This window comes from Syzygium oleosum, unplaced genomic scaffold (assembly GCF_021117445.2).
Source record: "Syzygium oleosum isolate NSW1041296 unplaced genomic scaffold, Sole_v2.1 Sole_v2.51, whole genome shotgun sequence".
Lineage (NCBI taxonomy): Eukaryota > Viridiplantae > Streptophyta > Magnoliopsida > Myrtales > Myrtaceae > Syzygium > Syzygium oleosum.
The window spans coordinates 788,366-859,603 of NW_026607535.1; the positions used below are offsets into that span (position 1 = coordinate 788,366).

At 40.6% G+C, this 71,238-nt stretch overlaps 5 protein-coding genes across 5 annotated transcripts; 1 reads left to right on the forward strand and 4 right to left on the reverse strand.

Moving 5' to 3' along the window:
* Nucleotides 1-28,623: 28,623 nt before the first annotated feature.
* LOC130136816 (uncharacterized protein PHLOEM PROTEIN 2-LIKE A4-like) lies at nucleotides 28,624-31,327 on the reverse strand. The gene is made up of 3 exons (XM_056307180.1): nucleotides 31,026-31,327; nucleotides 30,749-30,867; nucleotides 28,624-29,106 (listed from the first exon to the last, which is right to left on the reverse strand). The coding sequence occupies exons 1-3, from the start codon at nucleotides 31,227-31,229 to the stop codon at nucleotides 28,731-28,733; spliced, it is 699 nt and encodes a 232-aa protein (XP_056163155.1). The 5' UTR covers nucleotides 31,230-31,327; the 3' UTR covers nucleotides 28,624-28,730.
* Nucleotides 31,328-31,616: 289 nt separating this feature from the next.
* Nucleotides 31,617-33,530, forward strand: LOC130136817 (uncharacterized). The gene is made up of 3 exons (XM_056307181.1): nucleotides 31,617-31,950; nucleotides 33,292-33,357; nucleotides 33,443-33,530. Exons 1-3 carry the CDS (start codon nucleotides 31,705-31,707, stop codon nucleotides 33,461-33,463), a joined length of 333 nt encoding a protein of 110 aa, XP_056163156.1. The 5' UTR covers nucleotides 31,617-31,704; the 3' UTR covers nucleotides 33,464-33,530.
* A 391-nt stretch (nucleotides 33,531-33,921) lies between these two features.
* Nucleotides 33,922-36,374, reverse strand: LOC115669281 (RNA polymerase II transcriptional coactivator KELP-like). Its single transcript, XM_056307177.1, has 3 exons — nucleotides 36,059-36,374; nucleotides 35,228-35,333; nucleotides 33,922-34,244 (listed from the first exon to the last, which is right to left on the reverse strand). The coding sequence occupies exons 1-3, from the start codon at nucleotides 36,110-36,112 to the stop codon at nucleotides 34,150-34,152; spliced, it is 255 nt and encodes an 84-aa protein (XP_056163152.1). The 5' UTR covers nucleotides 36,113-36,374; the 3' UTR covers nucleotides 33,922-34,149.
* A 15-nt stretch (nucleotides 36,375-36,389) lies between these two features.
* On the reverse strand, nucleotides 36,390-41,013 carry LOC130136813 (peroxisomal (S)-2-hydroxyacid oxidase GLO4-like). The gene is made up of 12 exons (XM_056307176.1): nucleotides 40,983-41,013; nucleotides 40,515-40,662; nucleotides 40,302-40,426; nucleotides 40,171-40,217; nucleotides 40,022-40,099; nucleotides 39,801-39,925; nucleotides 39,628-39,685; nucleotides 38,893-38,955; nucleotides 38,545-38,614; nucleotides 37,250-37,350; nucleotides 36,901-37,004; nucleotides 36,390-36,674 (listed from the first exon to the last, which is right to left on the reverse strand). The coding sequence occupies exons 1-12, from the start codon at nucleotides 41,011-41,013 to the stop codon at nucleotides 36,494-36,496; spliced, it is 1,131 nt and encodes a 376-aa protein (XP_056163151.1). The 3' UTR covers nucleotides 36,390-36,493.
* A 6,302-nt stretch (nucleotides 41,014-47,315) lies between these two features.
* LOC130136823 (peroxisomal (S)-2-hydroxyacid oxidase GLO4-like) lies at nucleotides 47,316-48,313 on the reverse strand. Its single transcript, XM_056307198.1, has 3 exons — nucleotides 48,197-48,313; nucleotides 47,855-47,961; nucleotides 47,316-47,625 (listed from the first exon to the last, which is right to left on the reverse strand). Exons 1-3 carry the CDS (start codon nucleotides 48,311-48,313, stop codon nucleotides 47,445-47,447), a joined length of 405 nt encoding a protein of 134 aa, XP_056163173.1. The 3' UTR covers nucleotides 47,316-47,444.
* Nucleotides 48,314-71,238: the final 22,925 nt, after the last annotated feature.

Genomic DNA, 71,238 nt, shown 5'->3' on the forward strand with positions numbered 1-71,238 from the left:
AGTCCTTCGGTGCGATGCTAGCCCAGAAAAGGCTCAGCGATCGAAAAGAGAAAGCCATATATTACCTAAGTAAGAAGTTCACTGCCTCAAAGCTGAATTATTCTGAAACTGAGAAAACTTGTGCTGCATTAGTGTGTGCCAGTATATATTGCATTACCAGACGTTCTTAGTCATTTGGAATGATCCCATCAAGTATCTACTCGATCGACCGGCCTTGGTAGGGAGACTGGCCAAATGGCAAATTCTGATTTCAAAGCTCGACGTGCAGATGATGCCATATAAATCAGTTAAGGGCCGAGCTGTTGCAATATGTCGGCCGAAAACCCCATGGAGGTTTCTGATGAGCTTTCCTTTGAGGATCTGATCTAATCCCTGGATGAGGAGGCATGGACCATGTTCTTTGATATGGTTCCAAAACTAGGGCAATTCTGATATCCCATGATGGACATCACTATCCGGTAGCTGTGAAGTTAGAATTCCTTTCACCAATAACATTGCTAAGTACGAAGCATGCATCTTAGGCCTGCAAGACGCAATTGAGATTGGAGTGAGCAAGTTGAAAGTGTTTGGAGACTCCTCACTACCATCCTCTAAACCTTTGGTGAATGGAAATCAAGAGATGCTAAACTACTCCCATACCATGATTATCTGGAAGAATTTGTGAAGGAGTTCGACAGAATCTCATTCGAATACCTGTCTAAGTCTCACAATCAATTTGTTGATGTGCTAGCAACGTTGTCATCAATGTTGCAGGTTACCGACAAATTGGAAGTGGAGCCCTTGAAGATTTAAGTGTTGACAAAATCAGCTTACTATATGGTTGTAACTCAGCAACCTGATGGAAAATCATGGTATTACGATACCATGAACTATATCCAGAGTCGAGAATTCCCTACTGGAAGTACTCCGGCCAATCACAAGTACATAATGAAGATGGCCTCCAAATTCTTCGTTGGTGGTGGTAAGTTATACAAGCAATTGTTTGACTCGATCTGCCCGAGGTGTGTAGATGCTACTGAAGCCATGCGGAAATTGTAAGAAATGCACGAAGGGGTGTGCAGTCCGCACATGAATGGCCATACATTAGCTAAGAAGATCATGAGGTTAGGCTATTACTGGCTTGCTTTGGAAAGTGATTGCATCCAACACGTCCATAGTTGCCATCGATGTCAAATCCATGGGGATAAGATAAATGTTCCTCCGAATGAGTTGCATCAACTATCCGAGCCTTGACCATCTTCAATGTGGGGCATCAACGTAATCGGCCCAATTAACCCAAAGGCGTCGAATAGACATCAATTCATTTTGGTCGCAATTGATTATTTCTCCAAATGGATTGAGGCGGCTTCCCATGCAAACGTCACCGCTCGAAATGTGGTAAAATTCATCTGACGCAATATTATTGGTCGTTATAGCATCTCTGAGGCTATTGTTATTGACAATGGGACGAATTTGAACAACAAATTTGTAGATGAGCTATTCAATGAGTTCAAGATTCGACACTTGAATTCATCTCCCTATCGCCCTCAAATGAATGGAGCAGTTGAGGTGGCCAATAAGAACATCAAGAAAATCCTAGCCAAGACGACTGAAAACTACCGTGACTGGCATGAAAGGTTGCCCTTCGCATTAATAGCTTATTAGACTTCGATCCGAACTTCAACGTGAGCAACCCTTTCTGTCTAATGTGTGGCATGGAAGTTGTCCTGCGCATAGAAGTGGAAATCCCCTCATTGCGAGTATTATCCCAAGTAGAGTTGTCCGAGGCAAAATGGACACAACAAAGGTTTGAGCAGTTGAATCTAATTAATGAGAGATGTTTGAAAGCCTTTTGCCATGGTCAATTTATCAGCAGAGGGTAACCAAGTCATTCAACCAGAAGGTGCGGCCAAGACACTTCGAGGTGAATGATTTGATCCTGAGAAAGATCTTGCCAATCATTCTTGATCCTGGGGGCAAGTTTGCCCCAAATTACAATGGTCGCTACGTGGTGAAGAAAGTACTTCCTATAGGTGCCTTGTTACTAGTTGAAATGGATGGTCGTGAGTTCTCCAATCTAGTTAATTCCGATGCTGTGAAAATGTATTACTCTTGATAGATTCCAGCACTTTTTGAAATGAATTGTCAAGTGTTTAGTTTCTATATCCTGAACTTTAGACATTTCTTTGATGAATAAATTGCTTCAATGAATTGCAAGTTGAGATGCCTACATTGGTTCCCAATTATGCATGATTATTTTGTTTGTCTACATTATCGATTTCGAAAGGGAAATTTATTTAGGCAATCAATAAATCATGTGGCATGAACTGAATGTGTTAAATGAGATGTGTCGAAATGATGGAAGGCAAGCCCTGTTCCATACACTGTCCCATACACTAATCTACAGTGAGTCGAGCAGAAAGATTCCATGTTTTACGAGGTAAATGGTTTTCTCATGAAATGTACGATAGCTGAGATGACGAAAGGCAATTCATTTATCTATCCTAAATACTACAGGTAAACCCTTGCTTAACCCTTTTTGAGCCTAAACACTCGAAGAATTTCTTTTAAATTACTCCTGTCAAGAACTACCCCACATCGAGGCAAGCTAGAGGTAAGTCGGCATCATGAGGTAAGGAAAATGGATAGAAATTTTTTTGCCTTCACTCGCATCAATCTTCAAGTATTGCTATTACAGATGAACTCAAACGATGATTCAAGTGCCCTAGGATAATGAAGAGCGATTCTTTTTCTATCCTACACACTCATATCCGTTGCATAGCTTTCAAACCCAGTTGGTGATCATTCCCCACACTAGGGCAAGGCAAAGGTCACCATCATTCGAATAGCATGATCCGGAGTGTCAACTAAAGATGAAGAACCTGAGAGTCAAATAGTGCTATTTTGTTTAGGCTTGTCTAGGCTAGTTCCTAAGCATTAAAAAAAATAAATTATGAACTAGGGGGTATGAAAAAGAAGTGTACTTGATAAAAGCAAGGCTGATGCCCATATATTAAAAAGGAGGAGTAAAAATGTCAAGAAGGTATGGGCATCGCAAAGTTATCCCCAATGAATCAGCAATTGTCCTTCAAGTCTCAAAGAGTCAAGTATCGAACTCTCAGGACCAATGGAGCATCTACGAAGGTAATTCCTGATGGTGAAGAAGAAGACTGGTGACAATGCCGAGATGATCATCAATTCTTTCACCCATTCTATACACATTTTTGAACCTTGTGAATCCTTTCGTTTCTCAACCCATGAACCTAGTTTACGTTATGTCCCTTACAAAGTTTCTTCAGATTATGGCACTTGAATTAACATAGGAATTCATATGTATATAAGCTTCGCTCAAAGAAGTGCAAGCAAGATTATTTCTATCTCATTTGGAGGGTTCTTGACTTGTGAACCCAGAGATAATTGCATAGTATTTCTTTCGTGGCCTTGACTTGGACGGTCCCCTTTGCAAAGCTATTGACCGAGCCTACATTACAGTCCTGACAAAGACCTCTCAGATTGGTAAGGTTGTACTACTTGCGAGAATACTCGGACCCTTGTTGACATTATGATGGTGAGATGGAGTGATTCTCAGAATCCTGCATTAATGGTCCGGACAAAACAACCTTCATTACGAGAGTGAGTGAAAAGCCCTTTCAGATTGAAAGTCCCTCATTTGACATGTTCAGGATATCCGCATTCTGAGTATAGATTGTCTTGTTGTGATTTTCCGCAGTGCAAATTTGGTAAAGAAGGCTTGACAAAATTGTTGTGCATGAACACCATTTGAGTTGACATTTTCTTGGTTGTTTATGAATGCATATTATATGTTGCCTATAGTTATGTCTAACAAAAGACATGCTCTCAAGAATCAGAGATATTGTCAGGTAAGTGCATCTCTACCCCTACTTTTGAGTACTTGTGATCGTCCAAGTATTCTAGCTCTCGAGTACTTGTGATTGTCCTAGTATTATATCCCCTTTGAGCACCTATGACTGTCCAGGTATTCTCTATTGCTACACTGATACTTGACCCGTTCGAGTTGTCCCCAAAGTTTTCTAACCCCGGAATTATCTGAATTTAAGTCTAGGTATTCCCCTTGAGAAGTTTTACCACCCCATTGTACATCTAGAGAAAGGTCCGAGTACTAAACATGTCACTTTTATTGCCCTGTGGTGCGTCTGGAGAAAGAACATGCCACCTTCATACTACCCTGCTATGGGTTTGAGAAAGGTCACATGCTAAATAGACATTTTCTTTATCATCATGCCATGTGTCTGAAGAAAGGTTCGGACATTAAGCAGGCAATCCTTGCTGCTCTGTCATACGTCCGAAGAAAGGTTCGGGTACGAAGGAGGCAGTTCCTTCTGAGAAACTTATTATGTTGTTATACGTCCGAAGAAAGGTTTGGGTACAAAATAGGTAGCTTCTTCTAAAAAGTTTCTCATCCTATCATGTGTCTGAAGAAAGGTTCAGATACTAAGCAAGTGATCTTTGTTGTTGTGTTATATGTCCGAAGAAAGGTTCGGATATGAGGAAGACACTCCTTCCAAGAAGTTTATTGCTCTATCTTACGTCCGAAGAAAGATTCGGATACTAAATATGCAATTTTTGCTACCCTGTTGTGTGTCCAAAGAAAGGTTCGAGTACAAAGCAAACAGCTTCTTCTAAGAAGTCATTACACATATGGATCCGAAGAAAGGTTCGGGTACTAAACAGGCGTTAATCTAATAGTCCGAACAGCTTGGGAAATATCCAAATATTGGGAGCATCGTCGAGTGCCTTAGACGATATCCAGGCAATTCAGAGTTTTCCGCCAGGTCATCAAACAAGGTGATGTTCCTATACTTGTCACGTGATTCAGAGTTCATGCCTCGAATTATTTTACCGCTCCCACAAGATAAGTAACTCCAGGTATGTTTTTATTTCGCGTTAGCATGCATCATATCTTACTGCATTTGAAAAATGGGTATTATGATCTCGACAAAAAAAGTCATTCATTTGCATGGTCAAAAATTTAGGTTTCAATTGTCTTTGAATGCAACATCTGAGTGCTCACCTTTAAAGAGAGGCAACTGTTGATACTTAAATTTTTACCAATCATTTAAGAATTAATCGCATAGAAAATTAGGGATTAATCGTTAATCCATAAACAAAAATACTAAAATTAAATTGGATAGCATATAGTTTTAGGAGCATCTATCATATAACTTAGTTCATTAATTGCATTTTAATCGGACCGATGGTGATCAATAGACCTGAATTAATCGCACGGATTAGAGCTAACACTTAATGAAATTCGGCCAAGCATAGAAGGAAAGGGGGCCGAAATTTCAAGCTTAAAATAGACTAAGTTCTGAGCTTTAATTAAGTTGTGTTTAGCCCATAAAGTTAAAAAAAGCTTTGAACTTAATTAAAATAAGCCCTTATGATCAATTGAGCCCACAAAAGGAGACAAATTTCGGCCACCATAGAGGACAAGCCCCTAGCCGAAAGTCACAAGGGGGAAAGGACTTAATTGGCCTAATTTGAGCTTAATTCAGCCCATTATAGAAGACATGCTCTCAAGAACCGGCCGCGCCTGGTCCCTAGCCGAGCCTCTCGCTTGCTGCAACTCCTAGCCAACGCCGTTGCTTTCTCTCCCTACCGAACCCGACGAAGCAGCCTGACCTGAGAAGTCCCAGCACCGACTGACCCTGCTCCATCATTGCCCCCTACACTGAACCGAGAAGCCGAGTCGACCGATCCGAGACCCCCGACGAGCCAGTCACTGCCCTCCCCCCCAACGCTCCAGCCCGATGCCTTATTCTTGATCCGTGACGTCGCCGCTAACTTGCTGCTCCCTGATCTGAGACACATCACTGCTGCCCCACGAGAAGCCTAGCTGCAACGGCGAGCCCCACCGTGCCGTCACTGAGCCGCCCAAGATCCTTGCACCATAACGAGCAACCGTCACTACAAAAAAACACGAAATTTGCGACGAAAGTTTTTCCGTCGCAAGTTTTATTTTCCGTTGGAAATTTGCGACGGAAAATGTAATCTGTCGCAAATTCCGTCGTAAATTTGCGACGGAAAAGCGTTCGTCGCAAATTTCCGACGGAAAATAAAACCGTCGCAAATTTGCGACGGCATTGTAAGTCCGTCGCAAATTTGCGACGAAAACAACGTCCATCGCAAATTCATAGTTTATCAGCCCGTGATATTCCAACCCTATCTCGCTCTCTCGCTCTCTCTCACATTCCAACCCTATCTCTCTCTCTTGCTCTCTCTCACTCTCTCTCGTTTTTCTCCCTCTTTCATATATCTGAAATCAGCAAAATCCGCGCACGCACATATTAATCTCGGTGAAGTTTTTGTACCGGTAAGTGTCATAGCTAGCTTCGTGACTATTCGTCGTTGCATTGTAATTTCTTTTTTTTAATATATGTTTATGTTTATTTTTTTTTGGTATCTGCATCACCGGTTTAACGACCGGCGACCGGCGACACGTCGCCGGCCTTTGGATGAGGCGGAACGGCCACACCGTTTTGCGACGGAAATAGTTTCCGTCGCAAATTTGCGACGAGTAAATGAAAATTATGTTGCAAATTTGCGACGGATACTATGTGCCATCGCAAATTTGCGACGGATACCTGATTCCGTCGCAAATTTGCGACCAATAAATGGAAATTCCATCGCAAAATTTGCGACGGAGTTAAGTATACGTCGCAAATTTGCGACGGAAGATAGTATCCGTCGCAATTTTGTGACGGATACTTTATTCCGTCGCAAATTTACGACGGAGCATAGTATCCGTGGCAAATTTGCGACGGCACATAGTATCGGTCGCAAATTTGCGACGGAAAACTATTTTCGTCGCAAATTTGTGACGGATACTAGTATCCGTCGCAATTTTGTGACGGATACTCTATTCCGTCGCAAATTTGCGACGGATACCTGATTCCGTCGCAAATTTCCGACGAATAAATGAAAATTCCGTCGCAAAATTTGCGACGGATACTATTTTCCATCACAAATTACATTCCGTATCCATCGCACATTAAAAATTATTAAAAAATGATTCTTAAGTGATTATTCTTTTTTGGGTATGTGCCTAATTGAAGGTCTCGCAATCCAAGTGGACGTTGCAATTCTCATCAAATTGATCATTTTCTCCTACGAATATTTCAGTCAAATATTTGGGTAAGTCTTCTTTACATTGTAATTTTTTCTATTTTTGCAATTTCATATTAATTGTTGCGTGAATAACAAAAATTATAATTTCCAAAATTTTATGGTTTTAATTAAGAACAATAGATATGATATTTTAAATATTTTACCAGAATTTTTTTATTTTAATACAGACACAATGCAAAGAGAAAGGGCTTGGATGTATAATAAGAACTTACCTGGACGTCAAGGATTGACAGATGAGTTTCGTACTGGGTTGGAACTATTTTTAGACTTTGCTAGTAGTAAATATGAGTTTATGGATGGAAATAAGTTAAGGTGTCCGTGTAAAAAGTGCGGTAGTGGTAAATTTTTTGTGTGTGATCAAGTTAGAGAACACCTTATTAGATTTGGGTTTACTCCGAACTATTGTAATTGGACTTTCCATGGTGAACCATTTATATCTGATGAAGGATATGAAAGAAGTGACCAATTTTCAGTTAGGAAAGAATGTGGCTATTATGAGCAATTGAACCCATACGAGAGGATGGTGATTGATGCAGCTAGTTATAATTTTGTCACAGAATCAAATCATGTAAGTACTAGTTTTACTCCTACACGTGAACAAGTGGGTACTAGTCATGCTTCACAATTGAAAGATATAGGAGTAACGGGTTTTGATAAGAATGTGTATAATGAAACTTTTCAATCTAATCAGTTCTGGGATATCTTGAAAGCAGCAGATGAACCTCTATGGGCAGGTTGAGAGGACCATACTCAGTTATCGGTGACAGCCCGACTATTAAATATCAAGGCAGAGCATAATGTGTCTGCGGATTGCTTCAACTCTTTTGTTGAAGTAATGCGGGAATCATTGCCTCGTGATAATAACATGCCAAGTGATTTTTACGATATGAAAAAGCTAGTGGATAACTTAGGTCTTCCGGTTGTAAGGATTGATGTATGTAGTAGAGGTTGTATGATATATTGGAGAGATGATGAAAATGCAGAATCTTGCAAATTCTGTAGCCAACCTAGGTACAAGATTAACAGGAGACCAGGTCGTAATCAGAAGCGTAAACCATGCAAGCAAATGTTTTATCTGCCCTTAATCACCAGATTGCAAAGGCTTTATGCGTCTAAAGCCACTGCTGAACACATGACTTGGCATGCAAATCATGAAACAGGAAGAGGGTCTAATGTGTCATCCTTCGGATGCGAGGCATGGCAACATTTTGATAGAACATACCACGAGTTTGCAATGGAGCCTCGGAACATCAGGTTAGGTCTCTGTGCCGATGGATTTGCTCCATTTGGGAGAACAGGAAAAAGTTATTCATGCTGGCCAGTTATCTTAACGCCGTACAATCTTCCACCTGGTTTGTGCATGAAGACACCTTATATGTTTTTGACATTGATCGTGACAGGACCGCAAAATCCAAAAAAGTTGATAGATGTTTATATGCAACCATTGATTGAGGAGTTACAACGGCTATGGGTTGAAGGTGTCCCTACGTATGACGTTTCTACCGATCAAACATTTGTTATGAAGGCTGCCCTTCTTTGGACGATAAATGACTTTCCAGCTTACGGAATGTTATCTGGATGGAGTACAGCTGGGATCTTAGGATGTCCGATATGTTTGGAGAGGACAAAGTCATTTAGATTAAAACATGGAAAGAAGCCTAGCTATTTTGACTGTCACAGACAATTTTTATCGCCAAGTCATCCTTTCAAAAGGAATAAGAAAGAGTTCAGCAAGAATAGGACTGAAAGAACGCGTCCACCATTGAGGTTGACTGGCAATCAAATTTGGGAGCGTGTGCAGGACTTTCCAACTGTTGTTGAAAACCCGCACGGCACGACTTTTGCGTACGGAAGTACACATAAGTGGACAAAACGCAGTATATTTTGGGATCTACCATATTGGAAGGCCCATCTTATTCATCATAATCTTGATGTCATGCACATAGAAAAGAATGTTTTCGACAATATCATAAATACTGTGATGGATGTCGCCGGAAAAACAAAAGACAACTTGAACGTAAGAAAAGATATGAGAGATATTTGCGATCGGCCAATACTAGCTGTGGATGCAAGCAGCAGGAGACCAAAACCGAAAGCAGTTTATACATTGGATAAGGAGCAGAGGCGAGTTGTTTGTCAATGGTTGAAATCTGTGCGGTTTCCTGATGGATATGCTTCGAACCTCGGGAGATGTGTTGATTTGAAGGAATGCAAGTTGATAGGTTTGAAGAGTCATGATTGTCACATCCTGATGGAAAGACTAATTCCAATAGCTTTGAAGGAAGTTTTACCGAATTTTGTATGGGGCGCCATTACAGAATTAAGCAATTTCCTCCATGATATTTGCTCGACAGTGTTAAAAGCATCGCACATGGAAAAACTAGAGAGAGATATTCCAATTATTCTTTGCAACTTAGAAAGGATATTTCCTCCAGCGTTTTTTGATTCGATGGAGCATCTCTTAGTTCACTTGCCTTATGAGGCCAAAGTTGCAGGTCTCGTCCAATTTCGATGGATGTATCCATTTGAGAGGTAATGTTTTCTTTAAAATACAGTTCAAATGAGTTTATCATATAATATGTCCCGATAAGCTTCTTTCTATTTCAACTAGATTCTTATATCATTTGAAGAAAAAAGTGAAGAATAAGGCACATGTTGAAGCTTCAATTTGTAATGCATATATTGTGGAAGAAGTGACGACATTTGCATCATACTATTTTGAGCCGCACGTTCAATGCAAGAGGCGGAGAGCAGGCAGAAATGATGAGGGCCCCATTGATCCCAATTGCACAGCATTCTCTATTTTCAATTATCTAGATCGACCAAGCGGCGCATGTCAGTTTCGTTACTTATCAGGCGAAGAACTTCATGCAGCCCATACTTATATTTTACTGAACTGTCCAGAAGTCGAGCCATACTTCAAGTAAGTGTAAATTTGTAAATATATGTTTTGCGTGTCAAATATTTGCTAATAATGATATGGTTTTTAATATTAGGATTTTCCAAACTTCAATGTTTGGACTACAACAAAATGAGTTTGACCGTTTGTGCGATGAACAATTTGCAGCATGGTTCAAGACATATGTAAGTTGCCTATGGATCAAAACCAAGTTATTAAAATTATATACATCATTTAGTTAAATATATATTATTAACTTTGCATGTGTAACCTTAGGTTCACAGTAATTATGAACACTTTGGAGGGCAAGGATTGCTACATTATCTGTCATGGGGTTCACAGTTAAGAGTTCGAAGTTGGCCAGCATATTTCATAAATGGATATAGTTTTCATACTCAAGAATATGGAATGGGAAAATCCACAATGAATAGTGGTGTGTCTGTTCGGTCATCCAATGGTGACAGTTCGAAAGATGATTTTTATGGCTTGTTGGATGAAATCATAGAGATAGAGTACCCTGGACCATTAATGATGCGGGTTGTGTTATTTAAGTGCACGTGGTTCGACCCCGTCAAAGGAATGAAGGTGCATACGAAGTTCAATTTGGTTGAAATAAATCACAAGAAAAGGTATATGAAGTATGAACCATTTGTCTTGGCACAACAAGCAATTCAAGTATGTTATGCATCATATCCTAGTTTGAAACGTGACAAAGCGATTGGTGGGTTGTATGTAAAATCAAAGCACGGAGGAAAATCGAGGAACACTGGAAGGATAGAGCCTACCAACAGGAGGAAGTGTCTAACACGGTTGAAATTGAGGAATATAACATACCAACTTTACGAGATCCGTGTGGAGCAATGATAAATGTGGATCCAACTGAAATTTGCGAGTTAAATGTACAAGAATGTTCAGAATCTGATTTTAAGACAGATGACGAAGACGAGGACGAGGACGAGGACGAGGACGAGGACGAGGACGAAGACGAGGACGAAGACGAAGACGAAGATTAAAATTTTTGTCACAAAACACTACAGATGTGTAATTATTAATGCTACAAGTGCTATTTTGGTTGTTATCATTATTGTTCTTGTTATTATTGTTATTGTGCTTTTTTATTATTGTTATTGTCGATTATTCTTTTTATTTTAATTGATCGTCCGAAATTTACTCCCTAAATGCCGACAAGTCTAATATTATTAACGTGCCCTAACATTTCCGATATTCTAATTTCTATTGCAACATTTGAGATGCCTAAATTTAGGATTGAAAAAAAGATGTAGCAAATTTAGGACCCAAATAAATGAGATGCTAAATTTTTGACCGAAAAAAAAAAGTCACAAATTTACAACGTTCATGTAGTATGTGCATATTTGCGCCGGACTCAAGCTGTCCGTCGCAAATTTTGCGAGAGAATTTGTACCGTTCGAAATTGTATACGGATAATTTAATTCGTCGCAAATTTACAACGGAATTTTTTTTACGTCGCAAATTTGCGACGGATTTTTATTTCTGCTGGAAATTTTTTGTCGATCGCAAAATTTGCGACCGATATAGAAAGTCCGTTGCAAATTTGCGACGGAAAGTTGATTTTGCGATGAGATTTTTACCGCTCGAAATTTTCGGCGTAAAAAAAATCCATTGTAAATTTGCGACGGACTAATCTGTCCGTCGCAAATTTGCTGTCAAAATTTTGCCGTTTAAATTTGCGACGAAAAAATTAATCCGTCGCAAATTTGCGATGGGAAATTTAATCGGTCGCAAATTTACGACGGACAGTTAGTCGGTCGCAAATTTGCGACGGACGGCTGAGTCCGTCGCAAATTTTGCGACGGACCGTTGAGTCCGTCACAAATTTTAGGAGGGAAAATTTTTCCGTCGCGAATTTTTGTCGGTGGAAAATTTGCAACGGACGTGAGCGTCCGTCTCAAATTTGCGACGGACGGCTGAGTCCGTCGCAAATTTTGCAATGGACTCAGCCGTCCGTCGCAAATTTTCCGTCACGAATTTTTGTCGGTGGAAAATTTGCGATGGACGTGAGCTTCCGTCGCAAATTTACATCGTTATTACCCCCTCCCCCTTCCCCGACGCCGCCCCCGCCCGATCTGCACATTCCCCACCGCCCGTCGCCGTCGCGGCCGTCGCCGTCGCCGTCCAGCCGTCGCCGCTCGTCTCGGTCCGCCGCGAGCCCCCCGTCCGTCGCCGGTCGCCCACAGGCCCCCACCCGTCGCGGTCGGCCCGGCCCGCCGCGGCCCCTCCGCCCGTCGGCCCCCCCCCCGGTCGCGCCACCGCGCCCGCCTCGTCGCTTGCCCCCGCCTCGCCGCCACCCCGCCGGCCGTCGCCCGCCCCGCCGGTCGCCCCTTAGCTCCGCCTCGTCGCCGCCCGCCCCCGCTGGTCGCGTCCCCGGCTGACCCAGCCGCCGTCGCCGCCCGGCCTCGCCTCTGTCGCCCGCCCGCCCGCCGGGAGCCGGCCGGCCTCCCAGCCGCCGCCCGATGCCGTCGTCCTTTGTCGGCTTGCCGCCGGCCGGGCGGTGCCGCCGCCGACCAGCCGCCACCCGCCTCCCGGTCGCCCGGCCGAGGCTGTCACCCAAGGCCGCCGCCGTCGCCGTGCCCAGGCACGTCGCCGCCCATCCACGCCGTTGCCGCCGCCCGACACCGTCGCCGCCCCTGACGCCGTCGCCGCCGAGCTCCGCCATCGGTCGTGGCCGAGCACTTGTCCGACTAGTCACCATTTGAGCTCACGCTTGCGCCGGGACCGCCACTATTCTATCGGCCGATTTTTATTGTCCTTGAACCAAGTAAGCAACTCTCTAAACCCTAGTTAGTATAATTAGGTAATTAGTTGAAATTGTTTAAGGATTATTTAGGATCACTTTTCGTTGGCTAAGTTACGGGTCGATTTCAGGATTGCATGTGGCTTTGATCGATGGTCGACTGGTTAATTTGTTTATTATGTGGATGATTAAGCGTTAAATGACGATAAGGTGATTGATTAAGCGTTTTCACAGAAAATGCTTGAAAATTGAACAATTCTATAAAAAATCAAGGAAAATTACGGAAAATTAAAACAACGGTATATGTTGGCAATAAATATGAAATTTGACCGTAAAAGTTTTTTAAACTTTTTAAAAAACAAAAATTTCAGAATATCACAAAATGGCAAAAATTAATAGTGACTACCCATTTTCAATGAAATTTAGATTTTTTAACGTTCCGGGGAAAAAAATATTAAAAAATTAAAAATTTTCATAACCTTATAAAATGGCTTAACATAAATGTGGTCACCCATTGTGATGGAAATTTTTATTTTTATTAGGTGAAAAAAAATTTAAAAAATATAAAATTTCAATACTGCACAGAATTGCCTAGAAAACATGTGGCCATCAACTTGCAGTGAAATGTAAATTTCTTTAGATGGCCAAAAAAAAATTAGAATTTAAAAATTTTCAAAACTTCACGGAATGACTTATAATACCTGTAGCCACCCACTTTTAGTTATATTTAATTTTTTTAACGTGCCCTAAAAATTATTAAAATAAATAAGGATAAAAATTTTGGAAACTTTACTTAATAGCTTAGACTACCTGTGGCCACCTAATTTTAGTATGGACAAATTCTTTTATTTCACGAAAAAAATTTATATTAAAAAATAATAATTTAAAAATGCTTAAAATTTTAAAATTTCAAAACTTTACAAAATGTCTTAGAATATCGGTGGCCACTAACTTTTAGTGAAATTTTTTTTAGGGCCCAAAATTTTTTTTTGCAATAATAATAATTTTTTTCTTACAAAACTGTACAGAATGACTCAGAATACCTGTGGCCACCCACTTTCAGTGAAATTTAAATTTTTGTACGTTGTCAAAAAAATTTAATCAAAATGAATGCGATTCATATAGTGATGTTTAATACCTGTAGCCACCCAAATCGTGCTCATACATTGATGTTTCATATCAAAATGAATGGGATTCATAGTATATTTGTTTGTAGGAAATTGCACGTCATAAACACTCGACATTGGCTCATTTCAAGGAAACATTTTCTCAGTCTTTCCATCAAAATGGTAAGCTTCGTCATGTACATCATTATGTGTTCGTAATACGTGTCAATAGTTCTTTACATATTCGCATAACCTTCCTACTTGTCAGTTTAAACGTGGAGGTCACATGCCTAGAAGACAAGGCTCTTCCTCGTCCTCGTCCCCGTCCCTTTCCTCTTCCCCTGTCCCGGCATCTAACCCTCAACCACAGTATGGTCCGTCACAATATGGACACGTTGGCCCTTCCTCCAACACTCAACAACATGTTACGGGATTTGGCCACATGCGAACTGAACGTTCTCCAGTTCAATCTCCTTTAGCTCCCTCTCCTTCCGTTCCACCCCATTATTCGGCGGAACAATCGAATATTGACGGAAACAGAGGTCAAGAAGATAACCGATTCTTCATATGCCCATTTGGAGATTCGTAAGTACTTCATTTTTATTTTAGTATATGTAATATTTAGGGTTGTAGATATTGATGTCAATTGAATTGTCCATGTTGCACAATATTCATATGAATGCAGATTCACGGATGCTCCGTCTGTTGTGAGGGAATTGAACAAAATAGTACGAAACTTTTGGATGGGAGAGTATATTACTTACGGAAATGTTCCACAAGAAGTGAAAGAAATGTGGTGGAATGAGTTCAAGGTAAATTTTACATATTTCATTTTCTCACCAATTAAGTGTGGTGTAGTATATTGATGGTCAAGAATGATGTAAAGGGACCAGAACAACTCTGTAGTTTTTGATACCTAAAGGACCAGATATTTTCCCCAACATGAACTTTACAAAATCTGTCTATATTTGTCTGGTGCATGGTTATGGATATGTAATCATCATAATAATTTTCAATTTGTGTTTTTATTCATTGCAGCGGAAGTTCAAGTGGGAGGAAGCGGAAGACAATGAAGTGAGAAGAATTTTCGATAAGAAAACAAGTGATTTTATGCGAAATGTCATGAATAGAGCGAAGAGCAAGCAAGTGAAGCCGTCTTTCTTTACAGCTGACAATTGGGAGGCAATTAACACATTTTGGGCATCCGAGCAGTCGGCAACTCGTGAGCGGAATAAGAAGAATCGATCTTCTAGTTCTAGTGATGGGTCAGCCACATATGCTGGGGGCTCTATCAACATTGCGGAGCATCGCAAACGACTGGTAAGTCTGTTAAATGAGTTATAAGTTAATTTAATTCAATTACTCATGTTTACATTTTGTAGGCATCTCAATTGGGGACGGAACCGACATTTGCAGCTACATTTGAACGCACATTTCAAAAGAAAGATAAGACATGGACTGGCGATCGAGCAAAAGCTGTTAAGGTATGTAAGGTTATACTTTGGCTTATATGTAAACTATAATGAAAATCGTGAATGCTTTCAATATTTTTGGTAGATATATATATATATATAGTGATTTTATTTTCATCTACATTGTTAATGTAGGAAAAATATGATGAACTTTTAATGAGCAGTGCTAGTGGTAGTGATGATTGTCCTGAGTCCCGGCTACCAGTTGATAATATGGCATTATGGATGGAGGCAACGGGTGGGGGCGAAAAAAGGGAAAATATTTGGGATGGGATCATTATCAAGGATGTACATGCCGAATAGTCCTGGAAGTTCATCATCCACTGGGACTGGTCGAAGGAGGTCACGAGGAGACGAGCAATTGACCCAAGAAGTGAATCGTCTGAATAATTTACTTGTTAAGAAGGATGAACGAATATACAACTTGGAAGAACAAATGAGAATCGTTATGCAACACCTTAACATCAATCGCAATGCCGATCCTCCTGTACCTCCAGCCAATCCAGTAGGTGATGGGTACAATGATGACCAACACATTGATGCCGAGAATGCTGCTGATGATGAAGATTTTCTCCGGTCTTTCTAGTTAAAATTCTCAAAATCGGGAGTAAGTTTGCTTCATAATCTTGGTTTTTCATAATTTCACTCATATTCATATGTAAGAACATTTATATTCGTCCCGAAACGTATTTTTGTTAACCCTTTTGTTATTTTACACCTAGTTCCACATCCATGCATAAACGCTTTTTTTATATTCTGGACTGATTTATGTATCGATATTTCCTCAGGTCTCGACAAAAGTGACTACTTTTGGTATCCTGCCATCGTACCAAAGCCGCGTCTTCTTTTGTATGGTTTTTTTGCGTCTTCTATGGTTGTCTCGTCTCTTAGTTCATGTTTTGACTGTATTGTAATATTGGATATCAAATAGTATCATGTCAGACTCAACAACTTTCCTTCTGTTATTTGTTTTAATTATATGTCATTGTGGCTGGTTTGTCAGAATTTATGGTTTGTTCGTTTTTCTGTTTCAATTATATATGGACAAGAATTTATGGCCGAATTGATATAAAAATAGCGACGAATATTTTAAGCCGAATTTTGCTATCATTAAAGTTTGTCACTAATTTGCGACGAATTTTCTGATGAAATTCGCGACAAATTTTACGATGATTTTGCGACGGATTTTTGCGACGGACAGAGTCGTGGCAAATTTGCGACGAAATTTGCGACGGATTTTTGGGACGAATTTTGCGACGGACAAACGTGCGTCGCAAATTTGCGACGAAATTTGCGACGAATTTGCGACGGATTTTTGCGATGAATTTTGCGACGGACAAACGTGCGTCGCAAATTTGCGACGAAATTGCGACGGATTTTTGCGACGAATTTTGCGACGGACAAATGTTCGTCGCAAATTTGCGATGAAATTGCGACGGATTGAGTTCGTCGCAAATTTGCGACGAAATTTGCGACGAATTTTCGACGGATTTTTGCGACGAATTTTGCGACGGATCGAGTTCGTCGCAAATTTGCGACGGACGTTTTTCCGTGGCAAATTTGCGATGGAATATTTGCGACGAATTTTGCGACGGACTATGTGCCGTCGCAAATTTGCGACAAATTTTGCGACGAATTTTGCGACAAATTTTTTTTCGTCGCAAATTTGCGACGAACTTGAGAATTTTCCGTTGCAAAATTTTGCGACGACCTAGTAGCGACGGAAAAATTCCGTCGCAAATTCGATTTGCGACGGATGTTTCCATATTTTCCGTCGCAAATTTCGTCGCTAATCCGGTGTTTTTTTGTAGTGCGTGCTGCCCTCGTTCTGCCTTGTTTTGCTATCCCAACTGAGCCCCTTCCTAGTTTGCGTTGAGCCTCCGGTACATGACCAAGCTAGCTGCGCCGCTTCGCTCACCGTTCCGTGAGCTACAACGCCATGTCCTGTCCTAACTCAATCGTGTCGCCGTGCCCAATGTCTTGCTTCTGATGCATGAAACCCCACGACGAGCACCACCGGCCAAGACTCCCTAATTAGTGCCCCTACTCTGGCTGGGGACTCCAGCTATCGTGACGTCGCTATTCACTCAACCGAGATGACGAGCTGCACCATGCCGAGGAGCTAGTCACTCTTGGTTGAGCAGTCCCCCCACGTCGCCGTCCTTTGCTAGCTGAGCCATTGCTGACCGCGAAGCCGTGGTCTGCTGTTCGTGATCCTCAGTTCAATCTACAATATTTCGAATTAGGTAAAAATATCTTATCAAATTTGATTTTTTTTAATATTTGTTTCCTAATTCGAAAATTGTGATCTTGTTTGAATATTCAGGTGATATGCCATATCCATAAAATTTTCGGGTATCCTTTAAGTTAGGAAAATTTCCTAATTTCACAACGTGTTATGGTCGACAATCTGATCTCATGTCCAAGATACGATTTGCGATCGCACAAAAAATCGACCAATTCGATCCTCATGTCGTAGGATACGACTTGTCGATTTTTTTTTATTTTTAAATTTGAATGGATATGAATAATATTTTGGGTGATTGGATGTTATCTCTAATTTTGATTTGATTTTTTGCTTTGATTTGATTCGATTTTATTTTATTCTTATCCAAAAAAGAAATCTAAAAAAAGATTGGATAGGATTAGGTAAATACTAGATAATATTTGGATAGATTTTAATAGATAGCTTTACATGTTTATATTCGATTGCATGTTTATATAAGATTTTAAAATCAATTAGAATGGAATTTAGAACCTTTCCTTTTCTAAATAAATTGCATGCTAGGATAGCGTTTATCTAGTTAAGATAGGATTCTGATATAAATTAGGATTTAGCCTAGTTTAATTCCTAAGACGAATTGGTTAATATCTTAATCAATATAATTCATTTTCATTATTTTTTAGTTACAAATTTAATAAAAAATACCAAAAAATATCATCTTAGTATAAATTAGATTCTTTTCTAGGATATAATTCATGTTTAAATTAGGGTATTTACTTAATTCCGAATTTTAATAAAAAATATTAAAAAAAACATATACATGTCATGTAGTTTAGGTCATGTCATATTGCTATGTCATGTGCATGTCATATAGTTTGTATATTAGGCTCATTTAATTAGAAATTGCACATAGATTAGTTTTCATTAAATAAGAGAAAACCTAAAAGAATTGATTTGAATTGCTTGAAAAATAGAAACCAAGATTAAGGTAATCATGTGTTCTCTAATTATTATTGTTGCAAATGATTGTGTTGCTTCGAGGTAAGTAAATTCCCTCCATGCCTTTGCAATTTATTTATCGTTTTGATTATTGTGTTTTTTCATTAATGGTTGCATACCTGTATGATTAGCTCACATGTTATTTGTTAGGTTAAAATTGGTTCGAGCCGCTTGCAAATGTTTTTTTGAAAGTAAAAAAGAAAAGGTACCAAAATGGTGTTAAGTAATCTAGCGTAATCAAGTCCCGAATTCATAATCTCTGGTTCGTAGAAATAAAGTAAATATCTCAATACTTTACTTGGATTTTTAATCGATCCACCAAGAATAAATTAATGGCAACTTCAAAATGAAAATGATTTATATGTTAAATATTGAATCTAAGTTGCGAATTGGTATGACCTTGGGAGGGTCCGAATTAAGCGTCAGCTTAGTAATCTATTAACCAATCCTTAGATTGTGCACCGTTCCAGTGGATCACGACAATATTTAGTCAAGGAGTTCACACATTAGAGATGCACAACGATAGCGCGGGAGCATCATCTATCAAAACTGATTTATTTCATGGGAAGAGAATTGAAAAGAAAAGGTCTCTATTCACGATCTTTTATAATTTTAAAGTAAGTTTGGCAAAGTCCTACGATTGATTGCAACATGACAACGTGAAACACGTTCCTAATGAAAGCGAACCTCAGAGTTCGGATGGACCAAAGTCATTAAAGCCCACTGGGTTTGTTCCGACAGTAGAGATATGAATTGGCCACATAAGCCGTTCCTTTGCTTTTCATGTCAAGTCAACGTCAATTTGGATGGACGGTCTTGTCAAGGCTTATTTAATTGGGAGGAAGAGAGAGAGAATTGGTGTGTTAGGCCCACATTTTTGGAATCCAATGCTGCTTTTGTGTGATGCTTGGACAAGGAGTTCTGAACGTCAGACTTGGTGTCGTAGGCCCACATTTTTGGAATCCAATGCTGCTTTTGCATGTGATGCCTGGACAAGGAGTAACACTGAATATATCATCGTTTCAAGCTGAAGGAACAAAGAAAGTTGTTTTTCTTTAGAAAATTAAAATGAGGAGCAATAGTGATAGATTTACACTAATTTTTCTAACGTTATTTGGTTAAAATCAGGAATGGCTACAAAACAAAAAAAATCAATGGATCCTTTTAGTTTTATTAACTAGGACAAAAGCCACAAAAAATCCTAAACTATACTCATTATAGCACATTTTCCTTGAATTTTTTTCTGTGACACCTAAAATCCCAAATTTGTACCTGTGTGACATATTTACCCTCCGTCAAAATTTTGTCATTGAAAACCATTAAAATTTTCCTATATAGTCGCTAGAGAGCAAATGGCATTAATATGGTGTCCACGTGACTTAAGTAAAATAAAAACGACATTGTTTTGACTGAAAAATCGTCTAACAGATGCTTGACGGAGGGTTAATGTGTCACTTAGATACAAATTTAGGGTTTTTTGTCATGAGAAAATGTTTATGGTAAATGTGTCACAATGAACATAGTTTGGGATTTTTGATGTCACAAAAAAAGATTCATGATAAATGTGTCAAAGTAGGTATAATTTCGGGTTTTTTATGACTTTTTCTCTATTGACTACTGTAGCAAAGTATGTCAAGGTTAATAAATTATTCACGAATTACTATTTTAGTGCTAACCTTGATAAATCAATGTTACTACTAGTGGGATAAGTTTTTTTTTTCTAATAATGTTAAACACAGTGAGAATAAAGCTATATCTTTTTTTTACTGTCAAAGAATAAAGCTATATCTTGACGTGGCTATAAAAAAGTCACTTTCCTATTTGTTTGTTAGATGCAATCATTTTAACGTAACCTTAAAGTTGTAGAGTGTCCCATTCAACCAAACATTTCCCTACTGATCAGAAAAAAAAAAAAAAGAAGCAGGCCTTCCTAGTCATTGTAAGGTACATGTAAATCTCGTTTTGAGAAAGTACCTACATATATAGAAATCAAGTACGGTAACGTAGCTAATAATATGGTTGTCTCATTTCTTATACCTTCATAATTACCCTTACAATAAAAAAAATAAAAAAACAAACTACCTACTAAAGTCAATTCATTAACTGACCATCAAAGTCATGGATATCTTAGGGCTACTAACTACATCCACTCTTTTCGACAAAAAAAAAAACTACATCCACTCTATTAAGTAGCCATCGAATTTCTTCTAAATTGATTCTTTCTTGTCTCTTTGGATATAAACGCTCATAATTGAAACGTGTGCCTCGATACTAGTAGATATATACGATTTGATTAAATCAAATTTAATGTATGATGAATTCATCTTTTTGAATACATCAAAGTTTCTTGCTAGTCACTACGTACCCTCTCTCGAAATTAGTTGGTATATATATTTTAATATGACGAATGTTGGTACTTTAATCAAGTTATGATTGGTTAGCTACTTCAAGGGCATTCATAACCTACAAGAATAAATGTTGGTAATTGACTAAAATTAGATGGTATTTTAATGTGACGAGTGTCGGCATATCACTCAAATTAAAGTCAATAATTTCAATAAAAGTTAATAACTTCAAAAGCGTTTATAAGTTATAAAAATAAATATTGGTAAGTCATTAAAGTAGTTTAAAGAGTGTTCATACTTTTTAAAACCAAGATAAAATGTTAGCAAATAACTAAAATCTGTTGGTATCCTGACAAATGTTGGTATATCTGTCAAATTAAGATTGATAATTTCTAATAAAAGTTAGTAACTTCCACGGTATTGGTAAGCCATAAAAATAAATGTAGGTAGATTGTTAAAATAGTTGGTAATTTCTTAAGTTTGAATAAATATTGTTACTAGTCAAAACTTGTTCGTAAGTTACTAACGCGTGATTGTTTTAGCAACTTTATCGGTCACTTTTTCGTTAGGAGTGACATTTAACATTTACCAACCCTATCAGTGATACATTGACATGGAACTGGGTTCGGCTTTTTAAATCCGCGAAATGTCAGAAACGTCCCAACGACTTAAGGTAAGGTTGAAGTAGTTCTTGTATTTTAAGGAAAAAACGAGGGAAAACAAGAGAAACGACAAGATTGCAACATGCAAAAATGAATCAGCGGCACTTCAATGATACTGCAGGTGCACCGTATAAGATGATGACGTGTCATCATAATCAGGTATAAAAACGTGACAACACGTCGTAAAATTGATTTACGACAAAAGGTTATAACCAAGTGTAAAAACAATTGTAAAAAAGTGAGGGTACCGTACACTAATATACCTTGAGATTCTGTGTGAATCAAGTTCGTAATAAAAGAGAACTTCCAAATTCGACTGGACCAAATTATTAAAGCTCACTGGGCGTTCGCATTGAACATACATATGAGTTGGCGATCCAAGTTTTTGCTTTGATTTTAGGGACTGTCTCAAAGCTTGTTTACGAAAGAGAGAGAATTTGAAGTCTCGAGGCCCACATCTTGGAATCTAAGTGCCGCTTTTGTGATGCTTGGACAAGGATGGCACTTAAAATCTTTGGTAGCGTTTGATCGTCTTGACATTTTTGCTTAATAGGATAATGTTGGATAGAAAAAGAATAAGATAGAATTTTAAATATCCCATCCAATGTTTGTTGACATCGAGATATAGCATGGATTCAAATAAATATTATCCAAATGAGTATTTGATTTGCAGGATTAAAATTTAAAAAATAAATCATGGAATTCGTTTTGAGCCGCGGAATTTGTCTCGCTCGACCTCCAACTTCGCCACTTCGAGATGCCCCCAAGTTCAAGTTCTCCGCTAGTCCCACCATCTCCGCCACCATCGATGCCTTCCTCTTCCCCGGCGAATCCATCCTCTACTTCTTCAATCAAACACGATCTCTCCCTCTTCCCTATCCTACACATGTTCACCTTCAATACCTTCCTCTCTCATCAAATCCAAAAGAACTGATACAAGGGTCATGCCGAATCTTGATCACATCAGCCGACAACGGAGGCAATACAGACGAGAGTGGATTCGTGGATCAGAGACTAGTGGGCAAAGTTCCTCAAGGTGTCGTGGGGCCCACTGAGACGGGCACGGATCTGGTTCGCGAGCGGGCAGCTTCTCCTGTCCAACTCGCTCCATGTGACGCCATTGAGGAGCTCCGTCGCCATGGCTACTGCATCCATCAGATCATCTTCTTCACAAAGGAGATGCCGGGGTCTGATCGGGATCACGAAGTTCCAAGCCAGGATGGAGTTGAGCGACATAAGTTTTCGCGGCAGCCGAAGACGTTTTACACATTCAAGTAACATGAACAGTGTGTGCGAGTCAGCAAAGTAATTCCAAAGAACGCCATCCCCAATCTCGTGGCTAAATTAATGACCATACTAGCATTGCGATTCCAAGATTAAGCAATGAGGGCAATCAATTGTCAGGCAGATTTTGCTGCAGACAAAAAGAGAATGTGAAACGCACAGCACGGTCTTCCCCCAGATCAATGTGACAACAAGCAATCGCAGGAAAAAGCTAAGGATTTGCCGCATTTTTACACAATGCATGCACTTCTTCCGATCGATCAAGACACGACCTAATCCTTCTAGTGGATTCCGCCGCCCCCCATTGTCACGGTGGCCATTGGAATCTCATGATGGTGGTGCTGGGCAAAAGAGAGGAAGAGCGATCAGCGAGCAAAGTGGGGAAGAAGGCGTGATTTTTTTTTTTTATCGATTTTCCAAATTTCGCATATCCTATCTTGGTCTATCCCACCCCTAGGTGGGATTTTTTTATCCAGATTATGTCGGGGCTATATCCGGTTATATCTGGATTTTGCGTCTCTTCAAATACTGGGAAGTTTTATCCGGTCCACCAATCGCAGCGTTTGTTTCGAGTTTGAGGAGATTATGGTCTCTCAGACAAAGTAAGTTGCTTTATTCCGGAGTGGAAAAGAGTTCAGGTACATTAATGCTAGAGGTTTTAATTTAGTCTTTCTTTGTTTTTTTTTTTTCAAGCTCAAGGAGATTTTTTTTTTTACTTTATAAAAAAAAATCTGGCAGTTTTTCAATGATACTTGTTATAGTTCAACTCTTGAATTTTTTCTTTGAAGGGGATGTTTTTGGGTAGAGTCATATATACACAAAAACAAGAAATACATTATACATATATAGTCTGAAGAAGATTGACTCAAGTACCATGCGTCTAGAGATGAACCTGATTGACAAGCCTAACGTAGAATCAATATCTTTTTTAACCGACTGTCCTTCCATCATGTTGGATTTGGGAGCTTCCTCTTGAAACTTAGAAACGAAAGTTGATAGGGAGAGAAAAATAATCCATCTTTCCGCAAAAACAAAAAGTTTTAATTTACACATGGGTATTCGAACTTTGCGAGTCGAGTAACTTCTATGAATACGCGCAAACCGCCCTTTTGGCATATGGTACATGTAGGTATGAACATGATTTATAAGTCAATGTAAAATCAATATCCTTTTGAACCTAGTTTTCTTAGCCTATTGGCTTTGAGAGATTCCTCTTAAAACTTATTGGTAACGAGAGAAAAAGAATTCATCCTTTTAAATAAATGAAAGTTTTTTTTTATAACATGTATTTGAACCTTGCCACTCAACTAATCCGCACAAACCACCCGTCCACGTGTATCATGTCGGGCTCCCCCATAGGGTGCCAAGCGTGGCCCCTAAAGTTAATATGAGTGATTGATGTTGTGATCTGAATGTAGGATTTGCAAGCCAAATTGAGTTATTAACCACTTAGCCAACCATTAAGGGTTGAATAAATCAAAGGTTTTCTAGCAATCATTCTCGTTATAACAGTTGCGGAAGCAAGCAGTTAAACAATAAAATAGATAGAACAAGGAAATAAATCAAACATCATATTTACGTGATTCGGCTAATGTGACCAACATTCACGAGAAGAGCAGTAGTGAATTCCACTATAAATCAAGCAATGAAAGGATATTACAATTACACTCGAGTCACTTAAACACTATCAGTATTTCCCAGCTCCCAATTACATCCAATAACTCACACAGTAATTGGCCATATAATTCCTCACAAAATAATCTCTCAATCTCACAAAATCTTAACACAAGATTTTTATGGCTTCAAACCTTCGAAATGTAATTCTCAAGCATAAACTCCTCTTTGATACTCTTCATAAGAAGTCACACTCCTTATATATAGACAAGAGTTAGATCCAAAATGGAAAACCTTTTTTTAGGAAACTTACTTCAACAAAGAAACTTATTCAGATTAGGAAAGTTTTATTTTGGGGGCTCAAACTCGAGACATATTTTCAATAATCTCCACATTGGCTTGACATTTGAGCCACGTCACAATCGTTTTATTGAAATCCATGTGGGCTCAATCGCCACATATATCTTCCAAGTGGGCTCAATAATAACAATCTCCACCTTTGCCGCTACTCTCCCACGGTCCCATGTAGGCTCAACCGCTACAGATATCTTTCAAGCACAAGCCTCGCTTAGACTTTGCCATAACTATGGATCTCATTAAAATACCAACTCCACATACATCTTTAACTCCTCTACGAGGATTTTCCAATACAACCTCCTCAACCACAGATAAAGTTAAACCATTATTACATCCATATCTAATAAGAGATCGAACACATACCTTGTCAAACTCAATAGTTACAGCAACCATTGGCTATAGGCTTCACCTCGCTACAAGCACCATCTGTATCGATTACCATGCTAGCATCCACTACCTTAGGAGTTTCTGGTTGCAACTCCACCTCGAGCTAAATACCATCCATATCCGTATAAGCACTGCTAATAACACTCCAACTCAGAAGTATTGGAGATTCGTCAAATGTAACTTCTCTGCTGACAACAGGTGAATTTAATTTCGGGCACCACAACCGATAACCCTGCTCACCTTGTGCCTTAGGGGTGAGTGATTCTAGGTTCCATTCAAGTTCCACCTAGAACCTGGAACTTAGCCATAGGAACATGTTCCTTATTTTTTGGAACCTGAAACCTACCCTACATATCTTGAAACCTAGAACCTACCCTATCACAGGTTTCAGGGTCGGTTTCTGAGTCTACCCAGGTTCCACCTGTATTATTAATTGAATAATTGTAGTGAATCATCGTCTTTAATGACAACACTTGCTGCCATGATCTACTAAGCACAACTTATATTTTGACACACGAAGAATATGAATTAAAATAAAAGCTTAGACTAGTGGTTCTAGATTATACACTTATCATCTAATGCCGTGGAACACAGCAGGATCACGCGAAGATATAGACCAAGAAAAAACACAAAAAACTTATTTAAGGTTTCATGTTTCAGGTTTTAGGTTTCAAGTTTCACCTATCTGGAACCTGGAACCTACTTGTCAAAGCAAGTTCTACAATTTTTGGAACTTTGAACTTACCCTGCATACCTTGGAACCTGGAACCATGCTCACCCCTACTTTGCCTAGGAACATGAACTTTCATGCCCTCCCATCGAGCTTACCATCACTCATTCGAACTAACAAGGGCAACTACATATTCTAATAACAGAACAATCGGCAACATTACCTGAAAACACTTCTTCGGAAGTCCAACATCAAATTGCAGTTGATGGGGATCTATTAACTAGGTAGCTCGTCGTACTAAGCGCATCTGCCAGAAATCTCCTTGCCATACCAGCACTATAGAGCATTTTATGAGTCATATCTAGTAATGTTTTGCTCATCAACTCTGCAACATATTGTAATTAACTAGCACTAGTGTGGTGTCTCATTGTGCCCGAATTCATTTAACAGTTCTGAGCATAACTCCATGCTACTATCAGTCCATACATGCTTGATTATTTTACCAGTCTCCTTTTCAATCAAAGCTTTCCATTGCCTAGTCCTGACAATAGCATCTAACTTGTACCTCAGCAGAAACACCCAAGCCTTCTTCGAGTAGTCATCCACAACTGTTAGCATAAATCTAGCACTCTTTCTCGAAGGAAACCACAATAATCTGCGAACTTCCAAATGAAATAATTTTACAGTCTCCGTGGTTTCTTTGACAACCACACTGAACTGCACCTTGCATCGTTGATTTAAGTCACAACACCTGTATACATTCAGTTCGTTAGTAACATAACCACACATCAAATTCCTTATACTTAGAATTTTCAAGCTTCTCTTGCTAATGTGCCCCAAACGCATATACCACAATTTAGACTCTTGAATAGATGCATCCGACATCTCCGAGGTGAAATCTTTCGTCTCACCTTTAAGTTTATACAAGCCAGTGTGCTTGATTCCTTTCATTATTACTATGGCACCTCTAACAACCTTCATAACTCCACTTTCTAAAGTATACTAACACCTAGCTAAATTCCAAGCACTCAAGGAAATCGAGTTCTTCTTCAACTCTAGAACATGCCTCAGTCAAGTCAATTTCATCACGATACCATCATGCATTCTGATTCTAACATCATCAACACCCACAACATTACACTCAGAGTTGTTTTCCAACTGCAGTTTACTATTATCCATGCATTGATAAGTAGTAAACAAATTCCTATCTGGTGTAACGTGAAACGAACAACCATAATCCATAATCTATCCGTCAAACGACGAATCAGCAGTGACAGACAAAACATAATCATCACCATCCGAATTACTATCAACTGTTGCAGCAATATCATGAACAGACTCAACTCTAATTCCCTTACCCTTCTCATTTTTTAGCTTAAGGCATTTCCTTCTAAAATGCTCCATCCTGCCACAACTCCAACAGATAGCACCACTAGTCCCAGCCTGACTTTGTCTATTCAAGCTTATACTACTCCTGCTAACATGTTTACTAGTTATTCCTATACTTTCATCTACTAAAGCAGTAAACATAAGTTCATCAAATTCTCTTCTACAGATGTCCTCACTAAGAATCAAATCATGAACCCCATCAAACATCAAGCTTGTTGACCTAGAAGAATTATTAACAGTGGCAACTGTAGTATTTTAACTATCGGGCAACGAGACACATACTTCATCTTTAAAGTCAATCTTAATTGAACTCAATTGAATAATAATCACATTGAATTCATTGATATGATCAGCAACTGACACACCTTTACCCATCTTTAAGTTAAACAAACATCGCATCCAGTAGATCTTGTTGATCGCAAAGGGCTTCTCGCACATATCCTACGGGGCTTTCATTAAACCCGTAGTGGTGTTCTCTTTCAAGATATTAAACGAAACGTTACGAGCCAATGTCAACCAAATAACACCCAACGCTTATCTACTCAGCAATTCGCATTCAGCTTACTTCATCGACTCTGGCTTCTCCCCAAACAGGGTTAAATGCAGTTTCCTTTGGTATAAAGAATTCTCATTCTGCATCTTCCATAAACTAAATTACTTCCCATCAAATCTATCAATTTTCACTTTTCCTTCTTCTGTCGACATTGATTCGCTTCAACTCTGTCAAGCCTAGCTCTGATACCAATTGTTGCGAAAGGAATGGACCGAACAATAAAATAAACAGAAAAAGAAAATAAATCAAACACCAAATTTACATGGTTCGATCGATGTGACTGACGTCCATAGAGAGAGCAGCAACGAATTCCTTGATAGATCAAATGATATAAAGGATATTACAACCACACTTGAGTCACTCAAATACTATCAGTGCTTCCCAAGCCCCCAATTACACCTAATAATTCGATAGTATTTAGCTCTATAATCACTCGCAAAATAATGGCTCAATCTCACAGAGGAATTCACAAAATCTGACCACAAGATTTTTATGGCTTCAAATACTCAGGATATAATTCACAAGCAAAAGCTCCTCTTTCATACTCTTCACAATAAATCACATTTCTTATATTTAGACAAGAGTTAGATCCAAATTAGGAAACCTACTCCAACTAAGAAACTTATTCAAATTAAGAAAGTTTCCTTTTTAAGCTCAAACTCGAGACATATTTTCAATAATAATAATAAATTCAAGAAAAACAAGAATAACATACCATACCAGTTACAACATAAGCAAGCTTACCAGTACCCACAAACATACGCGAGTCGTGACAACAATACATTAATCAATGCTGTTTTTTCTTTTTTTTCTTATGAACATAAGAAACTAATAGCCAAAGCCTCACCTATTGACTTCGATTTTTGGGTCGAAAAGCAACACCCTTGACGACTAGCCCCTCTTTCCAAATAGGACTGGTTTCGGTTATACAAAATTTGATTTCTCCGATATTTTGGGACGACGTCATGAATTCCCCCATCACAATGTTTATCCACTCTCCGCGGGGCTTATCGTGCAAATTCCCCATGCATTCCCGCTTCGATGCATCCGGTAAAGTAATGTCGATCTTCAGAGGAACGCTCCAACCCCGACTTGACTCGGTCATTTTTGCCACCAACGAAACTTCATACAAGGTCTTCAGAGAGAGCATGATCGTTCGGAACTTCCCACTGATTTCCAGCCAGCACACACTTCTCAGTGAAGCTACCTCAACATCCACATTACTGGTAAAATTGAAGTTCAATGTCAGGAGTTGGAGTTTCACAGAAGAAGAATCGCTAATGTGTTCATTCCCCCATCAAATTAGACGATGAAATGAAAGAAAAGACAAATAGCTACACGAGTTGCTTCAATAGATTTTCCTAGTGCAGATCATATTTGCATATGAAGTGCATGCCGGAATGAAGGGACAATTATGTTGCAAGTGGAATAAAATAGCAAGGAATGAGATCCACACACGAAATGAAATATTAAATGGGATCTGAAATACGCAGAATGGCTCTAATACTACATTAGAATGTTCGAGCTAGAAACTTGAACCAATGGGTAGAACGAGACTGTGAATAGCTCATTATAACCCCGCTTAAAGCGATTCAAGAAATTTACTTTAACAATCAATTTGTCTCAGCTTAGTTCATTTTCACCCAAGTGAAATAAGTTTTGTGGTCGACACTTCGCTGGTCATTATTCCCATTAAAGTCTCCTTTGCTAAGATGCACGTATTAAGATGTTAGCAATGCAGAATCTCTAATGGCATAATTGATGTGATAAGAATGATTATCGTATTTACTAGGTTCATAGATTCAATTGTTTGAACTTTCAAATGAAAGTGAGTTTAACTAGGAATGTTGGTAAGTCTAGACTTGGACCTCGAATCTATTGTCTCTACAATGAGGTATATTGGTCTTGGGACGCTTCCTAAAAACCTTTATGACTAAAAGGGCTGTCTCCCTGCATCCAGTGCAGTACAAAACTTATCTTTACAATGAACAACAAATAGACAAACTAAAACACTAATTACTAACGGCATAAAGTGAGGGACTGTGCGTTTATAAACTGATCTCCTTATCATTCAACAATGTTAGAAACAATTACATGCTCGAAAGGCAAGTTGGAAGGGAATAAGAGAATTAGACCTCATGAAGAGGTACTTGACAGTTGAAATTGTTCATATGACTTGCATCTCAGTCACCCATCTCAACTTTGCATTTCTTTTTTAACGATGTGTAGAGTCACTTAATTACTCTAAACTGTAAGTCTCTTGGCTCCTTGATCATCTCAAAATGGTGGATGGATTCTGTTCCTATGGGTACCTCGATCCGTCATGCTTAGAATGTCATCTTTAACTATTCAGCAATAAGGAAACATATGTCCAGATCCTACGTACAGTGTCTTGGCGCTCTCTAAAAGTATAGAAGAATGGTGTCCCTCTCAAAACACTCCATCACCGGTTAAAAGGCGAAAATGATAATAGCTTTTATATGATAAACAATCTGTCATAAATAGTCAACTTCACACGCCTGAGAATTTTCTTTTACAAGTGCATTGACCAATTACCAGAACTGAAACATCCATACTTCTCAATTAGAGTTTGTGCACTTCATGTTTTGCACAGGTTGTGTACAGATGAACATAAATTATTCAAATGAAGCAGCGAGGAGCTAAAAACAAACTAGTAGTCATTGCAGCCCATGACCTGAACGCGCACAAGAGGTGAATTCGCTTTATCTCGTCCAAGATAAAGATAATTTGATCAAACGAGGAAATAAAAAGTTTTTTTTTTCTTTTTTAGCAGATTTTTTCCGAGAGAAATGATGATCTCATTTTCTTTGTTCTTTTCTTCTTTTTTAGAATATTGACTCTTACCCGGACTCTTTGACGGTCGTCCATCCCCAGTACTTGTCGGAGTCGCCCCATGCAATTGCAAGCTCCCTCGCAAACACCATGAAGCAATTCTTGTTCAGATGCCTGTCGACCCAGTACTTCTGCAAGGATGAAATTTCATATTCATTTCTACAATTACAGCATATATCAAAGTCCATATAAAAATCTCCTTTTTTTTTATAATTCAGAATGAAGGTAAGAAAATCGTTCGAGAGAGAGAGAGAGAGAGAGAGAGAGAGAGAGAGAGAGAGAGGCTCACTCTCTTCCCCTGTTGCAGAACCACTCCGTCGTAGAGCTGATCGCAGAGCATGTAGAGAGGGAAAGTTTGAATGGGCACGTCGGAATCTTTCACGATGGCCACGTAATTGTGTGGAGGTCTTCTTGATCTTGCCTTCACTGTTTGCTTAGGCGTCTGTGAGCCCATCTCTTCGGCTTCTTCATGGATCTCAGCTTCAGCTTCCATTTCAGGAGGTGGCCAATGTTGCTCCTGTTAAGGGCGTGTAGAGAGAGAGAGAGAGAGAGAGAGAGAGAGAGGAGCTACACAGGTTTCTTTATCCCAAACAATATCGATGGAGCCACTATTAATAGTCGTAAAAGTAAAGGTTCGAAAGTGAAGCCATTTTTTGACCAAAAAAAAAGAAAAATATAAGTGAAGCCATTTCTCTGTGTTTTTTAACAGAAAATTTTCTTTGGGTTACCCTCTTGATCAAAACTTAAAATATTCATAAACTAAGTTCACATAATGGTCTGTGCGTATGTAAAGTCATGCATGCATTGAAGAGAAGCCAAAATGTATGCCTTCAATTCCAGAAGGTTGTTCACAGAATTCTTTTTTCGGAATAAACAAATCTTCATCCATTTATGTATATAACCCATTTCTTTCATTTGCCAAAATAAATAACAGATGTTTATGGTGAAAAGGGCCTTATGGGAGCCCAATGTCGATCCATGTGGCCCATGTTACATGGTTCTACAATTTCCTTTTTCTTTTTCAGCTTTTCCTTTTCCTGGAAAAAAACGAGCTTTGCGGAGAGATTGATCGCGCAGAGGGAGAGAGAGGGAGGAAGAAGGAGAAGCGGGGGAAGATGATATACCGCAAGTGGAGTCTGCTCACTGGTCCCGCCGCCATACTCGGCGGCGTCGCGGCCACTGTGGTCGTTGCCAATCACATCTTCGTCGAGCACGCAAATCCAAATCTCTCTCCCCTTTCGATTTCTTATCGGTTTCTGCTTGTTTCGTCAGCTTCCCTTCTGCTTTCGGACTTGCCTTCGTTACAAATTTCCGGTTTTTCTCTTGCTTGATAGATTTTCGGCGGATTGCATGTGCAGGTTGCGTCTAATTCGGGTGTGCGCCTTTCTTTCGTTGTTCCTTTGATTGGATGGTGTTAGAAATCTGGCCTTTCTAGAGCGTCCGAATGATCCGTCGGATTGTCGTGGACAGTGATATGGAGCTCGATTGCATATTAGGGACTGGTTTAGCTGTGGGCCGAGTAGCGGCATTGATGCTGCAACAGATCAGCGTCATCGGCCGTTATTTGGCCTGAATCTTCACCAATTTCCTCACTTCTAGCTGCAGGCAATAACAATGTATCCCTCTTGTTGCATCGGCTAATCGGGCTCGCCATTTTAACCCTAATTAAGATGTAGCGTTGCCTTGTATAAGCCAGATGTTCATCATGCTGTAGTCAAGTATATTTTCCATCACCAATGGTATGATAAATATGAGGTCGAGTAAGATGACCAACTTTTCGAATCTTTATCTCCTTGCATAAGATGAATCCACTGGAGCATACGGAACCCGAATGCTTCTATCATCCAGAATTTTTCTCCCAGCATGTATCTATTGGCGGCATCATCTGTTTGTGAGAGATTCCGGACTGTATAAAATAGATCTTTGAGGCCTGGGATGTTTAGAAATTACTTTAAGACTCGAGGGTAAGCAGTTGACCATGGGGCTCATTCCTAGCTCCCGCTTGAATAAGTTTTCCATTACAGTCGAATTAGTTATCTTTCTTGTCACCTCCCATAAATTTACCATGTTGCAAGTACCTGGCTTTCAAAACCTTAGCCCTGACTTTGTTTGCATCGACCAACATCCTCCAACTGAGTTTACGTAGCAAACATGGCCATGGTTTTAGAGGTAGGAGCTGGGTTTTCTCCTGAGTCATGAGGAATGTTCCACAGAAACTTTCTAACCACAGCATCTATTATACATCATACAGAAACTGGACGATGAAAAGTTGACATGTTGTAAATCGGTATTGCTTGAGCCACATATCTGATTAAGGTTCATCTAACTGCCCAGAGGTAGTGAAAACTGAAACCATACATGTGCTATCTTGTTTGTCTAAAGCTAGATTAGTCTGAGCTTGTGAAATGATATTGCACGCTTTGCATTTTCTCTCCACTTAAAGATGTTGTCTTTAATAAAAAAAAATTCTGACTTGACGTGCAGTAATGTAACATCACCACGTCTATGTGGATACTTTACGGTCTGAACTACACTGTATCTTTCTGCATCTGTAGGATCCATTCCGCAAACAAGAGCAGAGCAGACTGATGCACAACCATTGGCCAAGTGATTATGGGGAGGTGAACTTCACTCATTTCATTTTCTTCTACTGGGTTCCAAGTTTGGTTCTGGGGAAATGTGTATGACTTGGGAATCTCTTACCAGATTCTGCGGGACAATCTTTGATCTGGTTTGTCAATGTTCTTGAACCTTGTGTTGGAATAAAAGGCTAAAATTAAATTTCATTGGAGTACATGCGGCTTGGGTTCCGAGGGTAGAAGTATCAGTTAATAAACAGAGGCCCCGTTCGTCCAAAAAAATAATAATGACGGAGGCTCCGAGGCTGCAGGAGGAGAGTAGATAGGGGTGAGCGGTTCCATGTTCCTTACAGGTTCCACCTGGAATCTGGAATTTACCCTCGAGTACAGGTTCCGCATTTTTTGGAACCTGGAACTTACCCGTCAGAACATGGAACCTGGAACCTGGAACCTACCCTGTTACAGGTTCCAGAGTCGGTTCCAGGTTCTAACAGGTTCTTTTTTTTTTTTTCAGTTGTAGTTAATCAAAACGAAAGATCACCATTTCCACATAATCACGTCCCAAACCCACCCACAAGAAAATGCTCAACAAGAGAAGCATATACAACACGGGCAAAATCACATATCCTATATTCCCACTTCGTTGTAAAGATCAAGGAGGAAGCAACCTCAAACACTTAAAGATGACAAATTGAAATCAAATTTTGTGTAAAATTGGATAAAACTATTCCGCTAACCATGATCTTTCTCTAGGAAGTGTGTTCTTCATAAGTTGCAAACTATAAGAATTTCTGGGCAAGTGGGTGATCATCAAATCACAGAGACTATGGTGGCTCACCTTAATTTTGACTCCATCTTTTTAATGGCTTCCTCTATAGAAGGGAGACTGCTGCTCAAAGCTAACCACTGGTCTTTTGTTAAGCTAATTCCTAGAATGCATCGGAACAGGCATTAACATTTGCATAAACACGCTTGATAGCAAAAAAGGGAAAACTACAGATCCAGCTAAAACATGGACAAAAATGCTTATAAAATTCAGAAAAACATACAGGACTACAAAAATCTAGTGTGACAAAAGAAAAGTAAGCTAGCAATGTACAACATTAACATTTATGACTAGGCAGTATAACAAATAAGTAAAAACAGTTTTTGGACCTAAAGATAAGTTATAGTAATCTTCTCACATAGTTCACGGATGTGTCATCCTTCCATATAGGCTTGAGACGAAGGTAATGGACGCTGGATGAGCAGAGAGAGAGAAAGAGAGATCCATCCGTGCAACAGTGCTCTAATGCTTGGAGATATAGAGAAAAGGGTAAGTAAATGTATATCATACACTTCCTTACTTACTATGCTCATCTCACACTCATAACTTCCATGTATCTCTTCCCTCAATAATATGATCATATTTGACGTTTTGTTGTCTTCTACACATATAACAATTCTCCAGCCAATGCAAACCCATAGAAAGCTCCAAAGGAGTTGACTTGCTATGGGATTTCAATCTCAGCACATTACAGTAAATATTTATAGTTAGAGGTTCAGAGGCCACCACAACACATTTATACGACTTTACGCAAAGAGCAGCATTATGGAGTCAATACAAGAGAAAGAGAGACACGGTGTTGATAGAAACCCAAAGAATTATACTGAGACAAACATACTCTTTTAGCAAAAGCCACTGAAGCAGTTGGAATTGCAGATATTGACGACATAAACACAAGTGTCGGTTATATGCAGCATCAATCAATGATCAGATAAACCATTGTCATCAAACCTTAGGAAAGCTTACAGGCAGCAAAGAGTAAGAAAGACCACTCACAATTATTATACCTGAACCAGCTAGAATAAATAGACAAGAGCATCATTGTAGATTTAGATAGAGGAGAGAATGTTATACATGTGCAATCACCTTTAGCACTGGGAAAATTCTTTCCATCTTTGATATAGTAGTCCCTTATCGATACCATATTTGTGCCGTTATAATCTTGAAGAGTCACATACCTCCTATCTGAAAGCTACACCAACATAAAATGACGATTTAAAAGTTGTTGATGTGGCTTATGTAATCACAGAATGCAGAATAATCAGTCAGCCACAAGAGGAATATAATGAAAATGTCACTAGTCAGTACCAACTGTTTTAACGGCAACACAAGTAGAGCCTTTAGAGGTTCTAGAGCTAAGTCCCAATTGCCAATCAAGGAAAACCATGAAAAATCCAAGGAGAGACATTACCCACCAAGTGAGAATCTAAAATGTTAGATTTACAACTGCCTTTTGCACTTATCTACCACTGCCAAGTGAGAATCTACAATATTGGATTTAGTACTGTTGATTGCACTTTGTCTACTCTTCACCAATCTTATTCAGATGTTACTTGCAGCCGCAGGGCTTCTAGAGTAAGGATTCCTCTTTCATGCTCCCTAAGTTAGCCTCAGCAAACTAGACAGCTACAATTCAAATTTGCCTATAATCCCATTTTCTTCAGCTAACAAAGAGATTGCATCTGATAAAGCTTTTGCAGAACTATCATCTTCGCCTTTTTGACTGTCCGGTACAAGAGATGCTTGTGCGTGTGCAATCCGAACCTCAAAGAAATACATATTGGCACCTCTTCGCAAACCCAGACAGCCATGGCTTTCGATCACAATTTGCAGTCTCGCCATGAATTAGCAGACAAAAACTAAGTGACGACCAAGAAGTTCACTTTCTCTACAATGCAATAGGGTTTCACTTTCAACCTCACAAATGACGCGTCCTCCACTTTCGCCGAGCTCCATCTTCACTTCCCTCATCGGTGCTTCCGTGGCGACCTCGCCGGCCTCCCCTCAAACGTCAGGTTGGCCGCCCTTGGCCCCGTCCTCGCCTGCAGCGTCGGAGAGGAGGAACGACTCCAGGACGTTTCGCACCAACTTCTTGTTGTCCATGTCACTGGCAATCTCACGCGGGGCATTCCAGCGAGCGAGCGAGAAGGACGGCCGGAATTGCACCTCCAAGGAGAGACGGTGGGAGCCAGCTGGAACCCTAGCGGAGCGCGAGAATGACAGAAATGCTCGCGGGTGGAAGTGAACACGACCACTATTTACATAACATGGCAAACTACACGCGATAATACAACAAGGGTATTGTCTATTTGCCTATGTGAATCTTATCTTCATGGATGCTACAACGTGAATTCAGAGTGAGGAACGAAATCTCTCACGGTCTGTTATCACGTGGCCCCTGGTAATATCCTTTATGGTAGGACATCCAGATAGTGCCATCGTAAGCTCGAGCTCATCCTTCAGCATCTCAGTGACCCTTCTAACTCCAATTTTTCCTTTTGCCGCCAATCCATATACAACAGGCCTTCCTATATGTAGTAAGAAGACCACTATTAGGAGAATGTCAACATTTGTCCTAGGGCACTTGTTCATTTGTGAATCAAGCGTTTTGGTAACGTGAAAAGATAGTTTCTACTAACTTGGCACGATATGATTACCCAAATACCTCAAGGGTTTGTTACGATGGCCCTTACCAAGATAGCAGATAGTACACGTCGAAAAATATCATGAACGTGCCAAACTAATTAAAAGATTGTACCAGTACTGCTTGTGCCCCAAGGGCCAATACCTTGAAAACATCTGTTCCTTGCCGCACTCCTCCATCAACAAAAACAGGGACTTTCCCTTTGACTGCATGAACAACCTACAAACGAAAGTTAAAAAACAGTGATGACCAAAATGCTGTTTGATATAGATGACTTGTTGCAGCACAAGATTTCATACATTTGTAAAAATAGAGGGAAACAGAAAACCACTGTGCTTTATTTTGAAGGTATTTTGAAGGGGCAAAACCGGGTGTATTTACTCTTATCCAGTGTTTACAAATGCTCCAAAATCTAGAATCTATTATTAAGACTGCCGACCAAAGGAGTTCGTAAAAATAGGCACCTCTACCAGAACCGATATCGTGGCTGGAGTATAATCTAGCTGTCGAGCTCCATGATTGGAGACAATTATCCCAGCAGCACCTGCTTCCACTGCCTTGATTGCTGCCAATGAGGGAATACAAGCTTGTTGATAAGGTTGTCGAGTATGCAACAACCAATAGTAGAAACAACAGTTTGAGAATACTGAGAAGCAAAATAGTAAATTCCAATAGATGAATAAGATGCTTCAATCCAATATCAGAGAACACAGGGTCTTAATACCAGGAAGGACAAACTGAAGACAGGCAATAGCCCATTTACCAACAATTCCTAACTCATACGACTTCCCCAACAGAATTACTATGGTGTTTGAACGACCAAACCAATTGAGTCATAATATTGTTTCCTTTCAAGATGAACTGAAGAATCTTCGAAGTTTGATTCTAGAGGCTCACCCTCAACAAACTAGATATACAATCAAAACCCAAGTTTTCACATAATTCTCCTGCACTTGAACGAATTTTTACTGCTTTTCACACTATCCTGAACTTCAATGTCAATTAAATCGTACCTAACCGTTCGCCATGGTGTCAGTGTATTGTATAACACGGTGATGGACTGGCAATGACATGGTGCTCAGTATACAGTTGGGTTCCCACCTCATATACAATAAAACAACAGCACGCACACGAATCTGCACTATTAAATAACCCTAACGAATCCCATCAAATCTAGCACAAATGAGAATGCAAAAACAGATTTTGGCACAGTTGATGAGTTCTCAAGCCGTCATCCTTGACTTTTTTTTTTTTTCCTTGTAAATGCAATGATCCCTTTGCTCATGTATGCGTATGTGGTTAAAAGAATTTTCTATTAAGAGAATCAATGCCAAATTAGCTCAAAGACAGACAGTCTTGTCAGTTGCTAGTTATGATCACGCTACCTGAAAATTGGTTGACAGATTGATTTGAGACATATAATAAGTTCAAGGTAATATCTTCTCGACTTTTGGATAAGATTAAAAGGATCCTTATAGTACAAATTTTTCCAGGTCTTAAATGATCTTAAAAGTAAGACTTCTCGTTTAAGCTAGTGTTTTTAAAAACAAACCAGGAGGTTTTAGCCACAGTTTTTGGCCGATTTCGATCAGTTCAGACTGGTATGGGACAGCAATTTGGTTCAATCTCTGATCTGGTTTTGGAATGCTGGTTTAAGCAATGAATATGCTAAGTAAGCTATAGTTCAAAGTAGGACACAAAACGGTCTTCGGACGAATCCTCAACTGCTTTTCCTTGAGAATACAATCCTAGATCTTACCATCTTCGTGTGTAAGAACTCCCTTGATCAGAATCGGCGATTTTGTTATAGATCTCAACCATACAATGTCCTGCAGCATTGTAATTTAGTTACATGACCAACAAGATACCAAATAAAGCAAATAGAGGCATTATAAAGATCCAGTTATCATTTGTAGGTCACGGCCACAAGGGAAAATTGAATGAAAAAAGTCATCCCAAGATAGCTATTAAACCTATTTCTACGCTGGATGACACTGCCTCACACATCTCATTCATTCAGAAAACCCGATTCTTTTGATGAAACATCATCCCAGAATAAATTTCAAGGATTAATTACAAAGTAATTTAAGATGGTATGGAGGTTCACCTTCCAACTCAAAGAAGCATCAACAGTTGAATCAGCAAAAGCTTTTACGTTTGAACCCTCATCCTGCAAATTGCAGCGGAGGCAAAAAAAATAAAGGGGAGAGCGAGTGAGAGAGATGTTATGCCTAATTTCTTCATTTACAAAACTACAAAAATTTGAGATATCTCTCTAGAGGTTATTTAGGCAGTGAAAATGTCTTCATCGGTCAAGTATTAACCATACATTTCCGGTTGCCTAACGTTATCCGAACCCTTTGTTTCTTCGCCCCATGATACAAGGGTAAAAAATTATGTTCTCTGAGCAAATGAACTATAAAAAAACTCCTCCAGACACAGATATAATCAAACTGAACAGTTATAAAGAAAAGAGCGTCAATGAATACAATACTCTTTGCCCCAAGGGCAAGCTTTGCATAAGAGAAGCACAGAGCTCATGGAATAAATCTCCTCTAGGCTGAGCCTAATACCATATCCACAAACATCAACGCCATAGTGAGAATTTCTTTTTGTTTTGCGACCTTGCTAATTCCAAAAAGAGTTACAGACACCGAAAAAAGAGAGCAGCATATAGCAGGGCATGAAGATAATGATGAAAACAGCCTCGATGCCATCAAAGGAGATTGGTCGATGAGATATTAAGAACATAGATATCTCCCCATGCATGCATGGCCATTGAATAGGTAAAATTATATTGCTATTGTCAGATCCTCAAGTAGAAAAGAAATCATTCACTCACAGAGACAACTTGAGTTGAGAGTAGACCTTCAAAATTCTTCAACTGAGGCGCTATCATTCTGTCATAGAGAAAGAGAGAGAGAGAGTTTAACTGTACCCGAACTTTGTTCATGACCATGATATCCATGCCCCAGGGGAATGGGGAAGCGAGAGAGGTAGAGGAAAGCATTTTACTTGTTCTTTATGTCTACCTCCCTTCTGCCAAGTCTGGGAACATCAACAGTAAGAACAATAGCTTTGGATCCACTTCTTTCAGCTCTTTGTACTAGCCGAGTTGTAATATCCCGTCTCTTGTATACCTGCATAAGGAGATGCATTAATTATTGAGATTAAATCTTAATGGAGAATGTACAAAGCCAAGAAAACTGGAGATTCTTAATCAAATAGATGCTTATATATATTTGAAAGAATCGAATGGCATCATAGCTGGACGCGACCTCTTCTACAGTGCACATGGACATATATGAAAGAATCTAGAGTAAAGAGGTGAATTGAGTATGTCATAGCAGCAAATTGAGATTAAAAGTATTTGGTAATCTATTACCATGATGACATTACATGCAGCAGCTGCTCTTGCGGTGGCAACCTCTCCTAGAAGATGGAAAAATTGCATCGCTAAAATCAAAACAAGCAAACATGCGAAAGAGTTCCTCCAAAAAAATTCAGGTTTCACACCTTCAGGATGTGCTAACTTATGCCTAGCAGTTGGAGCAATCATAAAGGGCGCAGAAACGTGATAGCCCAATAGAATAGTCAACAAACTAATTTTGCTCCCATCAATGAGGATTCTCAGCCTAAACCTGTCAGAAATACATGTGTTGAGAATTACCGAACAACATAATATGGTTGCTGCGGATTTAAATCTGACCAGCATTCATTAGTCATTACGTTATTCTGCGAAAGGCTTCCGTGTTTTCTTGAAGTGTATACTGGTCTTCTGCTCCCCCGGCATAAAAATCATAATACATTTTTAGAAGGGCTTGCCTAGCCAATTCTTGATACTCATTCACATTGACAGGATCCTCGGCCATGTTTCCTGAATAAAAATTTAAGCATTTATTACCTCAGCTTAACAATTTCTCCTAAGGGTGCTGCTAAGCTAACGGTACGGTGCCTTTTTGACCACACACACGCAAATGAAGGTCTAAAACAATTTACCATAAACTATCCGCATAATTGCAAGTTAAATGTGCCCACACGAATTCACACTAAATCTAAATAGGAGAGTGAAAAGTATGGAATAGCGATCGTAATGCACCCACACCCCTCGACGTATGTATAGTCATAACTACAGAACACGAACACATCAAAACGCGTAGCCCAACGGCATTCGGAATCTCACGCTAGCCTAACTACTCACATGAACCTTCGTCACAAACTCCTGCATGACCGTCAATAATCTTTTCGCTAGTCATGACTGCAGAAGGATAAAAAAAAATGAATGCGATCTTTCTGCATCGCAGACGCTCAGCCATACGGATGCTCAAAAAAGTTCGGAGCAGGGGAGTTACTCTGCGCTGCGCACTCGAAACACAGAAGAGAGAGGATCCAAAGGGTACGATGTTTCGCAGGATAAGCAAATGGGAGCCTTGGGTTTTCACACGAACGGAGCAAAACCTCTCTGGTCTAATGACCGGAGTCACTCTAAAGAATGATAATGAAGCTACCGTTGGGGATGGGCGATTTACTGATTACCAGCGATCGCGTCCAATGAAAGGCTGCCCGCCTTTATTCTCTTTAGGTCAGTACCGCAAAAAACTTCAAACTGGAACACCTACCGTAAATTTATCTCAAACTAATTTTTTGACTATCAAAAACTCCAAACTGATACTCTTATGACAAATTTATCCCAAACTAATTTTTTGACCATAAAAAACCCCAAATTTGTACATTTGTAACAAATTTGCCCTCCGTTAAATTGGATTAATATCACGAAAAATCACAAATTGGTATGGTAAAACCCCAAACTGATACACCTGTCAATTGCCACGTGGCATCCGACTTATAAATTTGACGGTAAAATTTAATGGAAACTTACAGAGGGTAAAATTGTCATATGTATACTAATTTGAAATTTTGGTGGTCAAAATATCAGTTTGTGGTAAAATTATTATATGTGTACCAGTTTAATGTTTTTCATGATAATACGCTTCTCTTTTCCATTTCTTCCGTCTTTTCTGTTCTATAAGTTGATAGAGTCTGATACTCAATATAATCACTTTAACTGATAAAGTAAAAATGCAGAAGATGGCTGCGCTTTGCAAGCACCAAAAAGAAACCCATAAAGGAGAGACACACTGGTTGAAGATGCTTACTCCATTCGTCTATCTTATTGAAATTAACAACTTAGCCGTTTTATAGGCTGTACATCAACAGAAGAGATCCCAACAAAAATAGCAACTACTTTGATTCAAAATGGTGAACGTGTGCAACAACATGCTGCCAACTAAGTCCTGAAAACTAGGACCCACTAAGTAACAGAAACACACGACTAGCTATTAATTGAAAAACATAAAAAACAACTTTGACTCTTTCTAACATGCCCTCCCTTAAACTGATACTACAAGTGATCAGTTTAAATGTGTAGAAATAAACTCTCCTTTAATCTGAGGCATCCATCGAACAAACTCCAAGGAGCTTCCTTAATTTCTGAAATGTGGCCATTTTAAGAGGTTTTGTGAACAAATCAGCAACTTGATCTTCACTTCTGCAGAAAACAAGATCAATCACACCATCTTTTGTAAGATCCCTCAAGAAATGATACTTCACATCTATATGCTTGCTTCTCCCATGTAGAACTGGATTCTTTGACAATTTGATGGCTGAATTGTTGTCACAGAAAATTGTCGTTGCTTCTTCTAGTTTAAACCGAAGTTCTCCAAGAATCTTCCTTAACCAAATAGCTTGACAAGCGCTCGAGGTGGCAGCCACAAACTCAGCCTTAGTGGTCGAAAGAGTAACAATTGGTTGCTTCTTTGAACACCATGAGACAGCCCCTGAACCAAGCATAAACACATAACCAGAAGTGCTTTTTCGGTCATCCATATCACCAGCGTAATCACTATCAGTAAAACCAAGCAAATCTGATCTTTCTCCTTTGTTGTAAAATAACCCAAGAGATGATGTCCCTTTCAAATAGCGTAAAATACGCTTTGTAGCCTGAAGGTGTTTTTCGGTGGGACTCTCCATGTATCTACTGATGAGACTAACACCATACATGATGTCAGGCCTTGTTCTGCTGTTAAGTACATGAGACTTCCCACAATTTGCTTGTACATAGTGCTATTCACTTTCCTTCCACCAGGATCCTTGGTGAGCTTTAATCCAACCTCTATCGGTGTGGCAACTGAATTGCAATCCTTCAACTGAAACTTCTCTAAAATCTCCTGCACATATTTCTTTTGGCAAACAAATGTACCAGCTGCAGATTGATTAACTTCAATGCCTAAGAAATAGTGCATTAACCCAAGATCTGTCATCTCAAATTCATGCATCATGGATTGCTTAAATGTCTCCATCATGGCACCATCATTCCCTGTGTAGATGAGATCATCTACATACAAGCATACAAGAAGTAGTTTCCCACCATGATCAACCTTAATAAACAAAGTATGTTCATAAGGACACTTCGTAAAGCTTTCCTTCAAAAAATAAGCTTCAATCCTACTGTACCAAGCTCGAGGAGCTTGCTTTAATCCATATAAAGCCTTCTTTAATTTGTATACTTTATTCTCACAACCAGGCTTCACATATCCAGGAGGTTGGTCAATGAATACCTGTTCTTGGAGATCACCATGTAAAAAGGCAGACTTGACATCTAACTGATGGATAGACCACGATCTCTGAGCTGCTAGCGCAATCACCAATCGAATCGTGTCAAGTCTCGCAACTGGCGCGAACACCTCTTTGTAATCCACTCCGAATTCTTGCCTATAGCCTTTTGCCACCAAACGCGCCTTGTATTTGTCAATGCCACCATCCTTGTTCAGCTTTGTCTTGAAGACCCACTTGACACCAATAGTCTTGTGGCCTTTGGGAAGATTTGTTAAGTCCCAAGTATTGTTTTTCTCAATTGCTTTAATTTCAGCATCCATTGCATCTCTCCACTTTTGATGTTTTACTGCTTCATCAAAAGTAGTTGGATCACTATCTGCAAACAAAGCAAAGTGAGTTAACGGATCTTCACCTTGATCAACTCCAGACACCTCATAATCTCTCATCCATGCTGGCCTTTGTCGGTGACGTTGGGGGCGTTCATCATGTGTTGCAGCAATATCTGAATTGGGCTGCTGCTCCTCCGTTTCAATAGGGTCAGAACTGTTGCGAGCTGAGACCAAATTGTGTTGTTGGTCTTCCTCGCCAATCTCTTCAAAATCAGCTACAATTGGTGTAGCCCCTTCAGCTTGATCATTCCAAAGCCAGAAATTTTCTTCGTCAAATACTACATCACGGCTGATTATAATCTTCTTGGTCACAGGATCATAGAGTTTGTAAGCTTTTGTTTGATCACTTACACCAAGAAAGATGCATTTTACTCCTTTATCGTCAAGCTTTTTCCTTTTTTGATCTGGAACGCGGGCATATGTTATACACCCGAAAATTTTGAAGTAATCAACCGTCGGCCTTCGTCCATTCCAAGCTTCTTCAGGAGTCATATTCAGAACAGCAAGTGTGGGACTTCTGTTCAAGAGATGGACACTCCAATTTACAGCCTCTGGCCAAAACTTCTTCGGAATTCCACTACTTCGCAATAGACTTCGCACCATGTTGAGGATGGTTCGATTCTTCCTCTCACATACACCATTTTGTTGTGGTGTATAGGCTACAGTAAGTTGCCTACGAATTCCATGCTTCGTACAAAATCATCAAACTCAAGAGACTTGTACTCTCCTCCACGATCAGTTCGAAGAACTTTGATTGGATTGCCGCTTTCTTTTTCAACAAGACTCTTGAAATTCTTAAATGCTTCAAAAGCTTCAGATTTTTCATGCAAGAAATACACCCACACCTTTCGACTAAAATCATCAATGAATGTGATTAGATATCGTTTACCTCCATTAGAAACCGGTGAAATTGGACCGCAAAGATTTGAATGAACCAGCTCAAGCTGCTTTTTTGCCCTCCGCGCCTTGCCTTGTGGAAACTGAGCTCGATGTTGTTTACTGACAACACAGTCCTCGCAAACTTCTGATGGGATTTTGATAGCAGGGAGTCCCTCCACCATTTGCTTTTGGTATAGTGTCCGCAAACCACCAAAACTAAGATGCCCATATCTAAAATGCCATATCCATGCTTCCTCTTTTAATTTTGCCACGTAACAAGCATGATCAGAATCATGAAGGTAAAGAGGAAACATTCTATTTGATGTCATATCAACTTGAACAAGCAAGTTCTGCTGCTGATCATAAATCTTGCAAACTCCACCTCTAAATACAATTTCATACCCCTTCTCAAGTAATTGGCCAGCACTCATGAGGTTTGTTTTCAATTCAGGAATATAGAAAACATCATTAATGGTCTGCATTTTCCCTCTTGAAGAAATTTGAACAGTACCTTTTCCCATGACTGAAATGGCAGAATCATCTCCAAGCTTCACTTTTGTGCGGTGGGTTTCATCGATAGAAGAAAATGCCTCCTTGTTGCCACACATATGATTACTACAACCAGTGTCAAGGTACCATAAATTTGGTGAAGACATTTCTTTCTCTTGACATGCCATTAGGAGCTTCTCTCCTTCTTCTTCATTTGCTGCAGCAAAATTTGTTGCTTCCACATGTCGACTAAGATTGGTTCGACATTCGGACTTGTAGTGTCCATATTTGTGGCATCTAAAGCATTCAACTTTAGATTTATCTGTTGGTTTTGGCTTGAAACCACCTGAATACCAACCTCGACCTCCACTTCGTGCATCATTAGAAGAAGAGCCTACAATTCTTGGATTGATGGTGCTGTTGCGTTGGTGGAATCCTCTTCCTCTCCCTCTACCATTATTCATTCTTGTTGCTGAAGAATGACGGAAATTAGTAGAGGTCTTCAAGGCTTGTTCTTCCGTATCTTGGTGTTGGAGCTTCTGTTCATGAACCAATAAAGAACCTTGCAGTTCATCAATTGAAAGTTCTTCAATATCCTTAGCTTCTTCTATGGCGCAGACAACAAAATTGAATTTTGGCGTCAAGGATCGAAGAATTTTTTCAACAATGATGACATCCTCCGTCTTGTCACCGTGGATTCGCATCTTATTAACGATTGCCATCGTTCTTGAGAAATAATCTGTGACCAATTCCCCTGATTTCATTCGTAGCGTTTCGAACTCCGTACGAAGAGCTTGCAGTTGTTGTCTCTTTGCTCTTGCAGAGCCTTGATACTTCTTTTTCATAGAATCCCATATTTGCTTGGAAGTATCCTTGCAAAGTATTGTCTCCAAGACAGATCTGTCAATGGCCTGAAAGAGATAGTTCTTGGCTTTAAGATCTTTCAACCTAATTGCTTCTAGAGCCGTCATTGTCTTTGCTTTGTCAACGTGGCTCCTTCTTCCGGTTCAGGAATTCCAGAAGAAACAACTTCCCAAAATTCTTTGGACCTTAGAAAATTTTCCATCAACATGCTCCAATGGTCATAATGACCATCAAAGCGAGGGATTGCCGGTTGGACAAAATTGGAATCTGTGGCCATGATTGCTGCTGCAAACAAAGTGTCAAGAAAAAAAACTTTGCGGCAAGACTCTCTTTCCTCACGTGTTTAACTCTCAACACTCAACCCTCACTTTCTTTTTTTGCTAACCTGCTCTGATACCACTGATACAGTAAAAATGCAGAAGATGGCTGTGCTTTGCAAGCACCAAAAAGAAACCCAGAAAGGAGAGACTGTGTGGTTGAAGATGCTTACTGCATTCGTCTATCTTATTGAAATTAACAACTTAGCCGTTTTATAGGCTGTACATCAACAGAAGAGATCCCAACAAAAATAGCAACTACTTTGATTCAAAATGGTGAACGTGTGCAGCAACATGCTGCCAACTAAGTCCTGAAAACTAGGACCCACTAAGTAACAGAAACACACGACTAGCTATTAATTGAAAAACATAAAAAACAACTTTGACTCTTTCTAACATTAACATCGTAGCGGATTCTGGGGAAATGTATATGACTGGGGAATCTCTTACCAGATTTTGCGGGACAATCTTCAATCTGGTTTGTCAATGTGAACCTTGTGTTGGAATAAAAGGCTAAAATTAAATTTCATTGGAGTACATGCGGGAATAAAGGCTATGACGTGCTGGCTTGGGCTGCGAAGGTAGAAGTATCAGCTAATAAACAGAGGCCCCAAGCCTGCTGAGGAGAGTAGGGGCAAAAATATGTTCTCAGGAAATGCAAGACCACAGGAGCATCCATTTTATTAACAACTTCTGAAAAGCACTTATGTCTGTACTTAATCTTACCCAGCCTTCTTGTGGTGGGGAAGAACGGTTCTTTCGCATCATTTAGAGGGGCGTTCGTGATGATACAGACTTGACAAAATTTATTGGAAGGTATTAGAGTCGGAAGTCACAGATCAATTTCATGTCTTACAGGGATTTTATGCTTCAAATTTAATGCTCAAAAGTACTATTGAACATTAACATCTACTAAAGAACCAAGAAAAAACCAGCTTTGACCATCACAATCTATACTGATGCTCTTACTCTGACTCCAATTTTATTTTTGATAATGAAACATCACAACTAATTACATAACATGGCAAACTAGAAGCGATAATACAACAAGGGTATTGTCCATTTGACTATGTGAATCTTATTTTCATGGATGCTGCAGCGTGAATTTAGAGAGAGGAACGAAGTCTCTCGCGGTTTGTTATGACATGGCCCCTGGTGATATCCTTTATGGTGGGACATCCAGATAGTGCCATCGTAAGCTCGAGCTCATGCTTCAGCATCTCAGTGACCCTTCTAACTCCAGTTTCCCCTTTTGCCGCCAACTCATATACTACAGGCCTTCCTATCTGTTGTAAGAAGACCACTATTTAGGAGAATGTCAACATTTGTCCTAGGGCACTTGTTCATTTGTGATTCAGGTGTTTTGGTAATGTGAAAAGATAGTTTCTATTAACTTGGCACGATATTATCACCCAAATACCTCAAGGGTTTGTTACGATACCCCTTACTAATATAGCAGACAGTCCACATCGAGAAATATCGGGAATGTGCCAAACTAATTATAAAAGATTGTAACAAGATCGCTTGTGCCCCCAAGGGCCAATATGCCTTGAAAACATCTGTTCCTCGCCGCACTCCTCCATCAACAAAAACAGGGACTTTCCCTTTGACTGCATGAACAACCTACAAACGAAGGTTTAAAAAAAGTCATGACCAAAATGCTGTTTGATATAGATGACTTGCTGCAGCACAAGCTTTCATGCATTTGTAAAAATAGAGGGAAACTGAATGCCACTCTGCTTTATTTTCAGGGGGCAAAACCGGGTGCATTTACTCTTATCCAAGCGTTTCCAAATGCTCCAAATTCTCGAATCTATTATTAAACTCGCCGGACAAAGGAGTTAGTAAAAATAGGCACCTCTTCCGAAGGCGATATCGTGGCTGGACTATAATCTAGCTGTCGAGCTCCATGATTCGAGACAATTATCCCAGCTACACCTGCCTCCACTGCCTTAATTGCTGCCAATGGGGGCATACAAGCTTGTTGATAAGGTTATCGAGTATGCAACAACCAATAGTAGTAACAACAGACACAGTATACTGAGAAGCAATATGAAATGTCAATAGATGAATAAGATGCTTCAATCCAATATCAGAGAACAAAAGGTCTTGATAGCAGCGATGACAAAATGAAGAAAGACAATATCCCATTACCATCAAAATTCCTAACTCATACGACTTCCCCAACAGAATGACTCTGGTGTTTGAACTACCAAACTAATTGAGCAATAATGTCGTTTCCTTTCAAGATGAACTGAAGAATCTTCAAAGTTTAATGCTAGAGGTCACACTCTACAAACTAGATATACAATCAAACCCCAATTTATCACAAAATTCTCCTGCGCGGATTTTTTTTCTGTTCTACATAAAGCCTCAAACTGCTTTTCACACTATCCTGACCTTCCATGTCAATTAAATCGTACCTAACTGTTCGCTATGGTGTCGATGTATTGTATAATACTGATGGAACTGTTTATAGGGTGATGAACTGGCAATGACGTGGTGCTCACTATAGACCTCATATAAAATAAAACAACAGCCCGCACACGAATCTGTACTATTGAAAACTCCTAACGAATTCCATCAAATCTAGCACAAATGAGAATGCAAAAATAGATTATGGCACAGTTGACAAGTTCTCAAGCCAGTCATTCTTGACTTTCCTTTTAAATACAATGATCCCTTTGGTCATGTATGCAAATGTGGTTAAACACCTCAAGGAGAGTGATTGTCATCACGTATCAAAGCATCAAGAATCTATGACTATTTCTCTATCTTCATCAGCAATCAAATTTCCCCAACAACAGACTGGCCTGAACTATAAAGAATTCTTGAATTGATTAGTCGGGCTATCTCTTTTTCCTGTTTACTCTGAGTCATTGTTTAGCATTATCCGCATTCTCCAAATACAGTAATCAATTACGTGCGGGACTGCATCAGACTAATATCTCTTAGTCATTTTTTATTTGCTTTACAAAATGTACATAGGATTTCACAAGATGAATACAAGATTTGCTCGTCATCTAATGCAGCCGGAAAGTCTAGAACGATTGATCGAGATTTCACTCCTAGTTTAATTGACCTTGCTATTCTTGGGAGATTTTTTTTTCACCTAAATTGCATAGTTTGGATTTTGTATCAACTATTGTCACAACTAATGCAAAACGAAGAACAAATATTCAATTCAAGTAAGAAATAAATTGTAGAGCTTAAAACTGAGCACAGAAAACTCATATGGTTCGGTAGTTTGTCTTCTTAAGGAGAAGTCAATGAGAAGGTTCCACTGTAATCGGCAAACAGAAGATTTACAATGGCTAATTCGTACTAGCCAAGTTTTTTCCACTCCTAAATAGCACCCGAATCCACAAGAATCAATTGCAAGAAAGGATCTTTCTCACTCTCCTCTCAAAAGCTCTCTAGCTTTCTTACAATATAGGTATTAAAATAAAAACAAAAAATAGAGTTCAAAACGCGTTTGGATCAGGTCCGTGTCGGGGGCTGGGTGTCCGACCAAGATAGGCCCGGACATCCGGGCACTATGTCAGAAAACAATATCAGCTATGAGTTTCCTTGCTAACCATGGCATTGTTGATTCATCGAATTTTACATATCTACTGACAATGAATCCAGGTGATTTAGGATCTGAACACCATAGCTAATAACCTTTCATCCCTCAGGTATAGCCTAGGAATATGCAATTTTTTTCCCTCAACTCCATCATCCCTAACATGCGCATATGCAAGGCATTTAAACACTTACAGGCTCAAGTAATCAATAAATTGACAAATCCACACTTGCTCTGGAATCCGGATCTCTATGGCAGATGCTGGAGATCTTTTTAATCAGGTTACACGCTAGGGTCATAGCCTCTGTAACATCCTCAATTTCAGTCCCCGGGAAATGGCTATGGGTTAAGTTTGGAAATTTTCCCCAATCAGAACTAATGTTACTCTTGTTCTGAAAAACCCAGATTCGAATCGTCTGTACCCCTTTATTTTTTTATTTTGTGGAGACTTTTGTGATCCGAATTTCCAAACACTTTCTTCTTAAAATTTTCTCGAAACATCTTGAAATTTTACATACTTTAATTTCATAATTTTTGGACTTAATATGAGTAGTACGATAGCCTAATTTCTAACCGTGTAAAACTGCCCAGAATGGGTATTTCTATGATGTTTACATTTTCTCGATTTTATACAAACTTTTCTAGGCTGAGTTTGAACAAACTTCCTTCACAAAAGTTGTTAATAAATTCTTCCTCTATAACATAAATAAATTTGGGAATTTTTAGAGATGATTTGGATTCTGGAAAGAGCTTACTTTGAGAAGCGAGAATTCTGTCCCAACGAATTGTTTTTAGTCTGTCTTTGAGCTATTAAAATTTCTGTTTACAAAAAGATTCAGATTTCTTGTTCTTCATGGAAAATGTTTTCTAATGTATTTTTTATGACATATCCAAATTTGGGAATTTTTGGAATTCATTTACTATGTTTTTAAGCCCGATTTCTAGAACAGTGCAAAAACTGCCGGTTTTGCCAGATTTCAAAGATTCATCATTTTCTATATGAGAACGTTGGAATCTCGATATGATGTCTTCTGGTGATTTAATGTACTCATTCTGAGCTTTCAAATGAGCTATGCTAAGCTTTGATTGGAGGTCACACGAAGGGGGAAACCGAGAGGGAACCGAGAGACAAGAAAGACGGTTCTAGAAAGCAAGAACTTAGTGAGCAAGTTGGTCAAAACTTGGTGAGCAAGTTGATGAAAGCTTGGTAAGCAAGTCGATCAAATCTTGGTGAACAAGTTGAAGAGGGGCCTATAAATAGAAGCACCCTTCTCTTTTCCTCACAACACACACACCACCTCCTCTTCCTCTCTCATCTCTCATTCTCACGCCTCTCTCTCATCTCTCACCCTCACACCAAACACTTCTCTCTCTCTCTCTCTCGCTATTTGCTGCCGCCGACCGCCGTAGACGTTTTCTTGTGATTATAAGTGATTATAGGTGAGTGAATTTCCTAATACTTGGATAGGGCGGTGTGTTACGTGGTTGGAACGCGTCATGTAAGTGGATTCCCTAATCTCGGGATAGGAAGTTATGATGCGTTGTTGGCTTGAGTTCTCACCCGAACCTTTGTTGAGACTTGCGTGTTGTTGTTTATATTGCACACATCACTTGTTACCATGCTTGATGTTCTCATCCATACTTGTTGAGTTATAAGAGGATATGACGTGGTGTTACGAGTTTGGCTCGAGTAGTGACAATGTCTGTGATGCTTGATGTTTGCATGAATGCTTGTTGTTTTGCTTTATAATCATAAGTTAAAGCACGTACGAGTCACGAAACGGGGTGTCGTATGGTCTCGTACTCTTGTTGTGGCGTCACGGGACGAGTTCGGCTTGGTACGGGTTTACATTGGGATATGTAGAGTCGGGCCAAGTTCGACTCCGAGCCGGCGCTCGGCATGGCGGACCGAACCATGTGCCCTTGACTGCGACCCACATGTTAGACGAATGTTCTAAAGATCATGATTACACAAGCACGGCACGCCTTTAGGCTTGATTGCATGGACTAATGAAATCAAGATAATAAACCGGCTTGTGTGACCCATGATGTGTGATCACTAAATAAAAGAAGAAGACCGTCGTCACATAGCATTGGAGGCGATGCCTCGGTAAACTAGTTCCGGGATGCCCTAGTTGAGCTAGAATGCTTGGGTTGAGCCCGGATGCCTCGGTAAACTAGTACCGGGATGCCCTAGTTGCGCTAGGATGCCTTGGTTGAGCCCGGATGCCTCGGGTGAGCTAGCCTTGAGATGCCTCGGTTGAGCCGGGATGCCTCGGTTGAGCCGGGATGCCCTGGTTGAGCCAGGATGGATGTCTGGGTTGAGCCCGGATGCCTCGGTAAACTAGTGCCGGGATGCCCTAGTTGAGCTAGGATGCCTTGGTTGAGCCCGGATGCCTCGGGTGAGCTAGCCCCGGGATGCCTCGGTTGAGCCGGGATGCCTAGCATGAAGCTGGATGCCCTGGTTGAGCCAGGATGATGATAAATGAATCTTATATGTATGTCGGTATGTGTGTTTATTGATAAGCCGAAGGATTCTGGAGGATGCTTCACATATAAATTTTCTTGTACATTTTTATGTGACCGGATAAAGATGAGCTTCCATGTAAACATAGCAAGGGCAAGGACAAAGCCTTTGCTATTGATTTGCCATCGACATAAGGTGGGGTAAATATTTGTATGCGTTAGTACAACGGTGAGGCATCATCCTGCACGAGTATTAGTTAATTTACTCATTGAGTCTCCCCGACTCATCCCCCATTGTTTTTCCTTTTCAGGTCCATAAGATGGAGGATGACATAAACGAGTTAGGATTAACCTTGGCCTTCGCTTGTGATATGGTTTATACGTGGAACGGCCCGTAGAAAAGGGCTTGTAAAATATGTTTAAGTAAAATGGCAATAGTGTGTTTTGCTTGTTATGCTTTCCCTGGTTTCCGAGAGTAAGATAAGGATGTTACATATTAATACAAGGTTTGCTCATGATGCTTGTCATAACCCCGTTGTTTGTTCTGATTGTGATTATCTCGAATTAATTGCTTCCGCTTGTGTTTAGTGAAAGATAATAGCGAACGAGACGTCACACTAATAACCCCGAGGTGGGGGCGTTACGGCTCATCCCAGAAATCTCATGGCAAACCAACATTTGAGAGCAAAATCGAGTTCTCTCAAGAAAAGTCCTGCTCATGTGTTCAGCTACCCCATTTTGTTACGGTGTTCCTAGCACCTTGCAATACTTGCCAATTCTATTTTCTCTGCAAAAGTCATCAAACACATTAGAACAAAACTCTAACTTATTTTCAGTTCTAAGCCTTTTGACTTTCTTGCTTGTTTGATTATTTTATCAAGAGTTTAAATTGCTTAAAAAAGATAAAAGACTCATTCTTATGTTTCAGATAATAAACCCAGAATTTTCAGCTAATGTCAACTATAAAGGTTAACATATACCTAGCACCTCATTTTGGCTGCACCTAAGAAGGCCCCCGAGTCTGAATGGATATTGTCCGCTATACCCTTGGTCCTGTGAATTGCTATGCTCAACTACATTCTACGTTGCTTGCCGAAAAGGCAATACTCGCAATAGTCCAGCTTCTCACTCAGAATGTTCATACCCCTCTTAGATGTGCTCATGTCACATGCACCATACCCTCGTCTGACCTTAGTGTGACAACATCGATGAAACTGCAGCAACTGAGCCTATAGCTATCTATCCATATAGGTAGTTTAGACTGCTCATTCACTTCCACTTTATGTCACATCCCGATTCCTACAAGTCCACGACTGTCCTCCTACCCAAAAGAAGTAGTCTCAAACACAAACTGTGACATTCCGAATTTTGGCCCGATTTGAGATTTATAAAACGTGTAATTCGTCAGTGTGCTTATAATAGAATCTCGCCCGGGAACTGATCACTCTCGGGTTCTTGTTTTTAAAATAGAGATTTTGCTAGAATCGCACTCGATCGAATTTGGCCGTTATTTAGACCCCAAACTTGGCAGTCGATTTTCGGGAGTTTCGGGACAAAATAAATTGGACGGTGTCGATATTATTGTGGCCAGCGTCGAGATTATCAGGAATACTGAAAAAAGTGAAATTTTGACCGGGTGCGAATTTGGACTCGTAGATCTCCCTCGTAGTGTGTTTCGAGTTATTTTATTTTGGCCCTTTGTCCTATATTATTATTTGGGATTTTTCGTGGACTGTTAGATCTTTTTCCGAATTTGAATCGTGACTGTTAAATCGATTTTTAGTTTAAACCGTGTCCGTTGGATCGCGCTCAAAGATAAAAATTAGCTTTTCCTTTCTCTCTCTCCTCTCTCCTCTGCGCCGCGCCACCCACCCCCGTGCAACGTCCCTTCGCGCACGTCTCTCTCCCTCTCTCTCTCTTTCTCTCTCTCCCTCTCTCCCTCTCTCTTTCTTTTCCTTTCTCTTTTCTCCTCTGGCCGCACACGTCTCCCCCCCATGCAGATGTCCCCTCAGCCACGCCCATGCAGACCTACCCTGACACACACTCTCTCTTCCTTTGTCCTTTTCTTCTCTTTCTTCTTCCTATCTCTTCTTCTTCTCTGCCGCGTCGCATTCCAGCCTCTCGCGTCCGCTCGTTCCTTTTCCCGCTGCCCGACGCCGATCGCCCGAGCTCGCCTCGACCGTCGTGCGCCGCCGTCGCCCGGCTCGACCGCGCGCCGCGCCGCTGAGACCCGGCCGCTGCCGGTTACATCGATCGCCCGTCACCTAGTCACTCTCCCCCTCCTCCGACTCCCGTCCACCGCAGCTCCTCCCCGCCTCCGCAGTCGCCGCTCCACCAGACGCCGACGCCGCCGTCTTCCTCGCGCCTTTGCTGCGCCGCCGCGTCGCTCGGCAGCTCCGCCCGGCGCTGCCTTTCCCCCTCCCGAGCGCACGAGCTCGGCTCGCCGCCGCTCGCCGCAACGTACGGCGAGTCCCAGCCGTCGTCCAGTCGTCCGACCAGCTCCCCAGCGCCGCCCCGACGCCTGAGTGTCGCTGTCGTCACCGCCGAGCGCCCCCCCAGCCGCACCAAACCCCTCAACCAACCTCTTCTTCTCCCCGTTGGCTTTCCGACGTTCGTCGCCGTCGCTCGCCGTCGCTCCAGCCGGCCGGGCTGACGCCACCCGACCCCGCCAGCAGCCGTGCCGTGCCGCTCCGTCGCCGCCGGTTCGCCCCTTTGCCTCGGCCCGATCTCTCTCTCTCTCTCTCTCTCTCTCTCTCTCTCTCTCTCTCTCTCTCTCTCTCTCTCTCCCTCCCTCCCTCATCCCGTGACCTCTCCTCTTTTTCGCCGCCGCCGCCACCGTCGCCGCCGCTGCGAGTCACCGCCTCGGCCGGCCAGCCCGGCCCGGCCGCCGGCCAACCCAGGCCGTGGCCGGCTCGTCGCCCACGCGACCAAGCCACGCGCCAGCGCAAGCGCTCGTGCCGCGCCGTGCCCGTTGCCCGCGCCGTGCCGTCGCCCGGGCGCGTTGCCCATTCAGCCGGCCCGTCGCCGGCGCGTCGCCCATCCGCTCGCTCGTGCGCCCGGGCACGCCGCACGTCCGCCGCGCCCGCGCGCTGAGGCACGCCGATTGGCCATTGTGCCCACTTTGGCCGGCCACCGCGCCCGTGTGGCCCGCGCTCGCGCCTAGTCCGCACTGTTCACCCGGGCCATTTTGGGCCCGAGCCGACTTTTCCGGGGCCAAAACCTAGTAAGTGACTTCCTAAACCCTACCTAGTACTTTGGGTATTTTTAGACTTGTTTAGGGTGAAATTTAGTATTGGCTTAGGACTCTAATTAGGCGTGGGCTAATTAGACTGATTGTGCTTAATTGGTGAATTATTGTGGCGATAATTGTGCGGCTGATTTAGTGATTGACTGAGATAAATATGCCTGACTGAATTGTCGTGGCGCTTGTGGGTGAATTGGATTAATTGAATGTGCCGACTTGAATGTCGGGTCGGTGGGCCGATGTCGGGAGCATGAATTGAGTTGACTGATGTGGCGTGCTAGATTGACATTGGTGAATGGGTGGTGATTGAAATTTATTTATATGACTAAGAGCATGGTGAATTTTGTATTGTGGTGCATGTGCATAAGAAAAGCCCGGATCGATCGGAGGGCTGAGCCTGAGGCGTGTTTACGCGGCCGTGAAAGGTGAGTTAGACTCCGAGGCGTAGGTTACGCGGGTCATTGGAAAGGGAAAAATGTCCCGAGGCGTGGTTATGCGGGACGAAGCCCGGCTTGATCTGAGGGCTGACCTGAGGCGCAGTAGCGCGGGTCGTGGGAAAGTGTGAAATGTCCAGTACTGCGGGTCGTGGGAAAGTGTGAAATGTCCAGTGAGGGACGGAGCCCGGCTTGATCTGAGGGCTGACCTGAGGCGCAGTAGCGCGGGTCGTGAGAATGGGCCTGAGGCGCAGTGGCGCGGGCAGTGTGAAAGGACCTGGGAGGTCGTGAGAAAGTTGGCTGGACCACGCATGTTGCATAGTGTTTGATTATGAGGTGAATACTGCTAGGTATGGTATGGGACGTGCCCAAGTGGTTTTACTTTATAATCGAGACACGCGCAAGTGTTATTGTATGATGCATGGAAAATTTCCTTGTGTGATCTGAATATGAGCTCTGCTGGATGCACTAATTTGATTTGACTAATGTACAGTGTGGGCATGTGATTGGATGGCGAGGTAAGTCCATTGATGTGAATTATATATAAGTTATAGGTTAGATTGCATGTTACAACTTGTCTGGGTACGCATTGGCCTATGTGGGGTATAGGGGATTGCTTATTGAGACTCGTTCTCACGGTTATTATATAACCATTTTCAGATCTGCGACCGTGATTGATTGGAGACGCCACCAGGGTATCTCGGGGATGGAGGACGGGTCAAGTTACCCCATATTTTGTGTGCCCCTCTTTTGTATAGCGAAGTAGGATACCCCACCACTATTCCCTTTTGATGTTGTGTATTTGGAATTATTGTTTTGTGCTATCCCTTTGTCATATTTTATTGTCTGGGTTGTTTTAAATTCGCTTCCGCTTGCCTCTATCGTTGGGTGTTTCGTTTGGGTCGGCGACGCGTCCTGGGACGTCGCGTTCAATACGACCGTTGAAGGGGTGTCGCGAGCCCGTTGGGGTCCAGGGCGTGACACAAACCAACATAAAACCTATTAATAGAATATATATATATATATATATATATATATATATATATATATATATATATATATCAAAACAATAAGTTGGTTACGATATCGAAGTTTTGTAATCCACAAAAAGAACATATACATCTTAGAACTCAGCTAAACCCAACCAGTATCATCAGACATATATATAACTGTCTCAAACAAAACCCAACTACCAAACATTCTCATCGATATCGCTCATGTTCTACTTGCCGCTAACTGAAGAACCTGAAAAAAAAAAAAAAGTAAGATGAATGGTATGAGCAACTATAGCTCAGTGAAAAAAGTACAAATCACTTCTGAGCAGATCGAGCATCCTCTATGCAAATTTATAAAACTATGTCACACCGCGCTTATCTCAATCCAATATATAATACACGTACAAGATCAAATTGAGTTATATCACTTCAACTTAACCATATACATATAAAAAATAATCTTTCAATCAATAATATCAAAATAAACATCAATGGTCCAGTCCAATGATCTATCTCATTCTCAATATTCAACTATGATCGCGCTTAAACACCCCATGATAAAGGCAATCCAAATTCCTCATTTGGCTAGGTCTCAACCCATATCAACCGCTAGCTTGGACTAGAAGGATGTAAGTATGCATACTCAACCTTTCACGGGTTCTAATTGTTGGGAAAATCCTTCGTGAAGTTTTGAAGATGACAAAATAATCAAAAGCTACTAATGTGTTTAATGGTTGAGTAAATTAGCTGAAAGAAGCACAAGCCGTTATGCAAATGTTGTCCAAACTGGACGTCTAAAAGTTAGGAGTTCTCTATCAATGGTGAACAAGCGTCTACAAGCTGAAGGTACCTAAGCAAAAGGTGAACAAGCCTAGAATGAGGAGTTCGGTAAAGCTTGAAGGTACCAAGGATAGGAGATCAGTGAAGTAGCGCCATGATTGTCAATATGCTTAGAAGGACCGGAAGACTGAAGCTCGAGTAAAGTTGATGTACTTTGCTAATATCCAAGGAATTCGAAGTATGAAGTGAAAGACTGGTGAAAACTAGACAGAACTTCATGGAGATAAACAAGTCATGAAGAACGGGAAGTTCATGGAAACTTGGAGGTACCAGAAAAGGTGAACAATTTATATAGTCTTGGATCACTAAGATACTGAGGAAGACGAATGGATAGCAATTGGATATAACCAGGAAATGTGATATAACCGGAGCTTGATATCAACACAACATAAGTTGAAAATCTCCAGAGTGTAAGCTAGATATCAGCAGAGTACTATGTAATATAGATATTAGCAGAGTACTACAATAGCTGAATATAAGTAGAAGCCTGGCCAAAGCCTGATATCAACAGATAACTGCAAAGCTAGATATTAGTGGTGACTATGGATATAAGTGGAACACTTATTCTACCTACAATGTCAATCTTGTCACGAACTTCAAAATTATTATTTTGAGATATTTTATCTCATCCCTTACCAACTAGTGATTTGGAATGGATTCCTATTTTAGAAGATTTTGACTGACCATCAATCTTAAGATTATCCATGCAAAAAAAATCAATTATGCGAGATATCTTGATTGATTGACAATTATCTTGAAGGCAAGTTACTCTCTATAGCTAGAGCTACTCTATTTCTATAAATCAAGATTTGATTGTATGGGCAACCAAATTTATGGGAATTCTGATTAATAGACTTTAATGGCTAATTGATCTTCTCAAGAATGTCCAATGGTCTGATTGGAGATTGATCTTCTTGAAGATTGTCCAATGAGAAGATTAGATGCGGAGGAATATAAAAGGAGATCAAGGCACCAAAGAGAGAGATGGATCAAGAGTTCATAAATCCAAATTTAGAGAGAGCCTTATATCCTTTACATTGTCTTCTGAGAGTATAAAATTGCAATCTTTCAAGAAGTATTGGCAGTGTTGTAATTTGTGCTTAAGTGTCAGATAGTGAAATATATCAACTTAGGTATAAGCAACACCAGCTTCAAGAAGATTTCTAGTAGAATCCAGCCAGTAGTCTATTAGTATGGGAGAGTAGACGTGGGCTTACACCAAGCTGAACCACTATAATCACTGTGTGCATTGTTCTTTATCTCTTTTGCTTATATTCATTTACTGCCTGATAGAAGCATTGCACTATATTGCTTGAAAGAACCGGTTTGTGCTTATATTGACACTCTGTTTTACCTTATTCATCTTACATCAAACTTGACTGTTTTAATTCCGCAATATATGTCAAGTTTCTTGAAACCACCTATTACTCCCCTCTAGGTCATATTGTTAGTTAACATCACTAACCATAAAAACGTGAGCATAATCCACAAACATTATCCTCCAATAACCCACAAATCAAATCCAAAATCATCTCATAAATGGGGTTCACAAACCAAATCCTATAATCTTTAATAATTCAATGCATCAAATTGTATAAATTTCATAAGGCATTTCTCAAGCCATTTTAGAATTTATCTCATTAACTAGGTTCACAAATCAGTATGTATAATCTTTAGCAAAACCTTTCATAAATTGTTTCTCAAACCATTTGCAATTAACTGAAAAGTAGTAAATGCCCGAACCCAAATTTAATGCAATAAACATGCTCTTTCATAAGTCATAATATATCAAATCCCTATCACTTTTAAGACATGAGTTGATAAATTTTTCTAAGCACCACCAGTCTGAAAATGCCAAAACCAACAACGAAAGTCTCTCGAGTCGATGACTTGTAATCCCATCAATTAATTGAAAAACTAAATCAAAATCGAGTAAAACATTACCTAAACTACGATTCAACTAAATTAAGTCTATTCGTCGATAGACGAATTCTACGCGCCAACAAAAAGCTTGCCCAGAGCAGTTATCCATAGTTGTCTGCTATGCATAGCTCGTGCACTGTACTTTAAAAAGCTCGTTCAGCTCAAACCGTAAGTCAGAAATAATTTGCCAAACCTTACGTCTCCGCAATGCCCTAAATTATCATTCCCATATAATTTTATAGATTAATAACTCTTAAATCGAGGCCCGCAATCGCATAACTTCGAATCTATAGCTTAACTCCGAAAATTCCTCTAATTATATGAACAAAAGGTTTGAATCCTTAACGGGCGTTACGAAATGGAGTTGATCCAGCTTGTCAGGATGTCTGAGGCATGTGTGCGTGAATTTATCCTTTCATTTTTTCTACGTTCTTTTCTATTTGTGTTTTGCACCAACACCTCTCCTCTTTCTCGTTCTTTTCTTATTAATTGAGGCTTGTCTTTTTTTTTTTTCCTCCCATCCACCTTTTTGACCGGCCGACCACAGCTTCGCTCGTCTGTTTTATTCAACTATTACACTTTATGACCACAAGGACACCTCTAGAAACCTTCAAAGTCACTTTGAAGTAAATCGATAGCCTAACGATTCCAATGTGCCTAAAGAAATCGGATTCTTCTTTAGCTCAGCTTGTCGAACATCTCGCAAACTTCAAATGCTCCAGTCATGCATGCTGATCTACACTAAGCCAATTCTGACGACTTTGCACTCAACGTCGTTGTCCATAAACACTGCACCATCTCTCAATCTCAAGGGGTAGACGCATCCAGAATCCATGATCAACTCTTTTCCACTAGTAAACACACATTGTTGAAAATATGTCTCAGATTTGAGGTCAAAAAGGAAAATGTCCTAATTCAAGTAGGTTTCCTATTTTGAATAGGTTTCCTAGTTGGAGAATGTTTCCTAAAAAGAGGTTTTCTATTTTGGATCCAATTTTAACCTATATATAAGAAGGGATTGTTTTTTGTGATGTGTATCGAAGAGGCCTCTTTGTGAATTACCCCCTGAGAGCTTTTAATGTTGAAGCCAATTGAATCTCGTGATAAGATTTGTGTAATTCCTTCGTGAGATTGAGAGATTAGCTTGAGAGGAATTGTGGGGCTAAATACTGTGTGAATTATTGGGTGTAATTGGGAGTTGGGAAACACTAAGAATGTTTGAGTGACTCGAGTGTGGTTGTAATTTCTGTTATATCACTTAATATATAGTGGAATTCGTTACTGCTCTTTCCATGGGTGTAGGTCACTACGACTGAACCATGTAAATCTGGTGTTCAATTTATTTCTTTATCCCGTTTATTTTGTTATTCATTTGCTTGCTTCTACAATAATTGGTATCAGAGCTAGGCTTAGCTGAGTTGAAGCGAATCGATAATGATGGAAAAAGGAAAAGTGAAAATCGACAGATTTGATGGGAAGGATTTTGGTTTCTAGAAGATGTAAAATGAGAATTATCTATATTAGAGGAATTTGCGCTTATCTCTATCTAGGGAGAAACCAAAGTCGATAAAACAAGCTGAATTGAAATTGCTGGATAAACAAACGTTGGTATTATTCAACTGACGTTAACTCGTAACGTCGCATTTGACATTGTGAAAGAGAAGACCACCGTGAAATTGATGGAGGCCCTGTCAGACATGTACAAGAAACTCCCTACGATCAACAATGTCTACTTGATACTATTGGGATTTTGTGAAAACATGCATAGGTAACATAAACTGGAATTACAATGGAAGCAAAACCCATACATGTGTCTCCAAAGAATTGTTCATGCATTTTAATTAAAATTTGTAAAGACGAAAGAATAAAATAAAATGAGGGCTAATCAGATTACCCTTGTAGAGTGCCCAAAACAATTTGGTGCTGATGTTCTTTAGTTCCGGCTCCACAAACATTGGACCTCTAGTTCAGACGCACCATGATCCGGATGTTCTTCAGTTCCAGCCCTACAAACATCGGACCTCCAGTTCAGGCACACCACCAATCACACGTCGAACGGTAGGAATAATTTGAGAGAGTTCACCACTTCAATTGTGCTAGCAATTGTTCTTATGTGTGTAGAGCATTTGATAGATCTCTTTCTCTTTCTTTCATCAGTCTTAGATCCAATTTATTTAAATCAATTCAGTCATTAACTCTGAAACAATTTCAGAGAATAAATTCGGCCATTGACTCTGGACATTGATTCCGAAACCGTTTCAGAGTATTATTCTAGGCATTAATTTTGTAATAAAGCATTAATTTAACCTTTAAGTCTGAAACCGTTTTAGAACATTAATTTAACCGTTGATTCTTAAAATCGTATCAGAACATTAATATGGCAATTGATTCTGAAATCGTTTCAGATCATTAATCTGGCCAATGATTCTGAAACCTTTTCGGATCATTATACTGGCCATTGATTTTGAAACCGTTTCAAATCATTAATCTGACTATTGATTTTGAACCCATTTCAGATCATTAAACTGACCATTGATTTTGAACCTATGTCGAGACCAACCTCTGGTTTTTTTTTTTTAAACGAGGGTCTCGCCTGGTACGCGCTAAGTCTAAATTGGGGACTTAACTCGGGCTCTCCCAAGCCCATACCATATCGCGACTTAGGGTTTAGGTTTTTAACCTGCAAGTGATTTTTATCTAGGAGTCGCCACTAATCAGTTTGGGGTAGATCGATTAGAAACCCAAGTAGGATGACGGGAGAATCATCCCACTCCTACGAACCAGATATTAAAATGAGTTCGGGGACTTGGTTACACTAGTTGAATAACTAATGCCCTTTCGGTACCTTTTTACCCTATTCATTTCAGAAAATATTTATCATGCAATTTTGGATTGATTTTAGGACTTTTCTCCTAACATGTGAGGTGATCGAGCGAGTGCACAATCATTAAAGAATAGCAGTCAAGATAGACATGCAGTCTAGGGTTCTAATCCTAACTAAGGCGACAACATTCAAAACATAACAGTTCATGCAATTATATTCTAATTAAAAACATGCATAATAATATCACAACAATAGTAAAAATAACATGCAAAATATTACCTTACAACCCCTATAGGTTTGTCTAATTTAAACATGGCAATTTGTACAATAAAAAACATCATGTATAATAATAATACAACAACAATTCAAAATATTCAGGTATATCACGTAATTTAGAAAAATATTAAATAATACTTATACCAAAATTATACCCTAATTTTTTTATAAAAAAATTCGAAATTTTTTTTAAAATTTTTTAAAAAAATTTAAAAAAAGTAATATAATAATATAATATTAAAACCGAGTCTGGTCAAGTCGGTGGATCCGAGTCGGTTAGAACCGACCCGGGTCAACGGATCCGACTCATCACGTTGACCTGGGTCGGATCTCCCGATCCGACCCGAGTCAGGGGTCAACCCCGGTATGGACCGGATCGGGCCCGGGGTATGGACCGGATTGGGCCCGGTTGGAAGCCGGTCCGATGAATAAAGATGAAATAGGGTCGGTTCGACCAGGTCGAATCGGCCCTATTTGGCTTGCAGACCGATCGAAGGAAAGCTCTCGCGTGTTTAGACACGCTTGAGCTTCGGCCGGCGAGATCCGGCGATCTCGCTGGACGACCTAGGCAACCCATGGCCTGGGTCTTCACCTTATGAACTTTACCTACCTTTTTCGACGACTGGGCCTGCCGTCCGACTGCTCGCTCGCTGATCGGCGGCAAAAAACAAACCAGCCTCTTTGAGGCATTTCATCGAGCAGATGGGGGGCACAACAAAAATCGAGGTATCTCGACCTCCTTCGGCGATCCGGTCGGCTTCGGTAGCTGCGGTTCGCCTTCGACAGCTAGTGGGGGTCGGGACTGACGATGGTATAGGCCGAGATTCGCGCGAAACGGCCATCACGAGTCCCAACCAAACCGTGCCAAAAAACAGGGGAAAACAGGGGGGTTTCTCGGCCGGGAGGGCTCACCGGTTGGCGACGCTTATGAGGGGGCTTCCGGCTGGTCTGGGGGCGTCGGCGAGACGGCTGGCTTCCTTCTCACGGCCGATGGACTCTCGGTTTGCTCTTTCTCTCTCTGTTTTCTCTCGGATTCTCTCTCTTCTTCTCTTTTCTCTCTTTCTCTGTTTTTTGTTCAAACTCTCCGACCGCGTCTCGGTCTCTCTCACCGGTTTTTATAGGCGACGACCAGCTCACTCTCTCTGATCTCATCTTCTCCATTAATGGCCTGCACGAGCCTATGCCTACTCGAGACTTTTGTGGCTGTTTAGGCCGGTGCAGGGAGCTGCTCGGGTTCAGGGGAAAAGGGGGAAGAAAGAGAGAGAGATGGCCCGGGATATGAGGAAGGAGGGGACTTGCTATCAATGCCAGTCCCCTTGCCGTGTTCCCCTGTCCATCCTCTGCTCGGAGGGGACAGGGGATGGCCGCTCCATCGTCCATCAATTGGATGGTGGAGAAGCAAGGGAAAACAGGGAAGAGCGAGGGGCCGGCGAGGAGGAGGAAGAAGAGAAGAAGCTAGGACGGGCCGGGCCTAGCTCAGGCGGGAGAAAAAGAAGAAAAAGAAAGGGGTGGGCTGGGCCTGCACAAGAGAAAAAAGTAAAAGAGAGGGCCGGGTCGACCCGGCCTCGACGTGACCCATTCCGAAATTTTAATTTTTTTTTTAAAAAAATAATTTGAAAATTAATCAAGAAAACATGCTCTAATAAGCCCTACTAATGCAAATGTGCCTAATGTCTATATGCAGGGCCCGTTTGGTTCGGCTTTTCAAATGCTACTTGGGGGAATGCAAATACCTTTAGGTGAAAGCCACTTGGGGAAATGCAAGTGGTGTTTGGTAAAAAATCATTTGAAAGCCACTTAGGGAAATGCAATTGTGTTTGGTAAATTCCTTTTAAAAAATGAGCTTTGGGAGGCTTTTTTTTTTTTAAGTACCCTTCACCGGCTCCGGCGAAGGGCTACGGCCGGCGGCGGCCGTCGCTCGAGGAGGCCTGAGGTCACACGACCTCAGGCCGTCGCCGCCTGGGTCGCGCGACCTCAGGCGACGGTCGCCTGAGGTCGGGCGACCGCCCGGGCGCCGTCGCACGGGTCACGCGACCCGAGGCGGGGACGGCCTAGGTCGAGCGACCCGGGCGCCGAGCCATCGCCGCCTGGGGTCGCGCGACCTAGGCCACGGCGCTTGGGTGGTCGCACGACCCCGGGCGGCCGTCGCTGCGGTCGCGCGACCCAGGCGGCGGCGGCTGGATCGAGCGACCCGGGCGCCCGGGCCGTCGCTGCCGGGGTCGCGCGACCCGGGCGATGGCACTGGGCGGTCGCACGACCCGGGCGGCCGTCTCCGAGGTCGCGCGACCCGGGCGGCCGTCGCCTAAGGTCACGCGACCCGGGCGGCGACGGCTAGGTCGAGCGACCCCAGGCGTCGTTGCACTGGGTCGCTCGACCCAGGCCGTCGCCGCACGGGGTCGTGCGACCCAGCGACAGCGCGGGCGGTCGCCCGACCCGGCGGCCGTCGCTTGGGTCGGGCGACCTCGCCGGACCCTCGCCGGTGGCGCTAGCCCCTCGCCAGCCACCCTAGCCGGCCACGCTTTGCTGAAGATTTTTTTTTTTTTGGAAACAGTCAGCATTTGTGGAATGCCGAAAGCCCAACGCTGGTCTGGACCAGCTTTAGGCTTTCGGCATTCCAAATGCTGTCTTTTTGGCTTTCCGGACTCGGAAAGCCGAACCAAACGGTTTAGCATTTTGGGAAGGGGCTTTCGAGGCCAAAAGACCCTTCCCAAAGCTGAGCCAAACGGGGCCGCAATGTGCTTGGAATTAAAAACATTTTTTTAATTAAAATTTAATTATTAATTTTTGCATAATTAATTTTGGGCAAATTAAAATAGGTGTCAACAACCTGTTTCAGATTAATAAACTTGCCATTGATTTTGAAACCATTTCAGATCAGGTCATTGATTCTAAAAACTGTTTCAGATCATTTATCTTCAGCCCGACTCAATCTGATTATCGTAATTGCAAACACATTTGCAATATTGTCTCTCCCATTCAAACATCATTCCAAATGGGTTATGGTGTGTGACCACCCTAGGTTCATCACTGAGCTGGTAGTAGGACTTGTACTAACACATTAGTACTTCCAAGAGAATTGATTGTCCCGATCAATCTCCAAGTCCTACAAACCATGAGTGATATCTAGCAATATGTCATGGCCACCTAGATAGTGTAAATGTTTTAATAACACAATGAACCTGTCAGCTTTAGCTGCCATGTAATTCAACCGTTCTATCTTACCATGTCCCGATTGGACAAAGACCATGGAAATTTCTTCTCAAGCCACCTATTCGACCATATGCACAAACCTAATTGACATGTATTCTTAATGAGGCATGAACCATTCATTCTCGGTTTCTTATTTCAATACAGTGTCACGATTAGATTGCATAGGACATCATTATTGTACTTTATATATAACAAGAAGACAAATTTCATATTGCGCACACGTGTGCCTTCATATGTGAACAAACTATGACCATCAAGTACAGATACGGTTCAATGAAGCGTCAATATGCGCATCTTTGAACCATAACCATCCAACATACAAGTCAATACCGTGCCTCAGGTGTAAGGTTTATTTACAAAAAACCAAAGCATGAACGATTAGACATTGACCACGCTAAAAGCTTCTAGGTTGCTAATCGTTATGTGCTTATCATGTTCAGTGAACTTGTCCAATACAAGCACATGTGTTTTAACTCTGGTATCACAATACCCAATGACTTACAACTCATCATTCCCTCAAGTATCCAATACATCGATTTTAACAAGATCATTAATATCTTCACAATGATCCATCGACTGGGAATTTTTTAGAGATTCAGTCTGACTGTAAACCTTTCACACATAAATAACACAACAGAATCCCTTACATGTAACTATTACGTGGTTGCTTTGGGGCATATAGGCTATAAATACGATGTCTATTAAACTTAAAGATGGGCGAATATGCGTCGGTTGCTGATCACATCAATGAATTCAATGTGATTATTAGTCAATTGAGTTCAGTTGAGATTGACTTTGAAGATGAGGTATGTGCTTTAATTCTATTATCCTCATTGTTTGACAGTTAAAATACTACTGTTACTATTGTTAATAATTCCACTGGGTTAACAAGGTTAACATTTGATGGGTCTTGAGATTTGATTCTAAGTGAGAACATCCGTTGAATAGAATCTGGTGAACCTATATCTACTACTTTAGTAGGTGAAAATAAAGGAAGAACTAGTATTCGTGTTAGCAAAGTGCTCTCTGTTGGAACTGTGGCAAGATGGGCTATCTTAGAAGGGATTGCCTTAAGTTGAAAAACAAGAAGGGTAAGGGAATTAGAGTTAAGTCTAATGATGATGTTACAACTGTAGTTGACAGTAAATTGGATAATGCTGATTATCTCGTCTATTACTAATGATTCATCATTTGGCGGATGGATTATGGATTCCGATTGTTCGTTTCATGCTACACCAAATAAGAACTGGTTTACTGCTTATCAATGCATGGATAGTAGTAAAGTACAGTGGAGGAACAATGCTGGGTGTGATGTTGTGGGTGTTGGTGATGTTAGAATCAGATTATATGTTGGTATTATGAGGACATCGACTAGAGTGAGGCATGTTATAGCGTTAAAAAATAACCCGATTTCCTTGAGTGACCCAGATTTAGCTGGGTGTCGATATACTTTAGAAGAAAGAATTCTGAGAATCATTCCAGATGCCTTGGTGATAATGAAAGGAACCAATCATTGTGGCCTATATGAGTTTCAAGGTGAGACAGTGACGAATTACGTTGCCGAGATGTCGAATGTATCTATTTGAGAGTTTGAATTGCGGCATATATGTTTAGGGCACATTAGCGAGAGAAGCATGAAGATTCTGAGTGAAAGTAGTTTGATGAGTGGTTATGTTACTGACGAATTGACTGTATGCAGGTGCTGTGACTTAGGTGAACGACAGAAAATGCAGTTCAATATGACTGTCAGAGAGTCCACGGAGATTGCAGAGTTGATTCACTTGGATGTTCGCATGTTGTTGTAGTTTCCTTCAAGGACAAAAGCTAACAATCCTGGATGATTACTTGAGGAAGACTTGGATGTTTGTGAGATGGCATAAGTTTGTTGCTGTTATTAGGATCATCCACTTGAGAGCTTTGACGAAAATGAGACTGGTAAATTAATCAAGCATGTTTGGATCGATAATAGTATGGAGTTTTGCTTAAAGCTATAAAACGAATTCTACATTAAAGAATGCATAGTGAGACACCACAATAGTTCCAGTGAACCACAATATGTTGCAGAGTTGATTAGTATAATATTATTAGAGACGACTCATAAAATACTCTCTAGTACTGGTATGGTTAGGAGATTCCTAGCAAATGCGCTTAGTACGATGAGCTACTTGATGAATAGATCCCCATCGACTGCGATTGGATGTCGGACTCCTAAAAAAGTGTGGTTAGGTAACGTTGCTGACTATCCATGTTATGTTCGAGTGAGTGATGGTAAGCTCGATAGTTGGGTAAGAAAGTGCTTGTTCTTAGATTATGCACAAGGTGAATGGGGCTATCGGTTGTAGTACCCGGAATTAAATTCATCTATTGTCAATAAAGAAGTTACATTTGACGAGTCTCAAGTACTTCTAGTTATGAGTGATTGTGGCAGTGTTTATACAGATCTGGATGGTGTTCAGCTTGAGATGGAGTTGGAACCAGAAACTCTTGAGGTAACTAGTATTAACGAAGTAATTGACATCGATGGTGCTTATAGCGAAGTGGAGCATGTAGAGCCAACGGTCGCTGTAGGTACGTGTTTGATTTCCTAAGAGGTATGGATGCAACAATGGTTATGATTTATTTATGGTAGAGGAAGTTGTGTCGGAAAATCCCTGTAGTGTAGTTAAAGGTGCAAGTGGAGTTGGTGTGCTAATGTGGTCCATGGTTATTGCGAAGTTCAAGTGTAGCTTGGACATGGAAGACGTTTGTGGTGGTTGAGCCCATGTGGGGCTATGGGAGAGTAACAGTGAAATTTAGATTTCAACAAAGCGATTGTGACTTGGTTCAAACGTTAGGTCAACGTGGAGTTTGTTGAAAATATGTCTCGAGTTTGAGTCCGTAAAGGAAAGTTTCCTAATTCATGTAGGTTTCTTATTTCGAATAGGTTTTCTAGTTGGAGAAGGTTTCTAAAAAGAGGTTTCTTACTTTTGAAAGGAGATGTTTTTTGTGATGTGTATCAAAGAGGCTTCTTCATGAATTACAACCTGAGAGCTTTTAGTGTTGAAGCCAATTAAATCTTGTGGTAAGATTTGTGTAATTTCTTTGTGAGATTAAGAGATTATTTCGTAAGGAATTGTGGGATTAAATACTGTGAGTTATTGAGTGGAATTGGGGGTTGGGAAAGACTTAGAGTGTTTGAGTGACTCGAGTATGGTTGTAATCTCCGTTGTATCGTTTGATTTATAGTGGAATTCGTTTTTACTCTCTCCATGGACGTAAGTCACTATGACCGAACCATGTAAATCTGGTGTTCGATTTTTTTCTTTATTTTATCTATTTTATTATTCGATCACTTAATTTCGCAACACATACAATGTAATCCGACTGCTCCCCACTAGCTTGTATGACATTCAAATCCTCCTCTGATTTCTCCGCTTTCTTTGGTTCTGGATAGTTCCTCGCAATGTGCCCCTCCTTTTGACAATTGTAACATCTAATATGCTTTCTCCTCACTGTAGACTTTGATCTAGACTCGCGTCTGCTTCTAGAGCTCCCCTCCAAGTTCCTGCCTCTTACCATCAAGCCCACCGCGCCACTTCTATTATCATTGCCCTACAACTTCTCCTGTCTTTCTTTGAAGAACAGTGCAGACTTCTCTTCCTTCATGGATATGCTCTCACTCCCTCTCATTAGAGAATCATGAAAGTGCTCATAAGAACTAGGAAAACAAAGCAGCATCATTGCCTTCCATTGATCATATACCTTCTCATCCGCATCCCTTAAGATCATTGATTACTTTATTGAACTGATTCAGGTGATCCTAGATTGACGTTTCCTCAATCATCTTCCATGTGAATAAACATTGGATAAGATTCTTCAAGAGCGATTTCTACATATACGGCGATTTCAAGTTTTGCCCAAATTGCAGTGACACTCGTTTCATCTACCACTTCAACCGAAGCATCTTCTCCTAATTTCAGCAAAAAAATACTCCTAGCCTTTTTTGAAACTATCAGCTTTTCTTCCGCTTTCATACCTTAGGGAAGTTGATCATCTTCCTCCAACGAGAAATGCAAATCCGGTGTCTCCAATAACGCGCGCATCTTAAAGCGCCACGGGTTAAAGTTATTCCTGTTAGTAAATTTCTCCAATTTGAATTTTGTAGAAGCCATAACGATAATTGCAAAATGGAAAAATTTCTAGAATAATTAATCAACAGTTACTTATGCTCTGATACCGGTTTGTTATAATTAACGTGAAAGCTTGAACAAACAATAAGATTCAAGCAAGAAATAAACTGCAGAAACTAAACTTGAACACGAATGATTTACATGGTGCGGCGATGTGCCTATTCCATGGATTGATGAGATGGTTTCGCTATGATTGGTAAAGAGAAGATTAGAATCGCTCAATCACACTTACTCATAAGTGTATCTCAATCCGAGATAATACCCGAACCCACAAGAATCAATAGCAAGAAACGGGATTTTTTCATGCTTTCAATTCACTTGGATGACGGCTCTTAAAAGCTCTCTCACAAGTTGTGCATCTAAACATAAAAAAATAAATTTTAAAACACTTCTAGATCGGGTCTGCGTTGGGGGCCGGGTGTCCGGCGCCTAGACAATCGGGCACTATGTCTTTTCAGCTCTGGATGTTAATATTATTTTTAATGTCGCTTGTCGTACAATAATGTTCTCTTCTATTTTTTTAGTATCAGATTCTTTATTTTTTGTCTCGTGCAACACGTAATAATTATAGAAGGCTTATATGCACATTGTGGCCTCTTGAGAAAATGATAACTGCATGTGGCCGAACACCCGGCCACTTCTAGGCCGGGTGCTTGCCTAGTTGCCGGACTTATCCAGACACCAAGCGGGCGTCTTCTTGCGTTCTCAATTTGTCTGTCCCTGTTTCCGAGTGCCCCGAAAACATCATACTCATATCGATTTTGAATCAAACAGATTAATTTTGAGACGTAATCAACAACTATAATTTGGTATAAATGAAGGCGTCTTCCCTCCCTCGCCTCCTTTCTGTAATTAAAAGTTGATAAAGACTGAACTTCGATGAAAATTTTCATACAGGGGAACTAAAATTAGTGACTGACTATTAACTAGACATGTCAAAATGGGTCATAAACC

What these genes read in the sequence shown, in the direction of transcription:
- LOC130136817 (XM_056307181.1), top strand. Translation starts at nt 31,705, where the DNA reads ATGTCGATCCATGTGGCCCATGTTACATGGTTCTACAATTTCCTTTTT. An exon ending in ATCACATCTTCGTCGAGCAC is followed by an intron (nt 31,951 to 33,291) that starts GCAAATCCAAAT and finishes CTGCATCTGTAG; the next exon opens with GATCCATTCCGCAAACAAGA. An exon ending in GGCCAAGTGATTATGGGGAG is followed by an intron (nt 33,358 to 33,442) that starts GTGAACTTCACT and finishes ATCTCTTACCAG; the next exon opens with ATTCTGCGGGACAATCTTTG.
- LOC130136823 (XM_056307198.1), bottom strand. Translation starts at nt 48,313, where the DNA reads ATGCCCCCATTGGCAGCAATTAAGGCAGTGGAGGCAGGTGTAGCTGGG. An exon ending in CGATATCGCCTTCGGAAGAG is followed by an intron (nt 47,962 to 48,196) that starts GTGCCTATTTTT and finishes CTTCGTTTGTAG; the next exon opens with GTTGTTCATGCAGTCAAAGG. An exon ending in TTGGGGGCACAAGCGATCTT is followed by an intron (nt 47,626 to 47,854) that starts GTTACAATCTTT and finishes CTTCTTACAACA; the next exon opens with GATAGGAAGGCCTGTAGTAT.
- LOC130136813 (XM_056307176.1), bottom strand. Translation starts at nt 41,013, where the DNA reads ATGCAGGAGTTTGTGACGAAGGTTCATGTGA. An exon ending in TGTGACGAAGGTTCATGTGA is followed by an intron (nt 40,663 to 40,982) that starts GTAGTTAGGCTA and finishes ATTTTTATTCAG; the next exon opens with GAAACATGGCCGAGGATCCT. An exon ending in AGTTCTTACACACGAAGATG is followed by an intron (nt 37,351 to 38,544) that starts GTAAGATCTAGG and finishes CCTCATTGGCAG; the next exon opens with CAATCAAGGCAGTGGAAGCA.
- LOC130136816 (XM_056307180.1), bottom strand. Translation starts at nt 31,229, where the DNA reads ATGGAAGCTGAAGCTGAGATCCATGAAGAAGCCGAAGAGATGGGCTCA. An exon ending in TTCTGCAACAGGGGAAGAGA is followed by an intron (nt 30,868 to 31,025) that starts GTGAGCCTCTCT and finishes TCATCCTTGCAG; the next exon opens with AAGTACTGGGTCGACAGGCA. An exon ending in ACGACCGTCAAAGAGTCCGG is followed by an intron (nt 29,107 to 30,748) that starts GTAAGAGTCAAT and finishes CAATTTTACCAG; the next exon opens with TAATGTGGATGTTGAGGTAG.
- LOC115669281 (XM_056307177.1), bottom strand. Translation starts at nt 36,112, where the DNA reads ATGAGGGAAGTGAAGATGGAGCTCGGCGAAAGTGGAGGACGCGTCATT. An exon ending in GAGGACGCGTCATTTGTGAG is followed by an intron (nt 35,334 to 36,058) that starts GTTGAAAGTGAA and finishes ATGTTGGTGTAG; the next exon opens with CTTTCAGATAGGAGGTATGT. An exon ending in GAATTTTCCCAGTGCTAAAG is followed by an intron (nt 34,245 to 35,227) that starts GTGATTGCACAT and finishes GATGCATTCTAG; the next exon opens with GAATTAGCTTAACAAAAGAC.